Consider the following 60,948-nt stretch of genomic DNA (forward strand, 5'->3'; position numbering starts at 1 on the left):
AATTTTAATATGAGAAAAGTCAAACAATAGTTCTATAAAAAATATAATATTGAATATTGATTAGAAAAGTCTAAAAGAAAACATATTATAAGGAGTGTGAATTTGACCAGGAGAGAAATTTCAAGGCTCAGAAATTTGAACAGATATTCGTGAAGCATTTTTTAATAGGTGAACTGTTCAAGTATTAAAGTATAAGTATAAAAATTTTTCATTGCAATAAAAAAATTTGCAGTTCTTTTTTTGATTGAATAGAAAAAAAAAAGTGATTTTCGAAAATATTTTTAACCACCTCTCTAATATATGTCAGAAGGAAAAAACTTTTTTAAGCAGCCAGCTTTTTACTTACAAGCCTTTAAAAATAAATAAAATGATAAATCTGTGAATATTTTTTAATACACAATAATTTTTTTTATGTTAAGGCACGAAAGAATTTTATCCGGAGCATGGCAGCATACTCTGTGATCAGTTTCTTACTTCAGATAAAAGATCGACATAATGGTAACATCATGATCAACAATCAAGGATTCGTTATCCACATAGGTGCATAGACTTTCTATATTATTTCAGTATTTATGAGCCGCATCTGTATTGCTTATATATATATATATATATATATATATATATATATATATATATATATATATATATATATATATATATATATATATATATATATATATATATATATATATATATATTTGTAATTTAAGATTTTGGCTTTATGTTTGAATCCTCTCCTGGTGGTAACTTAGGATTTGAACCTGACATGAAGTTGACTCCTGACTGGGTACAGCTCATTGGAGGTGATATTGAAACCCCAAGTTTCCGGTAAAACTTTTTTTTAAGTTCACATTCTTTTTTTTTAAATTTTAGTTTTTATTTTTTCTTCTAGTTAGGAAAATAGTCAGGGGTTCAATCATAAGAATAAAACTAAAACGTTTTTCCAGCGTAGAAATAAACATTATTTCTAATCAAGCAACCATTTTTTATTTTAGGTGGTTTATGGAGCTGTGTGTCCGTGCTTATTTATCTGTCAGGTTGGAGGTTTTTTAAAGTTTAAAAGTTTCTTTTTAAATAACTTTTTAATTACTAATTTTACTAAGAACTTCTCGGTGAAAAAAAAAAGGTTTCATAAAAAAACTTATAAAAAAAATTCTATTTGCTTTGGTTTCTTTTTTTTTTTTTAATCAAGTTCTCAAAATTATGTTTCTTTTCCTGTCTTCTATCGGATTCTGAAAAAAAAGATTATTTGGTTTTATTTAGGCCACACACAGAAGCGTTTGTCTCTTTGGTTGCCTTGATGTTGGATACTGGTCTACCGTGTTTTCGTGGAGAGACTCTTAAAAGATTAAAGTAAAATTTTAGTTAAAATCAAAAAGGCTCAAAAATAGGTTTCTCATCCAAGACTAGCAAAAAAGATCCCCTTTCTCAGATTCATATAAAATTTAAATTTGACTTCAATGAACAGAATGATAAATTTTTACTTTAGGCAACGGTTTGCACCCACATTAACTGAGCGGCAAGCATCTGAATACATGATCCAAATTATAAAAGATTCGTATCTTAACAAAAGGTTTTCTTTTTTTGCTATATTTGTTTATCTTCTATTTGTTTAATCACTACGGTCTTAACTAGTTTTAAAGAAGATAATTAACTGAAATTTTATGTAGTAGCTCCTAAATTATTGCGGCGATGATTATATATATATATATATATATATATATATATATATATATATATATATATATATATATATATATATATATATATATATATATATATATATACTTTTTGTTATATATATAGTATCGAGATTTTAAGAACGCAAAAGGAAAAATTTAGGAAATATTTTTTATATTTTTTTTTCAGCCTTTAAGTTTTAGCATCATTTCAACTTATTGCTGTAATCAAATTTAAGCATAATAATTTTTTGAAAATTTTTTATGACCATTTCAATAATTATAAACCAAAAGAAGTGTATCAAAAATTAAAATAAAACAATAAAATATAAAAGCTGAGTGGAATTTTTCTAGAGGTCCCTGGCGGCTGATCTCTATAGTTTTTAACATGATAATTATTATCTGATTATTTTATTGATCTACTTAAATCTCGGTTCTTTCTGTCTGTTTATTAAATATTTTTGTTTATTAATTGCCTTTTTTTGTTGATTTTTTTTTAAACAGAGCTCGTGCTTACGATCTCATTCAACTTGTACAAAATCAAATACCATGTTAACGCATCGTGTGCTATGACGTGTGCTGTGACGTGTGCATCGTGACGCTGTGATCTATGGTTTATGGTGGGAAAACAAAATTGTTAAATTTGTAATTATTTAAGTTATCTTTTTCATTTTTATACTCAATTTAAGTTAATTTCGTTCTCGTTGAGCGTTATTATTGTGTAAATTATGGATTTTAACGTCAAAATCAAATAAAATACTATTTTTACTTTTATTTAATTTCTTATTCACTTTTTTTCTATAAAAAAGGTTTTTCCTGCAAAGTTGTGAATTACCGAAAAATTGTGAGCAGGCTTTGTTTAATGAAAACCTATCAAAACTTCAATAAAAAGAAGAGTGAGCCCTAATTTTACACCCCCACTGTATGCAAGTTCTGGAAAATCACTTAAACGCGCATGCACCCACACATTTCCTAATCAATTATTACCATCTTCATTTTACGATGAGGATTGGTGACAAGATTAGTGATGTGTATTAATACTCCTGTTTTACTTCATGTTTTCTCAAAATATCCCAGCAGCCACTTTGTGGTTTACGTTGTTTTTTTTTATTGTTTTTACCTCCAAACCTGAAGATTGCAACTTAAATCCTAAAGTCTTACTTTTATCTTTGTGAAGATATCTTTGTTTCAACTATTAAAATTAATGTTAAACAGAAATACGAAAATTAGTTCAATGTGCCTCCCGGTCAACTAGAAATGGATCCCAATAGGTTACCTGTGGGCAAGTAACGATTCCTTTTGGAGCACCAAAACTGACGTCATGTTGCTTAAAAGAGAGCATCATTTGCAAAATAATATTGGTTTAATAAATCTTCTAATTGAATTTTATTAGAAAAAACTATAAAAATGTAAAAGTTGCTTTGATTAATGGTCTTCAGAAAAACAGGTAACAATGCACATAGTTCAAAAAGATATTAAATCTCCACTTGCTTTGCAAAAGAACCGTAAATGACATTGAAGGCCGTGACCCTCCAGTTGCAGAGTGCCTACAGTGAAAGAATTTGAAAAAAGTCTACCCAATAATGGCATTGGAGTCAAATACTTAAATTTGGGTTCACTACTGCACCCTTATTATACAAGGATATACACTCAAAAAAGTAGTAAACAGTGAGGTAGGCAAGGAAGCTGCTATCAAAGAATTGTTTGGGAATCACCCAATCACAACCCAGTTCTACAAGTAATTTGATGAGACTCAAGCACAAAGTCAAATTAAAACTAAACAAAGAGGTGCACTTGAAAAGGCTTCTCTAAGTCAAATATCAGAAACTCAACTGTTGCTGAACCTAAAGAGCAACAATAGCTACAGCTAGACACTCAAGCTCAACAAGAATGGAATGAAAGGATTCATAGTTTCTCTTTGTTGATTCCAATGACACTCCAACAAAGATAAAGAAGTAGTAGTGCTAGCTAAAAATGAATGGGAAAGGGAATGAGCAGGAGAAGGAGAAATACAGAGCATCTAAGGTTGCAAAGTATCTGGTGATTATTTTTTTGTCAATACCTTATTTGTTTAAAACTTTAAATATAAAATTTAGTAATTTTTTCCTTTTTCTTAATGTTCTACAGAACTTGCTTTCAAGTCTTTAATAATCTACAAGTAGTAGTGAGATTGTCTGTAAAACTCCACGTTTTAAGACCGAATTGTGGAGATTACAATAAAGAATAAAGGGAAAGATTTAATCTGGACATTAAGTGCTCGAAGATACCACAGGGGTTAAGAAATGTTAGTATGTTAGTAAAAAATTGTACGAAAAAAATAAACTCAGAAAAGAAAATCAATAAAATTACCTTTTTTAATTTTCCTGATTTTTCATTGTAAATCTATCACAAATTACTCCGATAATGTCATGAAAGGTGTTTTCCTGATTTTTTTATTGTAAATTTATCACAAATTACTCCGATAATGTCATTGTTGGTTGTATAACTGCTAATGACTTTTGTTCAGACATAACACAATATTGGTTCAGTATCAACTCAAAGTTTGGAAAAGAAGGGCACTTCTCCTTAAAAAGTGCCCTTCTTTTCCAAATCAATCTGAGTTGATTTCGGAGCAAAGCTAACTTCTCTTCAAACATTTTAATATATCAAGGGGAATAGTTCTAACACTTTAGATGCTCTTAACCTCAGTTATAAAAAAAACTCAGCTATAGGAGTTTATTGCATGGATCAAAAGCATGTCTATTGTTATTATAAAAAGCGTGAAAGATCGAATATTAATTCATAGTTGTTGTTGAAACCATTAAAGTTCCAAATCGAAGAATTTAACGCGTAACCAACGTAAGGGTACATTTGAAAAATTTACAGAAAACTTAACAAAATTGAAAAATGTCCCTTTTAATCGCCGTGGATCAATTCGTACTTTGGCTGCTGCTATTGACGTCTCAAAGTCTACACTTTTTTATGTTTTTAAACGTGGTACCAGTTTTAAAAGCATATCGTCTTCTTTTAGGCCATATTTAAAGGGAAAAAATAAGTTGATTAATAATGGTAGCGTTTTGCTTATTTATTGTAAAGCTAAGCGGTTATGTTCAGAGCATGTAAAAGATTGTTCATATGGATGAAAAGTGGAACTACTTAACACAATCGAAATATTCATACTAACTTATACTTGAGGAAGAAGAACAATACAGATCTGTAAAGTAAGCGCTTTATTAACAAATAAATGTTAATGGCAGCTGTTGCCAGGCCACGGTAAAAAAAGTAATACTCATAGCAGATGTTGCCAAACTACATAAAAAACAATGCTTTAATGGAAACATTGGTATATGGCCGTTTGTTTACTAAGAACTAGCTCAAAGAAGTTTTAAAAACTCTTGGTCTAACATTTGGGACACCTTAATGCTCACCCCATATATACTCACCATATATGCTTATCACATGGTGTTCATTATACATATACTACATCATATTGTGGAGGATAAAAGAGCTCAACAAAAAATCACGCTAAAAAAAGTTGAAGAAAAAAAGTTGTTTTAATTATTCTCCTTCTCTCCCGAAATCTCAAGTGTCAGCCTCTTGATTGAATTTGCGGTCGGACCACGTCCACACTTTTTAAAAATTACTGAGTTCAGTTACTTTTTTTAGCTGGACTTATCTTAAATTCTTAATTTTTTTTTTTTTTTTTTTTTTCACGTAGAGAATTTATAAAAGTTCTCAAAAAATGAACAAGTATTTCTTCAAGCATCTGCAAATTTAAATGTAAATATTTCCAGATGTTTTTTTTCTTCTTTAACTTCAAAATGATCAAACGAATGTTTGGAATAAACAACTATCATTTGCTTAATTGTGGTTTAGGTTCGAAGTACGTGTAAAAGTTACAAGATGAAAAAAATTTATAAACTCCTGTTGTTCTTGATAAATCACAGCCACATAATTTTTTTTTAAAACCTGTTTATAGTACGTAGAATAAAAAAAAAAAAAAAAAAAAAAATCTATTTGAAAGGTATACACTTAAAAAAAAAAAAAAAAAAAAAAAAATCTTTTTAAGGGGTCTGGTAATGAAGATTACGGTGTGTTCATTATTAATTTGTTCGGAAAGAAACGTTTTTTTTTAAGCAAATTGTAAAAAATATTTTTTAGAGGAAGAAGAAGAAAGTTTTAAGTGAAATTTTTTGAAGATTAGAAGAAAGAATTTGCTATTCGCATCAGATCGAGGTAAAAAGACATTAAGTTATGGGTAAGTACACAATGAAGCTTTTTGATGTGAAATAATAAGTTGCAATGAACAATTTTTCTTAATTTTACCAAATGTTATTGTTGTAATACTTTATATACACTATTGTCACATAAAACAAGAATATTTGTAGATGAAATCCGTTTTTTAATCTGTAGGCTCTACTTTCAATGCTCTTTAGATTTTTATGCCAAAAGCTGTTTTTCGCAATAAGTCAGAGTAAAATTTCCAAAAAAACTGGCAAAAAACCCCCCCAAAAAAAACAATTGCGAGGAACTAATAAATTGAGTTATATTGTAACTATTACCAGTAGAAAACTGGAACTTATTGCTTTTTGGTTAATATTTAAGGATTCACCAATTTTTACCTTTTCCTGAGATATTATTTTATTTATTTTTTATTGCGAAACTCGCGCACAAAATGTTCCCTTCCATGCCACTCTTTTAAGGCTGATACGGGTAAAAACAGTTCAAATTTTAATTTGAAGGCATATGTTTAAGATAGTTGGTAACTATAAACTATATTGATTTTAGATTGTCATTCCTAAGTTGTTTAAAAAAGTGCCTCATATTGATTTTTTTTTTTTAATTTAATCATGAGTTCGGTTGAAAAACAAAGAGATTCCACGAGATTCCATGGTAGTTTTAATATTTTCCCATTAACAAGTATGGTTGAAAGCAGAAAAAAAAATCAGTTGCCCGAACTTTGCCTCAATTCAATATACAACCTTTTTTAAAAAGTCAAATGTAAAATTTCGTATTAATCATTTTTCACACTACATGAGTACTATAGAGGTAATTTGTCATAACTCAAAAGCCAAAAAATTCAAAATCTCATGTCCAAACAAGTTATGCTAATTTTCAAAACTCAGTAATCAAAACCTGCATGATTTGACGGCCTACTACCTGAATTAAACGTTTAAAAATAAATTTTGCGTACAAAGTAATGAATAATAGTTAACCGCTTACATTCATCATGAAAAGAATACATTTAGTTCTTATCATTCAAGAGTTAGGAATTAATCATGATAATTTACTCGAGGCTCTTCTACTTGAGTTTCGTAGGTTGGAGGGTCTAAACCATGGAAATATTGATGAACTTGAAATGATAAATCTCACGAAAACTCTATCAATATTTAATTGTAAATTCAAATCTAAATCTCTAAACCATTCAAGAACCTTCTCAAGACTTCTGGAACATGAGCAAACCTGCTTGGATAAAGAAAAAACAGTTAACAAAAAAGACGTTGCTGCAGATCCAGGTAGAAAGAACAAGGACTGGGAAGATCTGAGAAAGAGAAGCAAAAGATCTAAGTTAGTAATAAATCAATTGATTTCAAATCAATTCAAAAAGCAGTTTACTCACTTAAACATTAAATATTATCTTGTTTAAAATTACCTAGTTGGCTGAACATCCTGCTGATGTATTGGCATCAGCTTCAATAAAAAAAGCCTCTGGAGATCCTACCAAGAAAGATTTTGCATTTGTCATAAAAAAAAAATGCTATAAATCCGGGCAAAGTTAAAAGCATGGAGAGTTGTTTTTCAATAAAAATGAAGATTGAAGATAACTTATGCTTTAAATTCAGTGTGATCTTTCCGATGAACAGTATTAAATTATCAGAAATTCATCCTTGATACAGAATGCAGACATTTATTCTTTACTTCATGAAATTAAGAATGAAAGGCAGAAATGTTATATTGAGGATGTGGTTCTGGCAGAAACATCTACTTCAACTCCTCTACAGAGTATGTTTAACCATACTCTGTAGAGGAGTTGAAGTAGATGTTTCTGCCAGAACCACAAGGATACTTAGTTTAAAGGTGTACTTTACTTTAAAGGGGTTTTGATGGTGTCTCCAAAATGTGTATAGACAAAAATTTACTGACACAAATATTGGCGAGGCCTATGTTAACGAGCAAAGTCTTTTTTAGACAGCTATTGTTTCACTTAAATTAGCCATCATGAAGGAAATAGTATGGTTGAATAAGCCCTCTAGTACACATTATTGTAGACCCCTAAATTTTAAGTATACATCTCCAATATCAAAAAGAAACGAAAGAGTTTATCAGAAATGAAGATGAACATCTTAAAGCTGAAATGAAATGATTGGTCGAGTTTGAGGTAAAGTTAGAAGTAACAGAAGACAACCCCTGAAAATATTAGCTTTATGAACCGCATTAGTTTCAAAAACCACAAATCTGAAAATAAAAAAGCACTTTTTCCTGATGTTTTGTCTTTTTTAATGACAAAATAAAAAAATAAAGCTGTTTTTGCAAACTATACTTTTTTCTTTTTTTTGTTTTGGTCATGGAATAGTAAGATAAGATAATACGGCATTTTGGCTTTTTATATCCAAATCTTTTATTTTAATTAGTATATGAGTGCGTTTTTGTTTGAGGAACCTAAATTTTTTTGTTTATATCTATCTTTGTGCGCGTAAAAGACACTAACAAGCATACGCGTGTGTATTACGCGCCATAGATACACGTAAAATTTGTTTTAAAAATATGTGGTGTATGAAAAAGCACTAGTATTGATGTATCAGATGTTTACATTTGAAGGTTAATTTTTGTCGTTTTTTTACCTTTCTAATTCACTGTGACGTAGTGACGTTTTTTTAGAAGGGAAAACTAAAAAGAGTACTAAAGGGAAGGTAAAACTAAAAAGAGTACTTAAGGGAAGGGTACTAAAAAAGCGATTACTAAAATCTACTAAAGCGTATACATAATACAGGTGGCGCAAAATATTCTACAGTCACGTGTCTTGAAATAAAAACTCTTTTTTTGGAAGAAATGAAATTTAATCTACTTTCATGATCGTAATAAAAACAAAGTCTTGAGATAAATTAATAACCTGTATGATCACCATTATATAAATTAACATCAAGATATATTAATAACCTGTATGATCACCATTATTCGCGAAGAAGTCCAAAATTTTACAACGAAAACTTTCACACAAGTTTTGGATATATTGACCAATCTGTCCAAACATTTGAGAGGTTCTCATCAATTTATGCCATTCCCGTCTTTGATGTGTGGCACTTTGCACCATCTTGCATCAAAATCGCATTTTTAGGCACAAGAAATAACTTTTTATCATTCTTAGCTTCTTTATAAACTTATAAAATACTGTTATAATATCACTGAAATATTGGTATAATAATCACTGTTTACAGAGACGTTTTCATTAATGAAATAAAGCTAAGTTTTTTATTGTGTAGATACTTTTTGCGCCACCCTTTAAATAAACAGATTCAGCTTGTAATATACAATCAACTAAATCAGTATTATAATACAACTGGCTCGTTTATTTTTAAATTTCAGCTGAATTAACTGATATTATTGAAAAATTAATTTGTTCAAAAATATGGAATATTTATATTCTTCACAATTTTAGTAAATAACAAACTATTGTCCTAAATAGGAAAAAAAAATGTTTAAAAGAAAACGTCGATAAAGTTTCCAATGTACGGTAAAACGGGTATCTTTTGTTATCACATAAAGACAAGCTTTCTCTACCTTTTACACAAGGTACTGACGTGGTAAAGTTAATAATTATAAGCGATTAGTTAGACAAACTTTTGAAAAAGTGTGTTATTTGCTTAATCTTCAGTTAATGGAGGTGGGTTTCAATTCAACTCATCTTGTAAAACCTTTCTACTTTCTCAACCGAACCCATTTTTGAGATCAACAAAAAAATATGCAAATAGTTCAAGAAACGTGGTGGCATCCCATAATTTAGTTTACTCTCAGACAAAGATTGCTTTTCAGAAAGAAGCCTCTTCTTCCAGCTCTTCTGAGATTCTCTCCTTTCTACAGTTGTCTAACCTCATGTTCAGTTGTACTTTTTTGGTCCATAAATTTTTTGGTCCATAAACTTAAATCAAAAACTAATTCTTTAAATAAGTAACTTTTATTTTTATTTATCAACAATAAATTAATTTTGTAATTTATTTGGGTCGGCTGAAATTGAAATACTAAAAACCTCCAACAATCGGCTTGTTGGATTTAATTAAATTAAGTATTAAAAAAATATCTGGAATGAGTTGATTGAGAATGAGTCGGTTGTAAATTAGTACACCAAAATGATGTGTTCTAATCATAATTATGGTGAGTTGGTCAAATCTTCAAATCTTTAAAAATTGGTTCTATCAGTGGCCACTGTTAAAACCAGCAAAGTTTTTGGTGTGACAAATTTTTAATCGTGCATATATTTTTTATTCTTTTAAAACAAGAATCTTATATTTTGAAGGGTTGAAAAAAGTATTAGAAAGAATGTTAGGTATTTTAAAAAATTAATTATTAAAACTATTCAAATTATTAAATTCCATAGAAAATTTACATTAAAAGAAATATATAAAAAAAAAATTATTTCGATTATTTTTAAATGTGTATAGAAGTTTTTAATTAATCATTATTATCCGTTAGTAACAGAAAAACAAAACTTTTTTATAAAATGAATTTTTTTTCCTTCAAACCTTTTTTCTTTCCAAAAGTCGTAACAATTTTTGTTTGTTTGGAATAAAAGCGAAGAAATAAAAGGGAAAAAATTAAAGCGAAGTTTTTACATTTTTATTCCATTATTTCTATAAAAGAAATTGGTTTTTCTTTTTTTTTATATATATATTCTTTTGACAAATAAAATAACATGGTTCTAATAAGCCCCATCTCCCATAGAGGTGTTTGAAAGATTTTTTCGATTGATTTGTTGGGTTATCTTGTTTGTTTTTTTCACTAATCAAAATTTTATTTCTTTGATTAAGCCTATTAGCTGTTGTGTCAGATTGTCATAGCTGTCATATTAGCTGTCAGGGTGTTATAGATAATTTTGTTTTTGTTTGGTGATCAAAATCGTTTTAACAGTTAAAAACTTAAAAATACAGAGGATATTTCTAGTGAAAGAGTTGTGTTTATGAAATTAACATTTTTATTTGGTTGTAGAAAGCATTTTGTTGGCACATAACAAACAACGTAGATTGCATAGAGATACACCTGACCTTGTATGGGATTTAAAATTAGCCGAGGAAGCCCAGTATTGGGCTCTTGAACTTGCTAAATCTGGTGCATTTAAACATAGCTCTACTACATCAGGAGAGAATCTTTATTACCAATGGTCTTCTAACATAATTGATGAGAGAAGTGCTTGTGAAAAAGCAGTCGAGAGTTGGTAAGAAGTTTTTCATTTTCACTAACAATTTTCAGGACTCAAAATCTCAATACTTGTTTTTGACGAAATTTTTCTCCTCCCTTTTTCATATTCAAAGTCAGGTGGTCTTTTTTCTCTTTCTTCCGAAATTAAATTGCTCTCTCTCAAACATACTGACATTTGACTGGATTAAAAGTGAACAATTTAATTCAGAACAGCAGCGTCTAGAAAAATAGAAGTTAAAATAAAAGTAAAACTGATTATTTGCATCAACACGAGTGATGCAACGAGTAATGCATTTTTAAGTCACGGCATCACCACGAGTAATGAACCATTTACCATTACTTTTCCAGTTTAGCATTTATAACTTTCTAACCTTTAAAAACACTATTATCGACAAGTTTTGATTTTGGCAAAAACTAAAAAACGTGTTTGTTCTAAAGTAATAGTTACCAGGCTCCTTATTTTTATGTAAGTTTTTAGATCAAATGTGGAGAGAGGGCCATCGCAAATATTGTTACATTATTTTACTGTTTTAGGTATTCTGAAATACAGAACTACAACTTAAGCACACACAAGTCAACTGGAGTTACTGGACATTTTACTCAGCTTGTTTGGAAATCTTCACAAAGAGTTGGGGTAGGTGTAGCTTCAGCTTCTGTAAACGGAGGACACGCGGTTTTTGTGGTTGGAAGGTATTTTCCAGCAGGAAACGTTGTTAGTAAACATGAAGAAAACGTGAAACCTTTAAAATAAAAGCCAGAAAGAAAAATAGACCATATTATAAGAAAATTTTTATTATATTAAATCCTCTTACGAAAAGGGGTTCAAAACTAGAATATTTCCCGACCATTAAAATTTTTTCTGTGCTTGCTGAAATACTGCATTAAATTCTTAATCAATTTTGTATATGAACTTTTTTCTATGTTAAAATATAGAATGTAACAGAGGTTGTTAACTGCTTGAGTAACGGGAATGTTTCCTTAAGGTTTTAGAGCATTGTCGTTAGGTCGGAATACATAAGCTTGTCCCAGCTTTTATGAACAACTTGTCCTTCTGCTGTAACAAGAACCTTGTTGTTTAAGTTAAAGTTGACACATTTTTGATCTTGTCTGATGTTAAATTTAAAATAGTGCAATGCCAATATATATATATATATATATATATATATATATATATATATATATATATATATATATATATATATATATATATATATATATATAAACAGTTATATATATATATATATAAACAGTTATATATATATAATAATAGTAGTGGCTATTAAAACAATGATTTGTGAAAATAGTTTTATGTAAACTTAAATATAAATTAATAAATTTAGGCATAACAGTAATACAAACACTGAATAATGAAATGGGAGTAAAAAATGTTGGTAACACTGTTCAAATTACTTTAGGGAAGTCCCGAATTTTATATACGAACATATCTAGATTTGTAGATTAAAATAACATATCTGTTGTTTCCTATCAATTTATTTATATTAGTTTTTGTTTATTTGGTTTTAGAAAGACTAATTAAAGGTTAGATTAATTTTAGTGTTAATTTAATGAAATATATAAAATAATGGTATAAATTTATTTTATAAATAGAAATTATGGGTCGTGCAAAGCATTGTAGTGCAGAAAAGAGACAACTAATTATTAAGTTAAAACAAGAAGGGAAAACATAAAAATTTATTCAAGAGACATTAAGTTGTTCTCCTATGATGATTAGAAACGCTCTAAAATGGAAAAATGTAGGCGAAACAAGGGGCCGAAAATAAAAAACGACTGAACATGAAGGCAGATTGATAAAACGTGCTGCTGTTGCCTATCCTTTTGTAACTTCCCGCCATATTAAAGAAGATTTAAATTTAAGCGTTTCTTCCAGAACAGTACGTAGGCGGTTAGTATAAAGTAAGTTAGTCGCCAGAAGCCCAAGAAAAGTTCCCCTTTTGAAAAAAAGGCATGTGGTAGCAAGATTACATTTTGCAAAAACGCATGCAGAATGGCCTGTTTCAAAATGGCGTAATATTTTGTGGTCTGATGAAAGCAAAATTGTTTTATTTAGGTCAAATGGACGCATGATGTATGTAAGGAGGCCACCTAACTCTGCAAAACGCAATACACTATAAAAACTGTAAAACATGGCGGAGCAAAAATAAATATTTGGGATTGTTTTTCTTATCATGGCGTAGCGCCAATCTATAAGGTTGATGGTATTATGGACCAAGACATATACCTTCAAATATTACAAAATACCATGTTGCCCTATGCAGAAGAAGATATGCCCCTTAGATGGGTTTATGTACAAGACATCGACCCAAAGTGTACCAGTCGCAGGGTTAAAAGTTGGTTCATCGAGAATAGGGTTGCAGTTATGGATTGGCCTGCACAGTCACCGGATCTCAATCCGATCGAAAACCTTTGGACGGATGTAAAAGAGGCAATTTATAGTCAAAAACCAAAAAATCACCAGGAATTATGGCAAGTTGTCCAGAATGCTTGGAACAACATTCCTTTAGAACGTTGTCAAAATTTGATTAACTCAATGCCGAATAGATGCAAAGCTGTGCTGAAAAACTGGGGGCATGCGATTAAATATTAATTTTTTACTATTGTTTAATTAAATTTATATCATTTTTTTGTTAATAAAATAAATTATTTGCAATATAACATTAAATAAATTAATACTACTATTATTATCTCCAATCTGTTTTTTATACTTACTGTATATTATTATTATAAATAAAAGCAAAAAATTTTAAATTTTCTACTAATTAGTTTATCATCTCACACCTATTTTATTAATAATCCAGTATTGCAATTTCATTTTTAGTAACTGTTTAAAGATGTTAATATTAATTCGTTAATTTTAATCACACTACTATTATTTTTTCCACAACTGTATATATATATATATATATATATATATATATATATATATATATATATATATATATATATATATATATATATATATCGGGAGTCCTTTAAGTTCTCATAGTTTACCCACTAATTTGATTCAGTAGAATAAAAAAGATGATTCCGTACCAGGTGAATAAAAATTTTTTTATCTGGTACAGAACCATCTTTTTTATTTTATTGAATCAAATGAGTGGGTAAAGAGTTTCATCATTTATAATGAGGGTATTATAAAGATCAATGATGGTAGATTCCTTCTAACAGCGTTAGAAAACTAATAATATTATCTCCTACATACTTCAGTGCATTAACAATTGCTTCATGTGACCAGTATCGAAATTAGCCATATTGAGCTGTATTTAGAAATTATTAAATTAAAATTGAAACTAAAAAATAATTTTTTGATTCAAAAAGAATTTATTTTCCATTTTTCATAGGGAAAAATCACCGCAAAACTTTATGTAATTATCATTTTTGAATGAGTTAAGATTTCCAAGTAGTTGTCTTTAAATATTTGTAGTCAGTACTTGGCTGGAAACGTTTGAAGATTGAGACGTTTGCCACAGACAACAAAGATATGTATTAATCGAAAACTACACAAGAGTAATTTTTAGAATATGATGACAGCATCCCAAGTTTAAAAATGTTTAATTTAACTTCTTTTTCAATAATTCATACGCTCCACTTAGCCTGTGTTGCTCAGCCTTGTATAAAATCAAATCTCATTTTCTAGATTTACAAGGTCCAAATCTTATAGTATATTTGTATGAAACTATCTTTGGGATACCTAAAAGTTGATTTACTTCTAACTCAGACATAATTGGAGGCAATCAATCAACTTGTTAAGTCCCATTTATATCTGAAAGAAGTCCCAATGCACAAAAAGAGATACGTTATCAGGAAAATTTTCCATTAATGTGTTAGCAATTTCCGCACGAAAGCATTTTCACCTTCTCTGAATTGTGGAACTAGTGATGCTGATATCTTGTAAGTGTTCTCGGTGGCTTTGAACTGTAGTTGATAATACTTAAGTGGCTTTTCTATCACTCAATTTTGTTCTGTCTAATGCAGCAATAACGTCATGTGTTTCGATTTTCCTTTTTTGGGTTTTTTGACGTTTTTAAGATTGCGAATATTCTTTACCTACTTTAATGGAAAGGGAAAGCGGGGCTATTAACACACTACGTTTAATTTTTGAATTTTTGACCAGATATTTCCGAAATTCTCATGGAATCTTCTTATTTAACTATCTAATCTTCCAAGGTAGTATCAGGGTTGTAAGCGCATGCGCATAGAAGTTATAGCGATTTTTGTGCTTTTTACTAACTTTGTAACTTTTGTAATTTAATTGCTACTTCGATTTTAAAAAGCTATAGCATTAACTACAGGTAGACTAGATATAAGTTTTTTATGATTCACACTAACCTGTCACATTTTGTGTTTTTCAATATTTTGCGTTTTTTGACATCTTTAGGCCATTTTGTGAGCAAAAAGGTTTTAAGGTTAGTCGGCACAAAGATCGCGGAGCTAGTTGGCAACTTGTATCAACTTACCCAGTTTCAGATTAGCCGTAAACTCACTAAAATTTTATAATACTGCAGATCTAGACATACAAAGTTTTAAAAGAAAAGCAGACAGGGCTGTAACTCCTCAAAATGTTATAAAAAATGCTGCAGATACTATTTTAATAGAAGGAAAGGTTTATTAGATGGACTTAAGGCCAAAAGAAGTTAAGATCAAAAATATTGTTTGATGGAAATTATAAGCAGTTTTGATAAAAAAGATAAACTTGAAGCAGATGCTTAATGTTTCTTAACTTGTCTCTTTCTACATGGTGTGCCAAGTTACCCCGCGGGTACCGGGAACTTTCACCGGGCCGGGGTAAGCTGGCATACATTTTTTTTTTTTTGAGGTCCTTTTTGGGCCACCATAATTTTTTTAAATGATTTGTTTCAAATTTCAAATTTTTATTCTTTTGAATTTGATATTTTCAAAAAAGTTCACCTAAAAATGCATAGAGCCCAAAAACTAAAACTGTAGCCAACTTGCCCTGGTCTCTCCTACTTAACAAATAAACTTAACAAAAACATTATGAGATTAAATAGATAGAAATCCGAGATTTTTATTCTTCCATATGGCATGTAGTTAGACTTGTAATTGAGCTTACACCATAAGATTTTCAAAATGGAAATTAAAAATTATTCATGACAAAACTTTAAGTTTTCTAAATTGACACTTTTTCGCAAACATTTCAAAAAACTGTGTTTTTTTTTGCTACCTCCAAATATTTTCGTGACTTCCAAATACTATCCAATTGTCTTTACATTCGAAATATTTTTTGGTCGTTTATACAAAGTAAGACAATAACCTTTTAATACTTATGCATTTTGGGCCAGTCGAATATATATATATGCATACATATGCATACATATATAGCCATATAAATATTGAGTTTATTCCTACATATCATCAGTTTTGTAAAAATACTTTTAAAAAAGTATTTAAAATAATAATAATTGTTGGAAAAGGTGAAAAATTGTCAATTGAACATGCTTTGCAGAAATTCGGCGACTAGAATTTTGGAACTGATTGCGAAGCAGTCAAGTCGATTATGACCTATTTTCTAGACCATGGTGGTCGACAAAATTTCTTTTATAGACGTTTTTAAATGCTTTTAAAGTTTCTAAATTTACGTTGTTTTGGCAAGTTTAAACATCAAAATCTGTTTAGATATCTTAAATACATAAAGAATACCCCTTTAAAACTCAATAAATTAGCCGTCAAGTTAGCGATACACCCAAAGTAAACGTAAGAAAGAGGTAAGAGATTTATTGCTAACTGCAACAGATAAGTTGTAAAAAAATATTAAGCTATTCACGACCGTGTTTCATTATTTCTTTAGTTTGAAACAAAATTCAACTTCGTTTCAAATAAATGATAAATTTTTAAAATAAGTATTTGCTTGGTTTTTTTTTAAAAAATTATTCGAAACAGAGTTTTATTAGAAATTTTACTTGCAAAATGGATACAAAAAAGAGAATTAAGTTGTTTGTCATTGTTACGGGACTGTACTACATTTCAGGAGAAGGTATAAGTTGTTTTTCTTGTAGTTTCTTGAAAGAAAAAAAAATCATGATTGAAAGAATTCTTAATATGAAAATATCTTAATGAAAGTACAACCCACAATATATCAAAAATTATTCTTTATAGAACCAATAAACGAACCAGAAATATCAACAATTAATAATCAACAATAATTTTATTTTAACCAAATTTAAAAAATAACTGTTATAACGGGAATTTAAGATAAGCTTGGTGGACATCTGAAAAGCTTAGTAGACATCTGAAAAATCTGTTTATATAAGACCTTGAATATTAAATCTAAGTTTAGAATGACGAACCTGTTTTGATAAAAGTATGTACGGTGGATAATACTTTTATTTCAACAAAATAATTCTATTAACCAGGATTATTGTGCATAAATTATAAGGTTGGAGTAGATTAAATCTGTTAAATTTATATCCATATAAATTTGTTACATCCAAAAACTTCTTTTTTAAACTCACAAAGTTTTTTAAACTCACAAAGTTTTTTAAACTCACAAAGTTTTTTAAACTCACAAAGTTTTTTAAACTCACAAAGTTTTTTAAACTCACAAAGTTTTTTAAACTCACAAAGTTTTTTAAACTCACAAAGTTTTTTAAACTCACAAAGTCTTTTAAACTCACAAAGTTTTTTAAACTCACAAAGTTTTTTAAACTCACAAAGTTTTTTAAACTCACAAAGTTTTTTAAACTCACAAAGTTTTTAATCTTAATTTTTAGTTGTTGAGATGAAACATCAGAAAAAAAAACAAACGTTGAAACATGAAGCAGGAGATTTTTTTGATGTTTTTCTGTTTTAATGTTTTTTTTTGATTGATGTTTCATTTTAACTTAATGTTTTATTTTTGTTTTAATAAATTGTTATAAAGACTTTAATTAGAAAAAAAAAACTTTTTAAATATTCATCATGGCGGAAAAAATAAACGTAATTCAAAACACAAAATCTTTATCTAGTTTTTTAGATTTGAAGATTCATACAGTGAAGTGAGTGAAGTGAGTGAAGTGAGTGACTTATTATGCACTAAATAGTAAACAAACAAAACTTTAAAAATTTAAGCATAGAAACTTTTTCTCAGGTTTTAAATTTTATAAGATGTCGAAAAATAACATGTAAAAAAATACTAAACAATTATCTTTAAAAAAAAAGCAACAAGAAATAAAAAAGAAAAATTTCAAAATGTTCAAATCACCAGAACATAATAATAATTAATTTGTTGTTAATTTGTCGTAACTATTTTCAATATTTTTATTGACAATAACAAGAAGAAAGAGTAAGACGATTTTTCTTTGGAATCCAAATTTTTTTTTTTTTTAAGAAAACTTCGTTTGTTTGGCATCTTTAGCACAATAAAGAAAAGCACATAACTAAAATTTTTGCCTGCTCGATGTTTGGAAGGGTCAACTATGTAGAAGAAGCAACAGCTTTAGTGATCAGTTGGTTCCCTCCAAATTTGGGGGATTGCAAACCTCATAGCTCTATTTTCCCCTTTGTACCCATCTGTAAAAAAAGTAGAATGAAAACATAATTTAAAAAGATAAAAAAGATAAACTAAAAAATAGAGATTCATTTCACTCAGTGGTATTGGAAATATGCATTTATAGTCCTACGCATTTTAATTAAAAATATGTTCATTGTGCAATCTTCTACTTCTAAGTTATATAAGATTTGTAACTTCTACCAACGTAGTTTAGACCAGGAAAAAGAGCCATCCTTTCTTAATGGCTTTATAAATGGCTTTATGCTGTTATCTCACATTCACAATAGAAAATAAGTTCAAAAGAATTCTTTTATGAATCAGATGCAAAACATGTTGCTAGGAAGTTGCTGGGTGTTTTTATTTGATGGTAGTACTTGATTAAAGCTTAATCAAATTATTTGTTAAAATAAAAGAGTTAAAAAGCCAGAGGAAAAGAAAAAAAAAAAAAGAAAGAAATAAAAAACTTCTAATTCTCCAATGCCACGTGGAGTTAAGAAAAAACTTAATAGAATATAATATAATAATATTATTATATAATATTTATAATATAATATTATTATTATTAAGGTGAAGATCATTGATTCATTTATTGTCAAAATTGATTAATTTCACAGATAATTTTTAAAATATATCGACTAATTTAAAGTGTTTCGTGGATAATTCTACAAAAATACAGTTAGAAGCATAGGCGCCGAGTTCACGGGGGCAACAGTGGCAGTGCTCCCCCAAGAAATTTATACTAATAATATGTTATCACGGATTATCATGAGGGCGAGAGTATCTATTCGCCCCCGAGATAATCCGTGATAATATATTATTAGTATAAACTTCCTGGGAGGGGGGGGGGGGCACTGCTCCTGTTACCCCCGTGAACTCGGCGCCTATGGTTAGAATCATACGTTTTATTTCATTATTATTAAATTTTATTATTACATTAATTTGTATCATTATGATTAAAGTGCTTTTCAAAAATAGTATTTTAATGTCAAAAAATGTAATTGGCTCAAGAAAAATGTTTTTTGTTCGTTTGCATCAAGTAAAACGTATCGTATATACTTTTTTGCGTTTATTTTTTCCAAATAACAGACTGGTCAACTTTTTATCCCAGGATGCATCTAATTTTTTTAAAGATAAATTTAAATTTATTTCACATCTTTCATGTCTTCTTGATAATTTATTTGCCGATTCAAAAGCCTTGGCTTTCAAAATTGAAATAAAACATGTCCGGGTTCATGCAGCGCCCCTTAATAATTCTCTTTTAAAACGGCCATTAGAACCTCCTTCAGAGACAACGAAGTCTATTGTTAAATGCTCTGGTCGAAAAGTAGTTATATGAATGTGTCCCTGTGGTATGAATAAAAGTGGTTTTTATTAAGTTTCCGAAACCTACTCTAGTTAACCATAATTCTGCCGATGTCTTCGGCCAATACATATATGAATTGTTGGTCAACATATTGACAAATATTTAAGTGAAATATTTTTTCCTAATTCTGATCTAAACTTTAAATGCCCTGAGAAAAAAAAGGCGTATAAAATTTACCAAGAGCACGTTAGGAGATATTAAACAGCATGTGTTTTCTTAATTAAAATTTAAAAGTTGTTAATATGAAATTATTTTTATGTGAAAAATTACTAAATTTATTTTTCATGTGATAAAATTACTAAAATCTGAAAAGGACCCAACGTTTCCTAATATCAAGCAAAATCCTACGGCTCTAAATAAACTATATACAAAACTTAAAAAAGACTTATGTGAAAAAGGTCCACTTTGTTTTTTAGAGTCTTCATCAAACTTATTGTATATGAAATCGAAACCACAACAAAAAACACGTGCATGTAAGAGAAACATTCTGACCTTCTAAAATCTAGACATAACTGAATATAGTTTTCAATCGTAATTTTTTTTTTCTATTGGCTACAATTTTAAACTTTAAAAGTAAATATTGATTTCCATTGATCAAAAAAAAAAAGGTACATTTATTTTATAATTTAATAATTTTTATTTGTTAAAGAAGGTCAATTTTTATGTTACTATAAATGTTGCATAGCCTCAAAGAGAGAGAAAAAGTGCAATAGTTTTGTGTTTCAATATCATTTTTTATAAAAATTGCATCGAAACAAATGAATTGTGTGGTTTGTGTTTTGTAGAAATACAAAACAAATGTTCAATGACGCATCGTCGTTCGTAGTATTCACTGCATCCTTCCAGGTACAAATAAACCAATATTTATATTTGTACTTAGAAGGCATCATATAATAGTCCTTTTTTTTAACCAACAGTATTTTGTTGGGCTGTTAAATTTGGCCAAACAAAACTTGCTCAAACACCCCAACAAACAAAAAATATTTTCTCTACTTCATTTAAGTAAAGCAAATGATACAAATTTGATGTGCTGAATACAAAAATGCTATCATAATATTTCTCTGAAGTCTAATTAAGCACAGTTTATCAATTAAAATGCGCAATTTTATGCATTTTTTAAGGAGAAAAAAAAAGCAACTCTTAAAATTGCTCTCAAAAGAGAATTTTTTTTATTAAATAAGTTTTTTGGTGCAAAGTTAAAGAATCAACATAAAAGTGGATTAACAGTTTCCAAAGAAAATTCAAACGGAAGAATTTTTTTTTTTACCTTATACTGTTACAATCCCTGTTTTTCTCAAAAATATCTCATAGCAAAAAAACTAAGCTTGTAGGAGAAAAAAAAGATGTCGTTCTCAAGATCAATGCCTCATAATTACTTGATAACACTTGACAAAGTTATCTCATGTTACTTTAAAGATTATGTATAAAGTGTCTTTTTTTAAGTAATTAAAATACAGCAAAATTTTTTTAAGTATTGCAATATTTAGTTGCTACCCAGCAAGCACACAACGTTGAAACAACGTTGAAATAACGTTGATCGACGTTGATCAACGTTGTTTCAACGTTGTGTGCTTGCTGGGTAGTTAGATATTCTAAAAATAGCTAATTTCAGTTTTGTTGCATCTTTTAGATTACTGGTTCAGATTTTCCAATGTCTCATCAAAAGAGGATTGTAAAATCAAGTGTTATGACAATAATTGGGAAACTCCATCAATTCTGGGAGGGATGAGTTACAATGTAGTTAAAAATATCTGCACTTGTTACTCATGGTTAGCTACAGATAGAACAAATTTTTTCGAGAATCTGACAAGTTTAGATTTGAAAGACATATGTAAGATTGCTTCTATATATGTGTATGTATAGCAGTATAGTTAACAAAACTTATTTTTTTGCTTTCCAGAGAAGATTCAGTTTTTGTTTTTAAGTTTACAAAAAAAAAAAAAAAGAAAAACAATAATTGTTGATAACATATTAAGCTACTGTTGTTAAATTCAAAAATCTGAGAAAAATGAAAAAATGAATGTTCTTTCAATTTTTATTTTTGTGACCGTTGAAACAATTATTGAAGTTAAAAAAAAATTTTACATACAAAAATTTTATATGTAGTATAAATTATAATAAAGAACAAAAATAATACACTTTTGATTCAACCTTGTGATAAGTTTTTTATAAAAAAACATTTTTTTTTTAGATGGTTTTTGGCGAAACAACTCATCAGAATTTGATTATTACATTCCCAACAGATATTCAGTTCCTTTTAGTAAAATTGTGCCTTTTATAATACGATATCCTGCTAATGTGCTTGAAAGCCAGAATATATCTGTATATGCTATAGACAATTTAAATAATTCTGACTATACATCAAGTAGGTTTTCATTGGCTATTCAAAAGATAACAAATGAAGGAGTTGGGCTTTCTGACCTTAATCCTACATATTCTCATGCAACTTATTCCAGCAACTCATTTTATTTGCCCAAGAATTACTGGAACTTTTCAAATACTTTACATTTAGAACTTCCTAATAGATTTAACGCATACCCTGGATCATTTAAAATTCTTTTTGAGGTTAGTTATTACTCAAATTTAGCAGTTATACATACAGAAGGAGTAATAAGCAAAATTTATGTTTTCATTAGACTCTAGCCCAGCAAGCACACAGCATTGAAACAACGTTGAAATAACGTTGATCGACGTTGATTAACGTTATTTCAACGTTGTTTCAATGTTGTGTGCTTGCTGGGAACCTTATTGCAAATGAAAAAACTAAGGTATTGGTCTAATTTTGAGATTCCATTAAAAACTATAGCACCATTAAGCATTTACTATTTTCCAATACTTTTGTAATTTTAGGTTCTACTTAAAGCTGTTTTACAGTTTTTATTTGTATTTAAAGTTAAAGACAAAAAATGGTGTATATTTATAAAAAAAAAAAAAGTATTTTACAGTCAATCAAAGTCAAACAATGAAACAACTACTTAACTTCCATCCTGAGGTTTATTCATTCAGCAATATTTCTTAGTTTAAAATGCAACAAGGAGAGAGTTCTTGCTGTAGTTAATTATACCATCACAGCTTTAGACATTTATACTATGAAAATGACAATGTTGAAATTTCTAAAGCAGAAATTAATCAAAATTTGAATCATTTTAAGTTAATAAAACTACCAAAAAGTTTCATTATTGTGGTTTGATTTTTTCTCAATATTTCCTCACTGTCATATTACTGTTGTCATTTTTAGGTTAGTTGAAATGTACTATACATTTCTGAACATTTTTCTATATCATGGTACAAATACCTAAATTATTAAACAAGTAAAAAAAAAGTATTTCTATTTTTTTTTACCCAAGTCATCCCAGCAAGCACACAACGTTATTTCAACGTTGAAACAACGTTGAAATAACGTTGTGTGCTTGCTGGGATGAACGTTATTTCAACGTTGAACGTTATTTCAACGTTGAAACAACGTTGAAATAACGTTCATAAACGTCGATCAACGTTATTTCAACGTTGTTTCAACGTTGTGTGCTAGCTGTGATTTGCCTTCATAAATTATTTAGGTTCAAAAAATATCTTGAAAGGTACAAAAGTGGCATCACAGAAATAATACTGACTTTTTTCAGGGTAGTGGCAATTATCAAAAAAGTGCCAGAAGTTCTCAGCCTAAATGTGTAAATCAGTTAAAAGTTTACAAATATTTATTTTTCAATAGAAAAGAATCACATGTATGAACTACAAGTCATGTAATCTTCTTAAATTTTTGAACCATGAGATTTGAAGATATCATCTTTGCTTTTTTAAATTTTAAAGCAATAAACAATTTTTTTTTTTAACCACTTAATGCTTATTTATTTCCATGAATGCTTTAGGTAATTGATTTATTGAAATATGAGCCATTATGGTTGGTAATCTTAAAAGAATCTGAAAATGAAATAGAAGTATTTTTAATAGTGATTGAAATTGCTTATCCAGAAGTTACAAGAGACCTTAGAGTTCAAGCCAATGTGAATGATTCTCAGACAGTCGAGTCTAGAAGGTTGGACTTTTTTTATTTTTTTTTTTCAACTTTTTATTAAACTTTCCAACTTTAAATTAAGAGAGATTAAAATATTTGAAAGGTAAAATGTTTGTTATTAGTTTCAGTTTTCTCAAAATGAGTTTCCTTTAACCTTTGATTAATTTCTATAGAGAATGATAATAATAGCTCCCTTGAGCCTAATTGACTTATGATGTTTCATTCTTTTTTTGGTAATGTTGCTTAAAATTGTGTGTTTACATTTCTTGGGTAATATTGTTTAAGTAGTGAAATTATTTTGTTTTTAGCTTTTTTAATGTAGATTTGATAATATCATCAAAGATCATGTACAGTGTGGACAATATAACTTGTGTTATTAAATCCTCTGATGCACTCATGATAAATAAAGTCAATCTAAGTTTTGAGAAAATATGCTTTGATCAAAATATCCGAATTGAATTAAAGGAAGTTATTTTTGAGGTATTTGGTAATATAAGAACAAAATACATTAAAGCATTATACATTTAAATTACATTTTAAATTACTTACATTGTTGGTGATTTTTTAATAAAGGATAATGTTTTTTCTTTAACAATAACTCTATAATGATTTTGATTTTAGTAATAATTCTTTAATGTAGTTTTTATAAAAATGGGTATTTTTGTAAAGATGGCTAATAGAATAGTCGATGAAATTTGATAAAACAAAGAAATATTTTTCGATTTTTTTAAAATGACGGGCAAGATTGGATAATTCTTTATTATTTCTTTTAGTTCAGTAGATGCACTGTGTTTACTTTCTCTACTTACTATACTTTCATATCATATACAACTGCTGTGATTGATCTAAATTTAAGATGGAGTGCATATATTCATGGAAAGTCTTTTCAGAAAAGCTATATTCGGCAAATAAAAAAAGGTACACAATTTTGCTGTGATCTTAAATAATCATTTTATTTATTTACGTAAATTTACATTCTGTTTGATATTTTTTCTTTAAAGTAAGTTTTTTTTTGCTTCTACTTGTATTGCAGTATTTTAGCATATTTACTAAATATGCTAAATTTTAGCATATTTACTAAATATGCTAAATACTGCAATACAAGTAGAAATAAATGTTTCTTAAAAAAGCATTTTTCCTATAAATTTTCAAAATAAAAGTATAAGTATTCAGAAATGTATAAATATTTTTATTACAGTATAAATATTCAAAAAATATTGTTTCATGAATTTTTATCCTAATGATTTGGATTTAATATTTTTTAGAAAAAGCACACAAATAATCACTTTTGTTGCCAGAGGGCAACAAAAAACTAGTACTTAAAACTTTTTTTTTCCTAAATGTACGTCACTAGGAAAGTATAATGAAGATTTTTTTTAATAATTGTGCTATAACGAATTTAAACATAATCACAAATTAACAATAACAGTAATTGGCTTTGTTTTTACAGAACCAACACCTTTCGCGAGCGTTGCAATAGCTTCTTATAACTCAAGCATTTTCTACTGTTGTCGAAGAAAGTATGTTTGACTTTTTTTTTTATTGTATATTCAATTTAGTTAACTCATAAGTATCTGTTTGTTTTTTAATGTGCTGAGGTTGCATCTCTTGTTTTCTTATTTTGTTAATAATTATCATCATTGTATTTTAACTGATGATTGAGACAAGATTATGTTGATCAAACATTAAAAGCAAATATTTGGTCAATGTTACCCTAGCACGTGCTTGCGAAATACATGTAGTTAAATCAACATTCAATGTTGCAAGACACTTAGCATTTACAAATTGTAAAATTTTTCAGGATAAAATTCAAAGTTTTAAAGCACGTCTACAAATATAGCTTCAAGGATGACTTGATTCATATCAAGTCAACTTCTCTCTCTTTAAGATAATATAAACTTAGTAAGCTGAACTTGAAATTTACGAAATGATGATTTTCAATAAGATACTTTCAATAAGTGTGGCCCATAATGAGCAGTATGACTCCAAAACAAAAGTTATGAAAGGCTGTTTGATAAGAACAGTGGTATCGTAAAAGGATTGGCGTGTTTTTATCTTTTACGTATCACACTCAATATTAGTATTATCGGTCTATTTTTTTAAAAAAATTCCCCTTTTCTACAAGAATTGACTTTTAATGCATATTGTTTCCGTTATTCTTATAAAACAAATTTGTTCTAAACAAAGTAATTTAATGGATTAAGGTCCGGAGAGTTTAGCAGCCAACGGTTTTTGTTGATTACAGCTGGAAAATTGTCTGTACACCATTTTTAGGAAAAGTGGTGGGTGTGTCTTACCGTAATGTCGAATTGTCACAGAACACTTGATTACCGAACTTTTAAACTATTGGCAAGGCTTTTTTTTGTGTAAACTTTGAGGTTAAACACTCCTTTGTCTAAGATGACTGTGTTATTCCTTCCGAACACACTCAAAACTACATCATAACTTTTTGTATAACTTTTTGTTTTAGCTTTACACCATCTTTTCCATCGGCTTTTTGCATTGAAACACCTTCTCATCAGAAAACAAAATCCTTAACTTTTCTTCTCTTCGGATATTTTGTTTCGCACCCAACTTGTAAACTTAATTTTTTTGATTTTTTGACCAGTAATAAATAGCGGCTCCGTCCTTTTCTTTTATGCCAGAAAATTTTCTAAGGAACCCTATTTTCTTCCAATTTAAACGGGTTTTCACTTTGCAAATTTTCTTTTCTGTACATGCTATTCCTGGTCGACTCAACTGAGCGACATAACTCGATAGCACATTTCTCCTTGATCATTCTGCACTTTTGTTGGAAGTTTCGTTGGACGTTTTTGTTGGAGACGAGCTTAAACCATTTAAATCATGGAAAATCTTTATTCGCGTGTAACTTTTTTTGTACTTAGAAAGTACTACACTTTTTTTTGGTACTTAGAAATTACTACACTTTGTAAATTGACACTTTTCCTTATCTAAAATCTAACAAAACAAATATTTGTTAAAATCGAAGATAAGTCTTTGAAGTGAAAAAAAAGTGAACTTTTTTTCAAAAAAACTCGAACTGTAGCGTAAAATTTGAGTCATTTCGCTCAATTTTAACGCTACCGGTCGAGTTGCGCATGCACGTCGAGTACAAAGAGATAAGTCACATAAATTTAGTTAAATATAGTCAATAATCGAATTGTAAACATTTTCACACGATATGGTTTCAAAATAAGTAAAGCCCCAAAATTTAAAATGAACTTAGATAATCTCATTAAGTGGTTGGTTAAGAAAACAATTTTTCGCAAATCGCGAAAACATTGAAGCCGCAGAACTTTCGCATCAATCGCACGAATATTTTCATCAAAAAGAAGAACAGACATGATATACAAATCTTTATGGAATCATGATGAGTTTATGCATAACATCAAAAAATCGTTGGATTCCAAAGGATTTTTTTCAGACATAACAGATAGAAGATGCCAGCGAAGAAATGCCTTCTCTGAATCATGCAACGTTGAGCGAAAACTTTTAAAGCAAATTATTTTCGAACTGTTACGGGAGCAGTCTCATACTCAACAATGTTTTAATACTTAAAAACTTGTTATAAAACAATAAATTCGACTTCAAAACTTGATACCTTGGTTATAATTTTGATAAATTTATTACAATTTATTATAAATTATAATTTAAAAATGTATTTATAACCTTTGGTTATAGTTTTAAAGAAAGTTGTTGATGCAATTAGTGAACTATAAATGAGTGTATGTGTGGGTATATTTATATATATGCCGAATGATATACCACGTGTCTAATGCGAAAAGATTTGTAATGGAAAAAGTAGTTTTACCTTTCAAGAGAACCTTTTTGGCAAGTTTCAAGAACAAACTCGCACGAATGAATTACATTTAGCCATAAGATTAACGCACTACTTACCCATTTCGATTTATTTTAATTGTCGTCAACGTTATCATATATTTTGATGAACATATCAAGAATAGAACACATGAACATAATTATTTCAATGATAATAATAAAATTGACTTTGAGGATGGTGAAAAAAAACTTCATGTAAAATGATTATTATTATTATGCACTCTAATAGTTTAAATGGAAACATTTTTCGCTTATCAAGAACTAATGTTACCACCTCTTGATGTTATTACAGCCTCACAGCGGCTTGGCATACTTTCAATTAGAGATCTAATTGTTTATTGAGGGATGTCTTCCCACACGCGAATAAGACTTTGTCGCAGCTCGCCTAGGCTGTTAGGTGGTGGATGTTGGCTTCTAACACGGCTTCTTGTTATGTCCCAAAGACCCTCTATTGGGTTCATATCTGCACTGCAAGCTGGCCACTCCAAAACTTGAATATTAACATTGTTTAAGTATTCAGTAATAACATGCGTTGTATGTAGTCTAGAATCCATCTCCAATGTACGATGCAAAAGGTACCACAAAAGGTTCTAAAATGTCTACTATGCATTGTTGAGAAGCCAGCAGTTAAACATATTCCGCCCCATATCATCACTGAGCTGCCTCCCTATGAAGTGGATTCTCGAATGTTTCAAGCAAAATAACTTTCATTTGGTCTTCTGTACACTCTTGGGCGGCGATCAAAACTTGCAAGGCAAAGTCTTGTCTCATCTGTAAATAAGACCTGTCCTCAATCATGTATTTTCCAATTCATTTGCCTCCTTGAAAAAGCCAGTCTGTTTCTTCGGTGGTCTACAAACAATCTGGGACCAGTAGCTGCTGCCCGAGGTCGTAAATTTAAAGCACGAATTCCTCTTCTTATGGTATCTTGACTAACAACAGTTCCATGAACCTCAGCAAGTTGTATTTGGAGACTTTGTGCAGTAGTGAACAGTTCTCTCATTGTTCAAAGCACTAAAAATCGGTCCTCTACGGATAACCAAAGTAACAATTGCAACATATTCACGGCTTAAATTTTATCTAGAACGCTGCATTGTGAACAGATTTGTTGCTCAAATGACAGTTATTTTTTCTACTGTTAAAACAATTTAAAACCAATACATACTTTTGTTTTAGAAGTGAGATTTAATTACAGCAAAACATGCTACTTATGAATAGCTGCTATAACTTCCAAATTAAATAAGGGAAACGGAAACCTACAAAAGACGTAAGAATAAGCATTGTTATCATCTTTGTAATTGATAAATCCGGGAAATAGATAATGTTTTTCAGAATAAATTGGAATTTATGTGGTGCGTTAATTTTGCGGTTTAGTGTATTTTTTGCAGTATGGTGTATATTTTACAGAATGGTGATTTTACGAATGAAAAGATTTACTTGACAACATTTTGTAACAACATCTTTTGTAACTTAATACACCTACTATGTTAGGAATTTATCACGTATTTTATTATGCCACTTAATTTCCCTGAAAATTGTAGCCTGGTAAAATTGTGCAGTTGCTTTTTATGATAACATGCTCGAGCAGTAGAATAGGTAGAGGAGTGTTTCGTAACGTGGGGTCTCCCCCCCCCCCCCCCATAATGGATCTCCATCAGCACTAAAACTATTACAAACAAGCCATGTTTTTGTCAGGAATTTTTTTTCCATCCCTACTTAAAGAATAAAAAGTGAGAAAAAACTGAAATAACTGTTTCGAAGTATAATAGATTGTTTGTTTCCTAACTTTTCATGCATCAACCATTCGTCACAAGTCTCCATTCATCAACCATTCGTCACAAGTCTCCTTCACTTTGGGGCTCAGCAGCAAAAATTTCATTATGAGTCAAACCACTTGATGACGTAATAAAACTGTTACATAATACGGCAACAAGTGGTATTCCGAAACGATTGCATGACTTTTAGCGCAATCACTTTACTTTATTGATCTTACTGATGATTTTTTTTTTTTGAGATTCGACCTTGATAAGTACATGTTTTCAATCTTATTTTCAGAACATTTCGAGCAATTTATTTATAATTGAATATCAAGATTTTTTTTTTACGTTCGCTGCATCTAACGTTGCACAAATGTTATTTTCTTAATTGGTCGTTGACTTTAAATGGCCCGTCTGTACTGAGCCAAGTTTCTCAATAAGTGTGGCCAGTCGTATCAATGATGAGTTAGTTATTGCCCGCAGATTGAATTCTAACAATACTAGCAATATCGTGTTCACTTTTATTAGTTTGAAACAATTTTACAACAATGTTGCGCTTTTTGAGCTTAGTTCTTTCGTTGCAAATAAAGCTTACGTAAATAAATTACATTTGCACTCAAAAAAAAAAATTCATGCAACATTTCAAATATTTGTAATTTTGAATCTCAACAATATTCATTTGATTTCAATATGTCATCCATTTGGTGAAAAACGAGCAGCGAGATGTCATAAAACTAAGAGCTTTTTTAATGATCGAGCTTCGGGAGGGGAAGGGGAGGAGGAAGCACATGCGAATCACATGCCAATACATATAAGCACTACTAGTTGTGTTAAAAATTCTGTTCTTTGAAGTCACTAATTCTCATTATGGCTTCAATAATCTTCTTTCGAAAAAAATTAAGAAACGCATCTTTTTTCTATGTAAAATGTTTTTAAGTTGAAATATTTTTCTCACGGCCATCATTAAAATTTCTTGTAACTTGGTGTGAGAATTTTATATGCGAAAATTTGTTAAAATCGAAGAGCAATTCTGCGCAACGTTGAAGGGTTGAAATAAATATTATAAGGTATGTGAGGTGTGACAAAACCCCGATGCCTAATGACAGTAATTACGATTTCTTAGAGTAATTGGAATTTCGTTTTTACGAAGGCGGTGCGAATATTCGCAAATTTGGAACTTCATAATTACGAAGCTTTGAAAAAATTCGGAAATTCAGAACTCAAATTTTTGTAAAGTTTGATTACGAAGTTTTACGAAGTTTTTCAATGTTTACGAAGTACTTCGATGTACTACGAAGTACGACGATGCGAAAGTGCGATGCTTACTCCAAGAACACAACCTTGACCTTCAAACAACATTGTTAATTTTTTAGTTTGAGTGATTATTTAGATATTTACAGCGTTTTTTTTTCTTCTTATTATACTTTCTTAATATTTCTTTCTTACATTTTCTTCTTCTGTCCCAAGTGTTGAAATATAAATAGAGCGAGGGACAGTTTGTAAATTTAAAAACGAGATACTAAAGTTTTTTTTGAGTATTTAAAGCTAAAATCTCAATTTTTACATAATGCGAGATGTACAATAAAGCAGATGTAAAATAAAATAAAGCGTGTAAATAAAATAAAGTGTGTAAATAAAATAAAGTGTGTAAATAAAATTTTCTAATAAATCTCATTAACACAAAAAATGATTTTTCGTTTCAACCATTTCATTGAATTCTTTTTAAAATCGATTTTTTTTTATTTTTGTTGTTGTTTTTTGTTAAATCTTTACTTGGTTCATTAATTGCAGTTTGCTTTATCAACTGCATAATTATTAATAATGCAAATGCAGTTGCACATGTGATTGGGTTTAAACTAATGACCCCAGTGACTCTAATTAAGATACTCAAATATATCTTTTGTTTGCTAAGTATCAGGTAGTAATCGGTTTAAACTACTCACTAGGGTGGTAACTTTTTTTAAACTTATACGGCCATGGTACTACAGTTTGAGGAATGGTCTAAAAACATCATTAATATTGCTTTTATTTATTGTTTGATCGAAAACCTCACCCTCCAAATAAAACCTAATTTTAATATTTTACCAATTGCTCACCATCTAAAGCGAACGTCTTTGTTGTTGGATATTTCATATTTAGAAATAATTTATAGTTAAGTAGTTATATTTCTTACCAACTGACTGCGAATCCAAAGCTAATTACAATCACACTGAAAACGTGTGATATATATATATATATATATATATATATCACAAGTTTTCAGCCCTTAGGGGTGAGAACGTGTGATTCGTGCGGTGTCTCATACTTTAGTGAAAGTAAAATATGATTGCATGCTTAGTCGAGCTAATAAACATATTTTTGTAATTATTCAATGGCTTTCACGTACCAATATTAATAAAAATTCTCTTTCGACTGGTTTTTTCAAATCTGGTAAGATTTAAAAAAGCCATTCAACTACGGAAAAGCATCCCATGTATAGAAGCATCGTTGAAGAATTACTGCAAAATACCTATGAAAAGTGCTATCATTGGCTCATACCATTATCTTGCAAAAAACGAGAAGTGTCACAAAAGCAGATTTAAAATGATCGCGGAAGAATTTGAGGATGGAGCTTTTTGAGGATCAGAATATTAAATTTCCCTTTCATAAAATTGAAGTCTTTGGTAAGAAGAGTTTAATATCTGAACACGACACCTTTATAAAGCGCCCTGGTCAGAAAGATGAACTTTTGTTTATCTTTCTGACCAGGGCGAATTTAAAAAAGTAACTTTTACTGGTATATTTGCTGATATACAAATGGAGAGTGGCTTAGGGAGGAAGATAAGCAGCTGTATGAAAAGCATGCCTTAAGTGGCGGAAAGGTGGGATACACCACATCGAAATGCGTACCATATTTTGGACCGCATTTTAAAACATGTCATGGATGAAAGTTTGGAGGTGCTACTCGTTCTCTAGACATTGCATACAATTTCTTCAATGGTATTGTAAGGGAATATGATTCTCTAAAAACAAAGTTTGTGCAGAAACCGACAGATTGAATCTCCTTATCATTACATGGAGAAATGGCATGTTGTTTCTTTCGGAACTAGGATATGCCTTTCGCTATTTCCTCAGCAATTGAGAATTTCTGTACATTTAATTTCGTTGACTGCCAAATTTGAGCAATGCGCAGTTGAATTTACGTAGAATCTATTCTATCCTGGCTTTTATTGCCTCAAATGAGATACCGATTGCAGCATATTTGTTTATTTATTTATGGAATTCGGCTGGGCATTTGGTTTTCAGATCACCATTTTCAAGAAAATTCCTATATTAAGTTAGCAGAAAGTGTTCAAAATTATGAAGATGCTAAAAAGTGTTTTGATACCTACTTGAGTATAGAACCGTCGATAATTGACAGCCAGAGCACCAATATTTGTGCTGAGAGGGCCATACATTTTATCCAATCTTTCAATGGCAAAACTCCTGAGAGCCTCAATTTACGCTTTATATTCAGTAACATTTATGGTATAACATGTTGGTTCACTTTCAATAACATTATTACGCAAAGAACAAATCTTATATTTTTGGTGGGTGATATTTTTGCTAATGAAACGCAAAAATAAATATATATTTCCTCGTTTCAACTTTTTTCTCATTGTATAGGACTATGGCCGTGACATTTTCTGAAAAAAAGTCAAAAAGTTACCATCCTACTGCTCACTCATAAATTGATCACTTAAAACGGCCTATAAATTGATCACTTAAAACGGCCTATAAATTGATCACTTAAAACGGCCTATAAATTGATCACTTAAAACGGCCTATAAATTGATCACTTAAAACGGCCTACAAAGACAATTTTAAAAGAGTTCTTAAAGCTCCTCTTAACACTCCCCTTTCCCTATTAAAAAGATACCAAAATCATAGATTCATACATAAATTTAAAATTATTTTAACTAAAATAATATATTTGATAAATTATCTTTTTTTAGTGAGAAGTTATGGTGCGGTGGTTATGATGATTCTATAACTCAACACTATGGTATGCATATACGGAATGCGAGAAATTCATTTTTTTATTTAATATCTATGCATTTTAACATACTAAAACATACAGTAAATCTAAACGAAATAGGTTTGTAGATGATGATAATTGGCACTTTCAGTACTGCTCTTTGTTTTTCCATTTTGTTCTTCATCGTTTTAAGCTGTTTATTTTCTTTCAGTCAACATATGTTAGTTTTTCAGTTTTTTGCCCAGGTGTTCTAAGTATGGTTAACCGTGGTTGTGAAAGTATGGTTAACCGTGGTTGTGAAAGTATGGTTAACCGTGGTTGTGAAAGTATGGTTAACCGTGGTTGTGAAAGTATGGTTAACCGTGGTTGTGAAAGTATGGTTAACCGTGGTTGTGAAAGTATGGTTAACCGAGGTTGTGAAAGTATGGTTAACTGAGGTTGTGAAAGTATGGTTAACTGAGGTTGTGAAAGTATGGTTAACCGAGGTTGTGAAAGTATGGTTAACCGAGGTTGTGAAAGTATGGTTAACCGAGGTTGTGAAAACTTTCTAGACAGTTTTTGTTATATATGTAGTGAGTTTGTAATTAAAAGACGTAGTGTTAAAATCTGAAATTAAATAAAAGTACAATATCATCTAAAACTGTTTGGTCCATTTTTATATACAATCGAAAGTCATGTGAAAAAAACTGGTGTCAGATACGGTTTCAGTACCCAAGAGTACATAAGATTGAGCTGCTTAAAAAGTTTTCACAATTTTTCTGTTAGCCTATGTACTCATTGTTCTGTTGAGAAATTCGTCTTTAAGCACTTTACTACCAGTTATTCTTTCAAAAATCATCATATAATGTTCATCAATATTCTTCGAAAGTTTGTTACTTGCTTTTCCTTGATGAATGTAATGCTTTTGAAACTTGTTTTCTTTTGCGTATAGTGTATCCTGCGAAGAACTTTGAAAAATTCGGATTCTTTTCTGATGGCTATGTTTATGGGAAGACAAACGAGGGAAGTTATCTCAAGCTTCGACAAAAGAAGTACTACAACGTTCCGATTGAAACATGGCTGTCTGTTGAAATTTCATTGGCTGTAGCTAAGTTTTATGATCGCTATACCATTGTTGACTATGTAAACGCTTTTACTTTGGAATCGGGGAAAGCATATTCAGGTCTAAATTTACTTTTTTAATACTTGGTAAAATATGTGTTGTAAAATTAAATTCAGTATTTTATGTAGGTTTTTAAGGTTGTTGTTATTATTACTATGAATAATATTAGATTATTTTAAAATGTCATTATCTAAAACGTAACAGATTTTTTTACTTTTAGTTTCAAAATCAGGTCTGTTTGAAAGTTTAACGAAAAAGTACATAATTTATTGGGTAAATGCTTTTTGTTTTTTTATATATTGATCTTTTTTATTAGATTTGATCTTTACTACTGTTGGTGATGTTATTCTTTTATTTTATTTCAATGTTGGATTAAATTTCTGCCAAAAAGTTTAATCCAAGAAAATACTTTTATACTTCCAGCCAAAGATTTAACCTTTTGTGCTATGTAAGTACAAGTTTGGTATTCGACCTAAAACGATTGCATTGTAAAAGCAGCGTATGAAACGCGTGTGGCAATATAAAACGTTTTATTTTTTAATCTTCTATACAGCGATTGTATTGATAGTTTTAGTAAATATTTTTGAAGCACACAGTTTTATATAATTTTTATTTTCCGATCACATGTATTCGTGTAAACTAGTTTTAGTAAGAAAATTAAATATTTTAATGTTTAACAAATACTAAATTCTCAAAAATTTCGATATAAAATAACTTTGTAAATGGTTGCCATTTTGATACCACATTGTTTTATAACTTGAATATTCGTCCGAGTTTATTTTTTTTTAATGATACTAAATAATTGTCAGAGTCAATATTTACCTCGATATCTGTAGAATGGAAGTGGGCATGTGGGTATTTACTTCGATATCTGTAGAATGGAACTGGGCATTGTGGGTATTAATAAATTGGTTTAGGTTTAGGTCATTTTTTTCACACGATTGCTTATTTGCAGAGGAAAATGGGAGGGGAAAACAATGACTACTTTTTGAGTCATACCCTCCTACTTCTTAATTCCGGAAAGCAATTAAGACTTAGACCATCTAAAACGAAGTTCTAGTTTATTCTAAAAATTCTCCTTTTAGCGCCAGTCGTTTTTCCCCACTTAACTTATACTTTCATTCTCTCTAATAGTTATAAAAACAAAAACTGTGAAAGAATCTGATAGATGGTCGAATCAATACAAGAAAAGATACAGCATTTTACTTAAACAGAACTTATTTTGTAAGAAATTATTAATTACATTTGTTGAGTGAGAGACAGACTGCTATTTTTAAAATTACACAGGCCTGCAAAATGAGAGTCATAACTTCCTCTCTGGAATTTGATAGCTGATTCTAGGGTATTTTGGTGCGCTGATTACGAATATGTACTTAGTTTTTCTCTATCACCTCCAGATTTTTCAAAAAAGGGACAGATAGAAAATAGCAAAAAAACAGAAGATTTCACATAAAAAAATATATATTTAAAACAGAACATTATTTTTAACTTAAAAAACTACTAAAATGTAATAACAACTTAACACTAGTCTAAATAACATTTAAATTTCATTTGTGGAACCTGGTCCTTTTCTCCTGGAAGCTTCGGTTGTGCGATTTTCGCTTAAATTTCCGGTTTGGATCGTCGCGCTTCAATAACCAACAATAGTCCGCCATCATGTTGGTATTCCATCTTCCTTGATACCGGACTTCAAGCTCTTTCAAATCTTGGTGAAATCTTTCGCCTTGTTCTTCGCTAACGGCTCCTAGATTTTCTGGGAAGTAATCAATATGAGAATTTAAGAAATGAAGTTTAATGCTCATATTACAACCCATTACACCCAATTTGGAAATCATTTTGGCCACTATTTCTTTATAGTCGGAGCTTTTATTGTTCCCCAAAAGTTTTGTCACCACTTCCTTAAATGACTGATATGCTTGCAACTCGATATCATTAAGTTTTTCATCAAACTTTTCATCCGACATTAATTTCCTAATATCAGGGCCGACGAAAATTCCTTCTTTTATCTTAGCTTCTGATAAAGATGGAAAAACTGAATGCAGATATTTGAAGCCTTCCCCCTCTTTATTTAAAGCCTTCACAAATTGCTTCATTATACCCAATTTGATGTGCAATGGTGGCAGTAAAACTTTTTCTCTGGGAACCAAACTCTGTTTAAGTACGTTTTTGAATCCTGGGGTTAGTTCAGTTCTTGGAGTCCATTCCTTTTTGGTTCAATGATGTTGTTTATCCCGGCTATCCCACTCGCAAAGAAAGCACGGGTATTTTGTATAACCACCTTGTTGGCCTAGTAGCATGCTTATGATTTTCAAATCTCCACACAACATCCAACCGTGTTGCTCATAAGCTATATTAGTCAAAAGCTTTTCCAAATTTTCATAACATTCCTTTAAATGGACAGAATGTGCAACAGGTAACGAGGCATATGTATTCCCATTATGCAGAAGAACTGCTTTCAAACTTCTTTTTGAGGAGTCAATAAACAATCTCCACTCGTTAGGATCGTATTCAATGTCGTACATTTTCGTCAAGCCTGGAATATCTTTACAGAACACTAAATCTTCATCTTAAGCGAAGAATGGAAGAAAATCTTTTTCTCTGTGACGGTACCATGAAAATGAAGTACCAGGTGCCAGCATATTTCTTTCTTTTAATCGTGATCCGAGGAGTTCCGCTGCATCTTTGGGAAGATTCAAATCTCTTGTCAAGTCGTTTAAATGTGACGGTGAAAAGAGCTGACAAGCGTCAGAATCTCCATGAAATTCAGGATCAGATTGGTGTACATCCTCTTCCTCTATATCACAGTCAGAATTTTCAATTTGTAGAGCTGGAACCGGGGGCTGCACCATTTTTGAATCGCCAAATATTGCAGGCGTAACTGATGACACGTTTGGATAGTTTATGTCCCTTTTATTTTTTGAATTGTATCCAGTTATGTCACAACAACAAAAGTAGCAATTTTTAACATGGTCGTTAGGCTCTCTCCATAGCACAGGCGAAACGATTTTGAAGCTATTTTTCTGTCCTTTTGACCACTTGCGAAGTTCTAATAAACAAGTCGTACAAATTTTATGAGGTGCCCAAGTTTTGTCTTGGTTACTTAAATCGAGTCCAAAATAACTTTTATAAATATTTTTTACAAAGTAAATTAATAACGTTTTAGACATTTCAAAAGGTAGGCGCTCAAACATTTTAAAGCAAAATCTTAAATATTCCATATCAAAAAATCCTGACGTGATGGATTTTTTTTATTATTTTTCTCGTAATCAGCACATCAGAAACTATAAAAAACGTTACTCAGATTTTAAAGAGGAAAACCATTGCAGGCCTGTGTTATTTTATAACTAATATATTATAGTACGAGTAAGGACATATACATATAATTAACAAAAACATATGCCCCATGTTTTTGGCAGTTAAGAAATTATTTTACTATTTAATAGTTGGTTGAACGATGTATGAATCAAAAAAAGTAATTCACAAAGACTATATAGAGAGCATATAATAAATGATTTATACAAATTATATAAAAATAATAATTCACTCAAAGTATTTACAATATTCGGGGAAAAATTCTACTCTACTATATAGTTTATATAGGCAATAAATGCATTTTTTTAAGCCAAAACAATGATAGCAAAAAATATGCCAATACTCGGTCCACTGGCATGAGTTAATGTCGTCTATCTTATCTGTGTCATTAAAAGAATGCTCTCAGTTGGAGTTGATTTTGATTTTTTATTTACTCCCGTAGTCATTGTTTGAAAACAGTTCCAAAGCCTTAACGTTTCATCTCCTGCTGCAGACATGACTCTAGTTTGGTCAGGTGACATAGTTAGTTGTAAAACACGACTGGTATGGCCTAGGAGGTTCACCTGTTTTTTCATGCTGGGGTATTCCCATATAGTAAGCTGGTTGTTTGGGTGACCATGTCCACTGATCAACTCACGGTATTCTTCATTCCATAAGATAGAGGAAACCTGTTAGAAAAATTAGATAAAAAAAAAAATTATTTAAAAAAAGATTACAATTAAACATAAATTAATTAACTTGATTCCCCTACTGTTAACAACTTTTTGAAGTAAGTTGAAATATGACAGCATAAGATAACATTTTTGAAAAAGATTCAAACAAATAAACCACCTGAGATTCTGTCTCAACTGTATTTAAACAACTACCAGAATTAATATTCCAAAACCGGATACATTTATCTGCAGCACCGCCTCCAGATGCCAAGATCTGTTGTTGCCAAGGACACCATGATACAGCCTAATAAAGTAAATCAGAAACAATCATACAACAAAAATGTTGGCTGAACCTCTTTTCAAGACATCAATTAATTGATGTTTTTCACTTCCCCAATTAATTGGTTTTTCACTTCTTTTTCACTTCCCCAATTAATTGGTTTTTACAAACGCATTTTCAAATACGACTGCTTGAGCAAGTTGAATAAATGTTACATCTTTATAAGCATTAAATCATCACAAGGCTTCTACTCTGTTACAAAAACAAGTAGTTAGCAACGCAATTCTAGGAAATATAAAAAAAGAGAACTTTATTATTTTCTTACAGCAATCTAATGGTAAATTAACTGTATGAACATGGGCATGCTATAAATTTTTAACAATTCAAGTTGTTTACATATCATTTACAATCTTTTATGTAGTTTTTTAAAATGCTTTAATAAAATGTTTTACTTAATATATTTATTTTTGTTTAAGAATTGTTTGCACCACAATGCTGCAGATGTAAAAAAAATGAAAGTGGATTTTTTTGATTATGGTTCAAGTTTGTGACATACTACTGCTGTATTGATATGAAGTTGTGAAAAAACTTCAAATCATTATTATCAGTATTTTAGGGATATCTGCACATATAAACTGACAAATATATTTTACATATTTTTTTTTTACTCAATGCATGTGTGAAAAAACATGTTTTTCCTGAATTTTAGCTGTGGTTCAGGCCTGCTAAACAGTGCTTATCTCCTTTATCTTAACAATTTCTAAGTCATCTTAAGTTTCAGCCTGAGGTGGTGCAGCATTTGTAAGTATAAAAAGGAAAAATGTTAATTCTACTTATTATTCACAAATACTAGTGTACTGCTTGTTTTTTTTTCATGCATTATTTTTTTGCAGTAATTAAATGTTATTAGATAATACTTGTCAAATTGACTTGTACACATATCAATAAGAATTTTTATTTAATTACCTCGTATAAAAAAAAAAATCTATATATATAAATTAAAGCCAATTTAAATACCTTTACTGCTGCTTGATGCTGATTAAATCGATGCAGGGGTTCAGGCCTGCCTGTAACATTAACATCCCATATTAAAAGCATATTACCATTGCATCCACTTGCTAGATATCTCCCATTGTGTGACCACTGCAAACCACACACTTCTTGTTGATGTGAAAAGTATGAGCTGATATGATGTTCAGCTATACGAACATCATGATGATATATTGAACCACTTCTACAACCACTAAATACAAATGAATAGGATCTTAGCTCATATAACAAAAAACACTTATGCATTTACTTAATAAAATTGTCTTTTACAATTTTAAAACTAACTCATAAATAAATTAATGTAATTTAAAAAAGATCTTTAAAAAGATTTGAAAAACAAAGCTTATATCTAATTCTATGTATTTTTTCTTAACTATTTTTAATACATATAGCATCCTATTAGAAGCACCTTGAATATCTTTCCAAGTATTATAAAACAAACCTAGAAAAGAAAATTTCACCTTGTTAATATGTGACTTTTCCAAGATAGTGCACCAACACGAGAAGAATGAGCAACCATTTGCCGAAGCCGTTTTTTGTGGTTAATATCCCACAGCTGAAACAAAATAAATCTTTTTTTTCAAACTCTAAAAACTGGAGTTACACAATATTTATAAGGAATAAGATTTCACATAACTGATCTTGCATAACTCTCACCTGTATACAACCTGATGCTGTTCCTATGGCAATATTTGGGCCTTCTTCTACCCATTGCACAGATGAAACATAATCACCAGATTCATTTAATTGACATAGATGAGTAATATCACCATTAGAAGGTGTCCATATATAAACAGATTGTTCAAGTGCCACAGCTACTAGGTCAGTACTTGCACTCCAATGCAACAAATTTAAATCTAAACCGAGATGATCAAGTAAAAAAATTCAGCAAACTATCACTTTAATTACTACCTGATTCAAATCTTATTGATAATATACACCCTTATATCTTATCAATATTATACACCTTCATAACATTCTTATCATTACTATACACTTTTATGTCTCAATGATATTATAGACCTTCATATCTACTTATTAATATACTTTCACTTTCACAACTTTACACTTTCATATCTTATCAATATTATACACTATGGTATCTTATAGATAATATACACCATCATATTTTTATTTTGGAAGCCTTTACATAATAAATTTTTTTAAAGAGTAGAAATTTAAAGCTTTTTTTCTACTAGCAGATAATGTGAACTACATACTTACAAAGTTCAATTGGGTAAAATGCAATTTTTTTTTCATGTAAAATGATTTAATTGTAATTTAGTAATCAATAAACTTAATTAACAAATAACTCACTCACAGTAGTCATTTATATAATTAGGAGCATCAAGAACACGTTCTGCAGTCTGTGGAACATGTCTAAGCTTTTTCTTTTTAGAAGAGGAGCACACAGAAGAACAGGTATTGACTAAAAAAAAAACAAACAAACAAGAATGCACGCAAATTAAAAACAATATCTAAAGAAAACACTACTAATAGTAGGACCAACTAAAACTTAGATATTTAGATGATATTAAACCATAGTGTACTTTTTGCAGCAGGCACCCAATTTTAATCTAGGTTGTTCTGAGAACACTCTGTTGCTAGACCAGTTGTGTTGCAGCACCATGAACCATTGTGATTGCTTATTTACACAATAAACTATGTAGAAAGCCATTATTTTTTCAAATTTAAGTTTTTTGACTTTTTGACTTTGAGTTCTGTAATGGTTTAAGAAAATCCATTTTATTATGTTCCAGGTTTTCAACTACAGCAAAAACTTAAAAGCTACTAACTAAAAACATTCAACTTTGATTCAGTTACTCTCTGCTAGGTTATTACTCTCAGTTATTTTAGATTATAATAGCTTTCTTTATTTACAAATTGAAAGTGATTTTGAAAGGGTTTCCTCAAGAATTGTTTGTTCAAGACATTTTTTGTCAAAAATTTTAATAGTGATGCACTTAGTGTAGAAATCATTATTATATACAACCAGTTTGCTTTATTTCATCCATTTTATGCCCAACTAATAGCAACATTCCCTTAAGTGTAAAGCCTTTATAAAAAACATTTCACTAATTTTTTTAATTAAAAAATATTAGTCTATATTTTGTTGAGGGATTACTCGTTGACAAGAACTTTCCATCCATATACACTGAAAACTGATTGTCTGTTTTATCCTTTTTCATACCTTAATTCCATTTATTACATTCCACATTAGGGTGCTTTGATTCTAGAAACTTGTGTTTATTTTCTCATTAACTGATTTTGGTAAATACATGTTAGTGGTTTTTCAAAACCTAATTTTAGTATAAAAACAAGACTTTTGAAATGAAGCTATAATGTGTGTGTGTATGTGTGTGTGTGTGTATATATACATATACATAGACACACACACACATCAATATGTTATATATGGTTATTATTATTGTTAAAGGAAATTTTATCTTTTAATTGCTGATTACACATTGCTGAAATCACTATTACAGGATTGCAGAACAAAAATATATTATATTATATTCAAATGACTGAATGAATACAAGTACATACAAAAAAATATATCTATGTAGTATAAATATACCTTTACTAGGAGTTTTCTTAACCGGTGAGCAGAATTGTAAAATCCTCTTTTCGTTAACTGTACCTAATATCTGATTAAAATTGTCTGACAAACTCTGTTTAAACTTTCTATTTTCCTGATTCTTAATGCTTCCATGATCACTTCCAGTGTTTGTTTTGTTTTCTAAATCACTATTACCTTGAAACCTTATTATTCTATGATGGCTTTCTAATAAATGAGTCTGATTACGCTGCGGAATGAATCTATCACTATCACAATTTGAAGTTTTACATGGTGTTTTTATTTGTGAACAAGGAGTTTTTTTTCGAGTTGAATGTGATAATACTTTTTTACTAGGAGTTTTAAGTAACAAATCATTTTTGTATGGAGTCTTCGATACAGCAACCAATATATCGCATGCTGAAGAAGGTCGTTTAATTTTCGTTCGGATTTGAAGCGTTCTATCATTTTCAGTTTTTTCTGCTTTCAATCTTCCCGGAGTTACCGAACAATCTCGAGTAAAATTATTTCTGCAAGAAAACATTGAGAAACCAAGGTATTTTTCAACTTCTCTATCAGATACTGAACTATTCATTTTAAAAATCATCAATAATTTTACGTATATACCATAGTAAGTAACAATGTTGATAATAATAAACTGCGTTAATGGGACTTTGAATGTGAACGTTAAAACGGCGGTTTTTTAAGTTGGCTTTTTATTGGCTGTAGACCTCTTTTCTTTGTTTCAAGTTTTAAAAACAAAAAGCCGTTTATTCTGCTGCTCTTCTTTTATACAAAAAAAACTTAAAAAAAACAACATTTAAGTATTATTTAAAGGATAACAATGCTGTGTGGTAAAACAAGAAAATTAAGATAATATTTATCAAACATTTTTTTAGTACATATACATAAACACACGGTTGATTTTAAAATTAGCTACTTTCTTCAAAATTTCTTCAAACGAAGTGTCATAATTTTAAATTACATAAATAACCTTAAGTGAAACTTTCTGTCAAATCACCAGGGAAATCATCTTTATGAAACACAAATTTTTCTAATTTTTACACCATCGTAAGTGAATATGTAAATATGATATCATTTAAAATTTGAGCTTTTAATACAAAACCTGTGTCAGAAACTGGTATTTGGGATAAAACCAAAACTTGAAAAAAACCATCATGAGGTATGATAATATACACCTCCAGGATTCCAAAAATGCAATAGCTGAAATTTATTAATTTTAAGCTAGAAAATTTAAACAGGCTAAACAAGTATTTACAAGTATTATTTTTTTCATAAATTGGAGACAATGCACAGTGGGCCAGATATATAGGATATGGTGGACAAAACCTAATTATTACCCAATTGCTCCCCAAATCCATTTAGATATATAAATAATCATTACACATGAAATAATATTTATTTTTATCAAGAATATTTTAATTTTTAATAACAAAATTACAATTAATAGGCTTAGTAAAAATTTTTTTTTAAAATCAAACTTCTTTTCAAAAATCAAACAACAAATTGTGTTTAGCTACAAAGAATAAGAAGAAGGTGGAGCTGATTCCCTCAGCAAAGCCAGAACTTCACTGGGGATTTTTTTAAAACTCTTACTATTTTTGTTATGACCTTTTCTTAATGATGTTATGACAGGATCACTAGATACAAGTAGTCTGTTAACCAGGTCGCGATTTGTATCTATTCTAGAAGTCTTTCTACTGAAATCTTCCCTAAACTTTTTAAAATCCTTGTTGCGGGCCTCTTGTGCCTCCTCTGACATCAGTCCAATTGGCAAGTACTGTCTAGCAATAATGGCATGGCCATGAACTAAAATTTTGTGTACTGATTATGACATGTAATACCAGGAATACTTAGATATGTAAAGTTTAAGAGCAGTAATACAAAACTCTTTAAACTTGACAGTACCAATTTCAAATCCAGATGATAAAGTGACTAGAATGATGTAAAAATAAAAGAGTTTCATCTACTATCAAAATTTTGGCAGTTGATTGATAGTCTGCAAAGGCTCGTCGGGCGGTGTTTCCATCATTACTGGTACCTACAAATTGCATATATGTGATAGTTAACCTGATGATTCATATACAAGTATTTATGTAATTTCACTTACCAGATCCTCCACTTTTTGGGAAATCCACAACCAGTCCTATTTGGTTCATAAATTCTATCTGGATACGTTTATTCACTAGCTTAACATTTTCCTTATCTTCAATAGCTCTAGACTGCCACTTTTGAGTTTCCAGCTTGTATCCAATATGTAATACCATTTCAAAAAACCTAATCCAGGAATGCAGGTTTTATATTTCCTTATATTTCCAACTTTATATTTCCCCGGTTTGCATCCTTCCATTTCTTTTGATATACTTTTAAAAACGCAGCACATCCAGTAGAACCCAAATTCATAGAGACTAGAATAGCTTCTACAGACAAAGAAAATGATTTATCACTAGGTTTTAGTTGGTCATGCCGTATACGTTTATGGACATCACTTATCTTCATATCAACTACAAAAAATGATTTTAACATAATTAGTGCAACCACTATAAACTAATATAACATGAATATGGCCATTATTTTCATTTCAGCTACATTTAATTAGGCCAGTATAATAAGCACAGCACCTATTATTACCTAAAACCAAAAAAATAGGTTTGTCGCTAACAGCATTTTACGAAAATATCTTTTTTTAAATGTTTACCAAACTTAAAGGGGCAGCTAAGAGCAGAATTAAACACCACCAACAGGCTGTACATATATTGTATTAACTTGTTTTAACAATAATAAGCGGTTCCAGCAGGTTCTAAATTATATGCGCCACTTTTAATATAATATTTTAATATTATAAATAAGAATCTTGCCTTTATATTTCAAAATGAAACTGTGAGTTTAATACAAGACCTTGGAATTTATGGTGGTATTTTTCGTAAAGCTATAAAATTAAATTTTAATAATGTGTCAATTAATTTCGCATAAGTTAAATAATTTAAAGGTTATTCATTGTCATAGTTGTAGGTGATATATCTATTATAAAAATTAATAAATGAATTTCTAAATATATTCAATTGTAAATGATATTTGTACATTTATGATGTACTATCAAACTACCAATAATGTATTAAACCATACATTATGCTCTTATATACATAATATACTAAGTAGTTGGAAGTATTTCGAATATTTTTTTTTGAGGTTTTGTCTACCACCTGGCCCACTGTGCAATGGCTTAATATTTCTTTAATTATATAATGCATAAAATAGAAAAAATTAAACGCCAGTGAAAAAAAAAACATTGTTGATACTATAAATTTAAAAAGTTTCAAAAAGTGTTATTTTAAGTTTCTTAACCCTCGTCATTCTCCCATTGCATATTAATTCTAAGTTACATTGATAGCAATGAGTCTAAAACATGGTGGTTAAAAACAAAAGAAAGAAACTGTTTTGTTAATTCATCTAACTAAAGTTTTTCAATCTCAGGGATTTTCCAAGTCTCTAAGAATTTTACTTTCTAGTCCCATACTAAACGTTTATTTTTGATAATATGTTTGAACAGTTTTTCTAGTTTCTAATTTTAGAATTTTCAATGTCTCTAAAATTTTCAAGCCCAAGTTCTTGTCTCAGTGCTTCAAACATGGCTCGAATGCATATCAATACTGACCCACCAAACAAAGGCATAAAGAGCCTTGGATCTATTTTAAACCATGATTATATTAGCTTATTGCGGAGCAAAACTTTCAAGCAAAATTTGTTGCAGTTGGTCAACAGCTTTCAAAAAAACTTTGTGATCACTGTTTCTATTCCCACAGATCAAGATTGTCTTGAGCCGAAACAGTTTTTCTTTGTCAAAGTTTAAAAGATTTTCTTCTAAAAGTCATTTTACATAGAGGTACAAGCAAAGACTACGTTGTGAAGGTATTGATAGTGAGGGTGGCTTTTTGAAACTCTGTCATACCATTATTGATCTTCAGCCAACAGTGTTCGTAAATTCTCCAACATCAAAACGGCTGTAAATCCTTAAAATATCTAAGGCCACTGGAATCAAAGACCAAGTTCTTGTTTGTTCAACTCCAGTGGCCTCAGATGTTTTTAAGGATCTTCCAGAATACTATGAGCATGTTGAAAAGACTTTTAACTTAATTTAAAGGAAATCAAATGTATCCTTTCTTACGACCTAAAACTTGCCAAAGTTATCTGTGGGCTGCAATCACATGCCAGCTCTCACCTCTGCACTTGGTGTAATGTTGATGAAAAACAACTTCATCTGTATGGCTCGCTTTTTCAGATCAATCCCTTCTTTTAGATTTGTTAACACCAAGGGAAGTATCTTCCTGGAGATGTGGAGCACCTCCAATTCTGCTGGTCTGAGCTTACTCAATGCTTCTTAGACTTAAGTATTTACATACAGCTAAGCAATGGTGGTTACTTTGCTGGGTCAGACTGTCACAAAATTTTAATTAATATTGGCTTACTAAGGAAAATGTTTCTTTCAAAGCAAGATATTTAGTTGTTTTTTTTTTTTCATACTCGTCACTTTATGGAACGCAAGAAGCAGTCATTAGGGTTATACAGTGAACAAGCAACTGAAGCCAACTACTGTTTCTTTATTCAGCAATGGCAAAGATACAAACGTGCGCCAAATCATTCTCAGTATGGGATCAGCCTTAAAAAATGTTTTGTTGACTTGAATAGCAAACATATTTAAAGATTTATCTTCAAAGAATTTACCCCAAACTTAATTAACTACACTTTTTTGTTTGTATGTACCTCATTCTGCATTTCTTTAAGTGTAGTTATGATATTTATGAGAATTATAGAGCTAATTGGTGAAAAAAATCAATTCAAGACTGCCGAATTAAAAAAATTAAGAAAATAAAAACTGGAAACTAAAAATCAACTTTTTTTCTTGGATGTTTCTTTGAGATAAATTTAAAAATTAGAATGTGCGCAAACAGAACCTGTAACTTTCAAAATTTGATAAAATGTGTGTTAATTATCTTTGTGGAATCTATCATTTAACTTTTTTATGCATATTTTTTTTATAATCAAAGTACCATTTTTTTACAAATAAATTACACGTGTAAGTTTAACTCATCACTGCATAGCAATAAAAAGAAAACGTTTTATCAAATATTGAACAGTGATGTCTAGAACAAATATTGAAAAAAAACAAAATGTTACCTCAGAAAGTAATAAAATGTAATAATTTTGTGGTTGAGAGTTTTTCAGTGCTAAATAAAAACACTAGTGCTTTCATTTTTATTTGTAAATTTTTTGTTCAGTTAACTGCTTTAAACTGACAACAAGAAATGATAATAACAAACAACTTTAGATTGTTAATTTTGCTTGAGAATAAAAAAAGTAACAATTGCGTCACACTTTCAAAACTGTCTTTTTCAAATTGTTTACTATTAAGGGAGTTGGTACTTTTAAATTTTAAGGGAGTTGGTACTTTTAAATTTTAAGGGAGTTGGTACTTTTAAATTTTAAACTTTAAATTTTTAACCTTTAGAGAATAATGTAACAATTATCTCGTATTAGCAAATGTATAAATAATAACTGTTAGTTATTTGTTTTATAGAATTCATTAAGAAAGAAGTTTTAAAATGGAAAATTTCAATTTTGCAGAATTTTTAAGTAACAATTGTCGAAAAAAACACGTCCATCAAACTTAGGCACTTTATAAGTTAAACAAATTAAATGAAAATGAAGAAAAAGTAATTTCGTGGTAAACTGCCTTGTAGGAAAATAGAGCAGACATAGTACTTGTAACCATCACACTTTTGGAGATGCGAATGAAAAAACATAGTGCTGTTTTGTGTTTAACAACTATAAAATAAAAAAATGATAATAAAAGGAATCTGCAAACAAAGTTAAAATGAGCTTTATTTAGTTCCTGATTGGAAGTTTTCTGTAACCGTTGTTAAAGAACAGGAAAAATAGACAATGTCTTAAATGATCAAATTCTTCTCTAGTTGAATTTAATTTTGATACCTTTGTTCAAGGAGCGTTAAATGCAAGTTTTTATTCATCATTAAAAACTTTAAGTATTTCACCCGTTCAACTCCACAGTATTCTTGCCACCCAATGAGTTCCCTCAGGCAAACGAAAGTACAGGAAAAGTGTAAATAGTTAAGAATAAACCAGATAAGTATATTATCTAGGGCAAACGATTTAGATAAAATGTATAATCCTCTTGAATGGAGTTAACACGGTTAGGACAAAAACGCTTCATATATATATATACATCTTGTACAGAAAGTTTAAACGCACTAGTTTTTTTAACGTGTATAATTTTTTTAAGAAATGATAACCCGATAAATCGATGAGATGTGGTCCGCATTTTTTATGTTTATTTATACTAATGATTTAATTTAATGATTTAGAGAAGAAAAAAATGTAAGGATACCATAAAGGAGGTGGAGAGTGGTGAGAAAAATAACGGAGCAATTAAGTCCTTTCAATTTTTTAAGATAAAATTTAAACGCACTTTGATTGGAAAACTTGTAACTCTTGTTAATTGATTGATTTTTTCTTGCAGTCGCATTTTCATCACTCAACAGCCTGCTTTTGAGTGATGAAAATGTGAAAGACTGCAAGACAGGGGAACTACTCCATCTACTATATTGGTGCCGACTTCCAGTTTATAAATTTTATGTATATATGTTTAACAACAGAAATATATACAGTTAAGGATAAATAACTTACACATAAAATGAATATAAATACAATAAAGAAAAAATGTCACAGTTTTAAAGAATTCAGCAAAGTCAATTTATGGTACACCGAAAGAATAAGTATTATTAGTCAATATTAACATAATATGATTTTAAACTAATTTTTATTTGATAAAAACAAGTGGGTTATTATGTGCTTTTTATGACAACTGAAATAATATATGAAGTATGAAAAACGAAAACATGAATTATCTGGCCGCATTTTACAAGATAATTATAAATTTGAATACTTTTTTAGCCATTTTAAAATTCACCTTACAGGTCTATTTTATGATTGACAGACTTTGTTTACACGAAAAAAGTTCCTAAATTTACAAATGTTGATCTTGAAAAAACGATAAAATCAGTTCGTGCGGACAACTTATTTCCTCTACCTTTGGTGTAATTTGTCAACATATAAAGTAGTTACTTTCAGGGCTGTGGAGTCGGTAAGCTGCTGTTCCGACTCCGACTCCGACTCCGACTCCTTGATTTTATCATGGACCGACTCCGACTCCGACTCCGACTCCCGACTCCGACTCCGACTCCGACTCCTTCATAAGTAACCAATTTCTAACAACAAATAGTTGTTTGTTTTACTACAGTTATTTGTTCGTAACAACAAATAACTGTAGTAAAATGTTAACATCGGCTATTTCGTCACTATGATACAAATAATCCAACCACTTAGTGCTTTAAACAATATTTATAAGAAAACAATTTCTGAATAAACAACTGTTCTGAACTCTGGTTATGCAATAAACTCTTATGCAGTCGCTAATAACATTATGAATTTGTCAAAATCATGTTTGAAATATTGTCAGTTGGACAATATTTCAAACATGAAAGAACTTGTTCTTCTTTAAGTTCATATTCTTTAAGAATCTTTTCTACTGAGACCTGGAGAAATTCGCTGGTGTGATTAGTTTTGGCGTCTTTTACTGCCAATCTCTTGGTAACTGCTTCATTTTTTTCAAAAAAAAATTAAATATTGATTGCAAAATAGTTCACTCTGTTAAGAAACACAAAGCGTCCCTTGAGACATTCATTAAGTTCTTCTTTTTGTTTAACAGCTTTTTCAATCACTAATTTTCTAATATTCTCTCTCTCCAGAGAAACAAAGCTAATTGAATACTTACAGTCTTTCTGTTTGTGGAGCAACTCTTTGGTGCTTGGTGGTGGCACGCCTAGCTTTCTACTAAGAATATGTAGCACAGTGCCAGACAATTTAAGTCGGGAGTTAGGGGATCACGAAGTTATATAGTTTAACGGAAGCTAGAGGAGAGCGCAAGGGAGGTGATATATGATTCTCAGTGATAAGTAGCAAAATACCCTATTGCTTATCACTGTTTTAAAGGCCTAAAAATAACATGTCAAACTCCTTGTCCTCCAGTTGTTGCAAACTACAATTTCCATTGTGTCTGGATATCCTTCCATTGTGTCTGGATATCCTACGGAGTCGGAGTCGGTACAATTTTTCCGACTCCGACTCCGACTCCGACTCCAGCCAAAATGAGCTCCGACTCCGACTCCGACTCCACGACTCCGACTCCGACTCCACAGCCCTGGTTACTTTATCCTGAACAGTATTATTAAACAAATACTACAAAGGTTTAACTTTCTACCACGTGATAAGAGTTTTTAATCTGTCTGCAGCCATTTTAATAGATTTTTTGTTGACAGGTGAAAATTTAGAATTAGTCGGAAACAATCATGGCTCGCTGTATTCTGCGGACTCTTTGATGAAAAACAATAGGTTGCACGTCTATCTCTTATACGTCGATGACTTTAGTAATATTTAGGTTTGAAAGAAAATACAGACGAATATTAGAACTGCTTCTTGAATAGTGTCCTGATTTGCATCAGTATTTTAAAATGTGTTCCTTAAATGCTTCTTTATACTCATTATGTTTTGCACTCAAGAATATTTGGACGTTTTCCACCTCTTCTATCAGGTCTGGAATTGTTATGTGATTTAACATATTTTGCTATATTTGTCACTTTAGCACTTCCAATTTGAAATATTTAACGGAATGTTTTCGCACAAAATTTTATTAAGTCATTGTCATTTGATATTTTATATTCAATCGAAAGTTCTTGTTGTTTTAGTTTGTTATTACTTCGTCTTCTTTTCAATTCGTAAAATCTCATTAAAGAAGAAATCATTGAATCTTGATTTGATTTTTTTTGATTTTAGTAAAAGTAATCAAATACTGCTTTAATTCTATCGTTTGATAGATTCATAGCTTTACAAAATTTGGTTTAGATGTTTACAAGAGATTACCGGTTGTTTACCACAAGATGAGTTTTTTCTTTTCCTCCAATTTTCGGAATTTCCAGGCTCTGAAACTGTCGCGTACTAGAGTTCTGATTCAAATGAATCACTCATTTTAGTAAAAGTAATTTACTCACGGGTTAATAATAGAAAATATAAAAAATTATTAAAATACCTTTTCGTTTTTAAAAACCGGGTGTATTCATGTTTTCGTTTTACAGGAATTTCGTCAGAGAATTTAATAGAGTTTGGCACGAAAGTTAATATTATATGTATATATAGATCGAATTTGAGAGATTTTCGAATTATAGAAAGTTGAGACTTGTCCTAAGCGTATTTCATGGTGACAAAATTAACAATTTTTTTTTTAAATATTTCTCATGTTATTCAAATCTTGTTTTGACCGACTTGTGGACATTACTCGTCTTGATGAGTCTTGTTTTCCTGTATAACCGTTCTTTATTCGTCGGAAAAAAATTTGCTTGCTGCTTCTAAAATCTGCTTAACTCGTTGTTCCATTGACTTCTCACGAGAAGAGCAATTAAATTTGTAAAACTCATAAGCTAAATTATAATCTGTTTTACTTCTTCGCTTGTCATATCACTGGTAAAAACAAGCTTATGGGAGTTGTTCCAGCCAATACGGTGGAAGCTTTGTTGCATTATGGTTGATTTCTGGAGTTTTTCTAGCTCTCGCATTTTTATCACTAGTTTAATGCTATTTTTCCCCAGGGTCTCTGATTTTCACAATCAAATTAACATCGTCTATTCTTTCTGCCACATTCTCTAGCAGAGCATTGTCTTAGATATTCAGAAAAATTGTGTGCCACCTTAATTTTAAACGGCTTAGACAAGTGTTGACTCCAACAGTAAACTCATTAGTTAATTCAAGATTTTTTTTAATCCTTACCTTCCTATATATTTAATTTCTGAGACCTAAACTCTGAAAAATTCTCCCTAACGGTTTTGTAGCCATAAACCTGATCGGTGGATAAACTTTTATTACTTTGTCCTTTAGTGTAACTAGAAGACTTATCACATTAAAAGACAAAGTAATAAAAGGACGGATTACTTTCCAGAGCAGTTTTGTCATTTAATAGTTATTCAATTTTTAAAATCCTTGTTCCATATTTTGAGACCCAATTTCTTCAAATTCTATTGTTGTGTTATTTAATATTTTTCCGATACTGCCGCCCCTTTTGTTGTTGCTCAGAGTAACCCCATCAAAAATTGCTATCAGATGTTGCAAGGGAATTTCATTTGTATGGAGTGCACAAACCAGTCAGCTCAACTTTCTTTCTAACTTTCTTTCCAACCAATGCATAGCTCCGCCTAATCTTGTCTTTTTACATAAGTAGAACTGCCACCTGTCGCTTTTAGGGTTTTATCACTAACTTTCTTTTTCATGAATTCAAATATATTCTGAGCAATTATTTCAGCGTGCTTCATATGTTTTTGAATTGTTTATATTGTTTAGTGTTTCTCTTTTATTGTAGCAGGCCATTTTTTTGAGGAACCTTCAGCTATTAACAAAACTTTCGTACTATCAACTCTACCTAACAAAATTAGTCCTATATTCCTCGTTGAAATATTTAGAAAGAGAGAGCATGATTTTTTCTGGGCTTTCTTAACTTTATTGTGGTCAATAACTAACATGGTAGCATCTCTTTAATTATCCCTGCATCAATCCATGCTGCAGTCGCAATAGCACGTGTTTTCCGTAATCCTGAACCATACAGGATGCACGTGGCATTTAACATTTAAATTATGAAAAGATTTTCTCGGGTCAGCTAGATTTGCAAGATTTTACTATTTTTTGATAAATTGAGCGTGTAGAATTGATGAGAATTGACGCGAATGATGCAGAGAGAGAGAGAGAGAGAGAGAGAGAGAGATTAGTAAATTTTGCTGAGCGAGAGTTGTTTTTTAAGAGACAAATAACCTATATATTAATTAAATTTTATGAAATACTTTTAAATATTTACATAAAGAAATAAATAACTTGTTAGCTCAAAAAAAATCTCTTAAATTTGTATGAAAAGGCAAAGAAATTAACTTTTTTTGCTTATGAGATTTCTTGATGTACTTTGTCTCCGTCGTTCAAATGAAACAAAAAATATAATAAATAGATTAATCATGGCTTCTTGTAATACTAAACATTTAAATTGACTAAAATCCTGCAAGATATCATAAAGGAGAATAAATTATTCCATATTTAAAAAACGTTTAAAACTGTGTTTTTCCGCTTCTGAATTTAGATTTATGATTTTAAAGAAGAGGTATTTACAAACGATAGTATAAAAATTGTCGGATTCTTTAAATCATTTTCAACTTCTGATAAGCGAACAAGTCTTGAATCTTAAACAAAAACATAAAGCAACGGCATTTTCGAAGAATTGTGATCTTAAAAAGTTTAAAAAAAAATTTCCAATTATCGTTTAAAGAAACTGCTCACCTTATTAATCATAAAAATTTGATAGATTTTTTTAAAAAAATTCAACAATGATAAAAAAGAAGAAAAATTCAACTTAGGATCATGTTGTCGGAGAGACTTCTTCAAATTTTTAAACAACCACCTGTCGCATTGATTTAGATCAGGGCCATAGCCCGATAGACTTATCAGCGTGACATGTCGTTGATAAATCGTAAAGTTTTTTTTATGATTTTACACGTAGGCACCGCCGATTCGATTCGTAAAATCCGCAAAAAGCCAATCCGACTTATTTTGCGGATTAAAACAGTCAGTTCGTAAAAATTTTTCGGATTAATAATCCGAAAACTAATTTACGGACCACAAGCGAATTTTTTTTTTGCGGATTCACTTTGCTGTTCGGATTATTAATCCGAAAAATTTTTACGAACCACTAGCGGATTTTTTTTTTTTCGGATTCTCTTTGCTGTTCGGATTATTAATCCGAAAAATTTTTACGAATCAATTTAACTTTAGTTCGCTTAGCGAATTATACGAATTACAATCCGATCGCGTCACCATTAAATGGTGTGGTCCAATAAATTACATTTTTATTATGTGCGCGTCCTATAAATAGTGGATTTCTTTTTTATTTTCAATCAGTCCTATTTGGAAATCTTAACCTAAAACAATTCGTTCAACAGATCAAGTCTACTATTCTTCACTTACATTTATTACGGTAAGCCATTATTATATTATTTTGATTTAAAAGTTAAGAATATTTCAAACTGAATTTTTGCGGTTTTTTTTTTTTGTGGATCGAATTCCTTTGCAAATTATTTCGCTTTGCGGATTGCTTCAATTAGTGGATTGGTCCGATAAAATTTATATTGTTATATTTCTTCTACTTAAATATTAACAGAAATAAAAATAGAAATAGAGATAAAAACTAGTGTGAAAAATTGTTACGTTCATTTCAACAATTAAGGCAAATAACCTTTAAATAATTATTTCTTTTATTGAAAGCTTTATGCATGCCTCAAAAATATCATTTTTTGTTAAGACAAATATAAAGAAAAAACTAAAATAATCGAAATTATTTCCAAATGCCACCAAGAAAGCCATTTCTGCTGAAATTGAGGGGTATTTGAATTCAAAACCAGTTCTAGCAAATACAACTGTACTGGAATTCTGGAAACAAAACCAGTATATTTACCCAATAATGTCAAGGCTGGCCAGAAAAAACCTCTGTATACCTGCTGCATCATCAACATCTGAAAGAGTTTTCTCAACAGCAGGGAATATATACAGCTCTAGAAGAACCATTTTGAGATCTTTCAATCTCAAAGGTTGAGATGTTGGTATATATGAAAAAAAACACTAAGCAACTCAGTAAAATTCAAGACATTGTGTGGCCAGGAAATGAATTTGGAAAATGATTAACTTTCAGTGTGATTTTGACTTTTTTTTATTTCTTAACAAGGAAATCATTTCGTTTAATTGTATATTTGAATATTATAAATGAATAAAAATGAATCTTATTTCAAAAGCATTTTTATTCTGAATCCGTATAAATCCGTAAAAATAATATCGGTTCGGATTCCAATTCGAAAAAAGTTTTTCGAATTGCAATCCGATCCGAAAGTATCGAATCGGATTGCAATCCGAAAAAATAATCCGAAAAAATTTTAACGAATTGTTTTCCGATACATTATTTTCGGATCAAATCAATCCGTAAGTAATTTGAACCGTTTAGCATAGATAATTCGGTGCACAATCCGCAAACCGATAAACAGTAACGAATCGGCGGTCTCTATTTACACGTACATAAAAAAATTAACGAGGCCGCACTGCAGTGGTTCAGGTTATTACCAGCCGATTGTTTTAAAATGGAAATAAAACACATGGCAATTAAAGAGACATGACGTCATTCTGCGCATCAAAAATTTCTAAACTTCTTTCAAAAAATATAATTATGCTAACGTAAATGTTTTAGCAAGGGTCTTAAAACTTGTTTTAGTTTCAGAAAGATATTATTGTACATGGCGGCTGTAATATTTGTTTAAAATGAGTAAAAATGTTTAATTAGGCTTAAATTTCAGACACAAAAAGTACCATGACACCATGTCTTTTTTAGGTATAGAAAGTGATCATTTTTAATTGATAGACTTACTAGATGATTAACTTAGGTAAGACATGGAAACAATCATGACTTCTTCCGAGTTCAAAGCAGATAAGTTCTTTGTTGGCATGCAACTTCTTGCTTTACATTATTTACAGCAATGATAAAATCTCAGCTTTATCTATTGGAAATTTTAGACAATCTCATGACAATGTTTAAAATTCTAAGAAATATGTTAGCAAAAAAAAATATATAACTTTAACAGCCACTCAACTCACCCTAACAGATTTTCTTGAAATTTGCATTATTGACTATTCAAGTTTAAGACTGACAATTCAAAGTTTCAACTTATCTTAATCATCCACTTGTTTCAAAGTGAAGGATTTTCAAACATCAGTCTTTTAAATGGCCTCATGAATGCGTTGCTATGACATTGAGTTTCTTACATTAATTTAAGTTTATTTTTAAACATTATTTGGTATTCTTATTAATCAAGTCAAAGCTTACTAATCAAGTCATAAGTAATGAAGTATTGGGTCTCAATGAAACCAGCTTAAAGAAAGTAACTTTTTGAGGAATCTATGGTTCTTTAATTACAAAAGCAGCCTGACGTACTAAATGTTACAATTGCTGGCGTAATCTTTTTTTCCTGAAATTTGTTGATAACTTTTGTCATTTCGTGAGTTCAGAACTAATGTTAAAATTTGCAATCTTTATCTTTCTTTGTTACTTTCAGTATTATGGTTTTCGAGCCCCAGAACACATTTTGGGTTTCACATTCCTTCCTTCAATTATCCAATTTACATTTAAAAAATATTATTTTTTTTAAACTCATTTTTTTAAATAATAATGATTTTATCATAAAAATTATTTACCAAGTTAGATTGTTTTGTCACTTTAATTTATTAGCCTTGTTTTAAATTTTCAATTTTAAAATAATTTCTATTTTTTGAGTTTTTCTTTTCATTATCATTTTTATCATTTTATTATAATGTTAGAAAATAGTTATTAGTTACAAGTCTATATTAGACAAGTTAAAAAATGAAATTTCTGAAAATATTTCATTTTCAATATGAATCTAAAATTATCTTTAATTGAAGAATTCGTTGTGTGGTTTGATATCTTTAATTGAAGTTTGATATCTTTAATTGAAGAATTCGTTGTGTGGTTTGATAAAGCGTTGTAAATCTGATGTCATTTATCTGTTGGATTTCATCATTAAAAAAAAGTTTCTTCATGTGACAAAACCCCATTAGAAATTGCTTTCATTGATTCGAAAGCGTTTTGAGTTTGAATGGAAAAAATACGTAAAATATTTAATAAAAAAAAAAAAAGTATTAGAAACAAGAAGAAAAAATTGTTTACTTTTTGTCGTGTTTTTTTCTCCAAACTTAAGATTCTGATTTTTACCAATCGTACCATGCAAAAAAAGTTAAAAAGCTCAGTGCTGAGTTGCATTTTTACTTGACTCATAAATTAACTCTCCATCGATTGGTTTTCTTCTGCAACATTTGCCCATTCTTCTTGCACTTTTTTTTTAACTTTGCAAAAGATCAAAAGTTTTTTCATTTTTTGAACCAAAAGTAAATAAAAATTAAAGTTTTTTTTTTTTACGTTTAAGTTTTTCTCAATTTCATCATTTCTATAACTTATTGATGTCTCGGTACCAAACCCTGTGAATCTCTGTCTCGGTACCAAACCCTGTGAATTGCGAGGGGGCGATCGCTAAAGGAGATTTTAGTTACTGTTGTACAAATTTTAATTTTTTTTCTTAAGTTTTAGAAATGAATTAGCCTGATGAACTAGTTTGCTCTAGTGTTCATACAAACAAAAATTAAATAACGCGCAAAACTTAGTAAGTTAACGCGCAATTGTAAATATTGATATGAGCGTTAATCTATGAATTTATATAATTTATAGATTTCAATCAAAGTTAAAGCATATTGGGAACAGTTAATGCATGAAGTAATTTATTGTTAATACATATAATATAATAGCTTATAATACATTGCAGGCGCGGATCCAGGAATTTGTAATTGTGTGGCCAAATTTTATTTTCACGGTTGAAATTTCGATAAAAGATCAATATTTTAATATTTTTTCGCAGCATTTATTGATTGAATAAAACATCGTTAACGTATAATAAGAATTGTTGTGGCCATGGCAGGAATCTCTATAGCCAAAATCCGTAAATTACGGCAGACAAATTTAAATTTTTAGGGATATTCCATAAGCGAAAAAACCCAAAACTAACGTGGCTGCCGTTAAATTTAAACTATGTGGCCTTGCCACATAGTTGTATTGTATATGTCTACGGTGCATAGAACATGCACCTTACACCACATCCCTTAGAACTTCTTTTTTTTTTTTTTCCTTGATCAGAAAACATTTTCTTATTACTATGGGAGCCTGAGGAGAAATCACGTATTTTAAGGGAATGCCTAGGAACGTTGTTGTTCAAGATTGGTAACTAAGAGGCATGAAGTATGCTCCTAGTTAACTATTTTACTTTTATTTGGAGAAAAAAAAAAAGATAAAGTATTATTTTTTGTAAATTATTTGATGATTTATTTTTAAAAAAAGCCATCAAAAAAAATAGCACAGAAAATAATTGTACAAAAAAAAGTTAGCATGATTAACATCAACTCTTTAGTTTTTGTTATTAACTTTTTTTCGAGTTTAAACCCAAGATGGGAAAAAACTGTGTGCACTCTTTTGAATACACTATGGATATCGACGTTTACATCGACGTTTACATCGACGTTTACATCGACGTTTACATCGACGTTTACATCGACGTTTACATCGACGTTTACATCGACGTTTACATCGACGTTTACATCGACATTTAGTTATCCCTTCAAAAACATTTAAGAGCAAATAGAGTAAAAAGTTCTATACTTTGCTTCAACACTTTAAGCTTTTAAAACAGCAAAAGCATGTGATAAGTCTAAATTCATATAAAGTTTATAACTTTTGAAAAATAAGTTTAACGGATTTAAACAAAGAGCGGTTCTGCGCATTATTTTTCCTGGAATGTCAAATTTGTACATTCAAATATAAAAAACATTTTAATATCGGCATTAAACATTTAAATATTTTCAAATGGTTGATAAAGGATTTTGTACTTTTTTCGTTATTGTTTGTTATTTAACAGATATTCAATTTAAAAAAATGTCTTGGATTAAAAAAAAAAATTAAATACACACACACACACACACACACACACACACACACACACACACACACACACACACACACACACACACACACACACACACACACACACACACACACACGTACAATATTCTACTATATTCAATTAAATATTATAAAAAGAAAAAAAACTTTATAGTTTTGAAATTGTCCTAGAAAATGGGAATAAAAGTCTTGAAAATATGCTTGAACTTTATTTCTAGAACTCAGTGGACACCATGACCTGTTTTCTTCTATACAATAACTTTCGTTTCAGAAAAAATTAAAGACATACTTGCCCAAAAAATCACATACGACTATGGACAATTTGCTAGGCGTACTGGCCTTAAAGCTAAAAAACTAAAGGAGTTAAGCAGAATTAAGAGTGTGTACGATAGGACTTTCGCACTGTTGAACTGTTTCGAAAATAAACATCCCGAAAATACGTGGGAATGTATAAAAGTAATTCTTATCGGTCTGGACAGAAATGATATTGTTAAATTATGCGAAGAAAGTGAGTATACATTTTCGTAAATATATTTTTATCTAAAACTTCAAAAACTTTTTTTTTTATAAGTAATGTGGAGTACTTCACTATTTTCATTTCTTTTCTCTTACGTAGTTGACCTTTTTTTTTTTTTTTTTTTTTTTTTTTTATAGGTATTGAACAATTTAATGATCTGCCTCATTTTCTAATACGCGAATCCAACTCCAATTTTGAACACGATACCAACTTCAAATTTAGAATACTAAATATTGAAATTCAGCGGGACATTGCAAAATGTGACATGAAAATGGGTGAATTTCGTAATGCTGATGCCATTTTAGAAAAAAGCTTTAAAACTTGCAAGAGAATGTTATATACTCATCATTTAAGTTTGGAAATCCAGTTCTATATTCTATATGCGTTCTATATTGGTCAATGTTTAATTGGAATAGGATCGCATCGTGAAGCCTTAAAAATTTTAAAATCGACAGAAGAGTCACAGAGAAACACATTGGGCGATCGTCATTATGCCACCTTATCATCTCAGTACGAAATTGCAAAGTGCGAGTTCGAAATGGGACTTAATTTTTACTGTTCTCAGATGCAAAAGGAAAACTGATTTCAGTTCAAGAAACTGCTTCTGAGTTTTGAGTTCCAGCTGTTTTAGGTTGCCTACATGTGCTATACAAATATTGGCGCTTAGCTTATAACGCCGCTTATTAATCATTCTTTAAAGGCGTTCATTAAGTCATTGAATTCGTCGTAACTTTGTTCGTAAACCATTTTTTCAGCAACCGATTAGCGTGATGGTCCGTAGGAGTTTTTGAAGGAGAATATGACGGATGATGAATTATTTTATTTTACTTTAATTATATAAACATGTCAGATAATATTTATTTTGTTTTATTTAAATATATAAACATGTCAGATAATACATTAAAAAAGTTTTTAAACTATTACAACTTGAATAGTTAATTGTTGTTTTATATACCATTCGCATGTTTCAATGCTAGAGCCCTTTTAGACATGCTAAAAATAAACTCACAAATTTCTTGAGAAATTTCTTGCCAATGCAATAAACTTATATATTTAGTCTTTGACGATAGCTTCTTATTCTTTTTTCGAAGTTTCTGCATTAAATCACGGTGCAGAAAAACTCCGGCCACATTTGATAATAAAAATAAATATCAAAAAATTAACAACTTAACTGCTTTCTGATATTTAAATAACGGC

At 29.9% G+C, this 60,948-nt stretch overlaps 5 protein-coding genes and 2 long non-coding RNA genes across 12 annotated transcripts in view; 4 read left to right on the forward strand and 3 right to left on the reverse strand.

Moving 5' to 3' along the window:
• LOC145191931 (phosphatidylinositol 4-kinase alpha-like) overlaps nt 1-2,774 on the forward strand; it is a 32,506-nt gene extending 29,732 nt beyond the window's left edge. For 2 of the 4 annotated variants that reach the window (XM_090081931.1, XM_090081938.1), the window contains exons 32-37: nt 420-540; nt 711-828; nt 996-1,037; nt 1,264-1,353; nt 1,490-1,573; nt 2,184-2,453. In XM_090081931.1, coding sequence (XP_089938057.1) covers nt 420-540; nt 711-828; nt 996-1,037; nt 1,264-1,353; nt 1,490-1,573; nt 2,184-2,235 — 507 coding nt within the window. In that variant the 3' untranslated portion in view covers nt 2,236-2,453. Of the gene's footprint in view, nt 1-419; nt 541-710; nt 829-995; nt 1,038-1,263; nt 1,354-1,489; nt 1,574-2,183; nt 2,454-2,488 lie in introns of those variants that run through there. The other 2 variants (XR_016450764.1, XM_090081936.1) reach the window with 2 other exon arrangements.
• A 3,000-nt stretch (nt 2,775-5,774) lies between these two features.
• Nucleotides 5,775-12,011, forward strand: LOC149894660 (uncharacterized). Its single transcript, XM_090081944.1, has 3 exons — nt 5,775-5,916; nt 10,860-11,085; nt 11,604-12,011. The coding sequence occupies exons 1-3, from the start codon at nt 5,913-5,915 to the stop codon at nt 11,818-11,820; spliced, it is 447 nt and encodes a 148-aa protein (XP_089938070.1). The 5' UTR covers nt 5,775-5,912; the 3' UTR covers nt 11,821-12,011.
• Nucleotides 12,012-16,905: 4,894 nt separating this feature from the next.
• On the forward strand, nt 16,906-35,322 carry LOC149894661 (uncharacterized). Its single transcript, XM_090071442.1, has 11 exons — nt 16,906-17,079; nt 21,567-21,767; nt 22,128-22,501; nt 23,803-23,969; nt 24,257-24,428; nt 24,722-24,866; nt 25,399-25,468; nt 33,517-33,566; nt 34,471-34,701; nt 34,862-34,914; nt 35,065-35,322. Exons 1-11 carry the CDS (start codon nt 17,013-17,015, stop codon nt 35,074-35,076), a joined length of 1,542 nt encoding a protein of 513 aa, XP_089927568.1. The 5' UTR covers nt 16,906-17,012; the 3' UTR covers nt 35,077-35,322.
• A 2,795-nt stretch (nt 35,323-38,117) lies between these two features.
• Nucleotides 38,118-43,207, reverse strand: LOC145192120 (cell division cycle protein 20 homolog). 3 transcript variants are annotated; one of them, XR_016454063.1, is made up of 7 exons: nt 42,518-43,206; nt 41,258-41,365; nt 40,594-40,793; nt 40,398-40,492; nt 39,904-40,129; nt 38,785-39,171; nt 38,118-38,621 (listed from the first exon to the last, which is right to left on the reverse strand). XR_016454063.1 is itself a non-coding variant. In XM_080069293.2 (7 exons), the coding sequence occupies exons 1-7, from the start codon at nt 43,101-43,103 to the stop codon at nt 38,325-38,327; spliced, it is 1,638 nt and encodes a 545-aa protein (XP_079925419.2). In that variant the 5' UTR covers nt 43,104-43,207; the 3' UTR covers nt 38,118-38,324. The 3 variants fall into 3 exon arrangements, 2 of the variants coding, with proteins under 2 accessions (XP_079925419.2, XP_089948950.1); XM_080069293.2 differs by having other exon boundaries at nt 38,785-38,910; nt 42,518-43,207; XM_090092824.1 differs by having other exon boundaries at nt 38,785-38,910; nt 41,254-41,365.
• Nucleotides 43,208-44,423: 1,216 nt separating this feature from the next.
• Nucleotides 44,424-44,784, reverse strand: LOC149894662 (uncharacterized). Its single transcript, XR_016454066.1, has 2 exons — nt 44,628-44,784; nt 44,424-44,558 (listed from the first exon to the last, which is right to left on the reverse strand). It is a non-coding gene; the product is annotated as an uncharacterized LOC149894662 (long non-coding RNA).
• Nucleotides 44,785-44,824: 40 nt separating this feature from the next.
• On the reverse strand, nt 44,825-45,324 carry LOC149894663 (uncharacterized). Its single transcript, XR_016454070.1, has 2 exons — nt 45,216-45,324; nt 44,825-45,021 (listed from the first exon to the last, which is right to left on the reverse strand). It is a non-coding gene; the product is annotated as an uncharacterized LOC149894663 (long non-coding RNA).
• Nucleotides 45,325-46,097: 773 nt separating this feature from the next.
• LOC149894664 (uncharacterized) lies at nt 46,098-60,637 on the forward strand. The gene is made up of 3 exons (XM_090078836.1): nt 46,098-46,185; nt 59,506-59,742; nt 59,889-60,637. Exons 1-3 carry the CDS (start codon nt 46,098-46,100, stop codon nt 60,332-60,334), a joined length of 771 nt encoding a protein of 256 aa, XP_089934962.1. The 3' UTR covers nt 60,335-60,637.
• Nucleotides 60,638-60,948: the final 311 nt, after the last annotated feature.

Source organism: Hydra viridissima, unplaced genomic scaffold, assembly GCF_058129835.1.
Source record: "Hydra viridissima isolate aposymbiotic clone 2 unplaced genomic scaffold, HvirCarnegie_v1 scaffold_1, whole genome shotgun sequence".
Classification (NCBI taxonomy): domain Eukaryota; kingdom Metazoa; phylum Cnidaria; class Hydrozoa; order Anthoathecata; family Hydridae; genus Hydra; species Hydra viridissima.

What these genes read in the sequence shown, in the direction of transcription:
- LOC149894660 (XM_090081944.1), top strand. An exon ending in GAAAAAGCAGTCGAGAGTTG is followed by an intron (nt 11,086 to 11,603) that starts GTAAGAAGTTTT and finishes TTACTGTTTTAG; the next exon opens with GTATTCTGAAATACAGAACT.
- LOC149894661 (XM_090071442.1), top strand. Translation starts at nt 17,013, where the DNA reads ATGGATACAAAAAAGAGAATTAAGTTGTTTGTCATTGTTACGGGACTG. An exon ending in GTACTACATTTCAGGAGAAG is followed by an intron (nt 17,080 to 21,566) that starts GTATAAGTTGTT and finishes TGCATCTTTTAG; the next exon opens with ATTACTGGTTCAGATTTTCC. An exon ending in CATTTAAAATTCTTTTTGAG is followed by an intron (nt 22,502 to 23,802) that starts GTTAGTTATTAC and finishes TGAATGCTTTAG; the next exon opens with GTAATTGATTTATTGAAATA.
- LOC145192120 (XM_080069293.2), bottom strand. Translation starts at nt 43,103, where the DNA reads ATGATTTTTAAAATGAATAGTTCAGTATCTGATAGAGAAGTTGAAAAA. An exon ending in AGCATCAAGCAGCAGTAAAG is followed by an intron (nt 38,911 to 39,903) that starts GTATTTAAATTG and finishes TTACTTTATTAG; the next exon opens with GCTGTATCATGGTGTCCTTG. An exon ending in CAGTTGAGACAGAATCTCAG is followed by an intron (nt 38,622 to 38,784) that starts GTGGTTTATTTG and finishes TTTTTCTAACAG; the next exon opens with GTTTCCTCTATCTTATGGAA.
- LOC149894664 (XM_090078836.1), top strand. Translation starts at nt 46,098, where the DNA reads ATGTCTCTAAAATTTTCAAGCCCAAGTTCTTGTCTCAGTGCTTCAAAC. An exon ending in TACTGACCCACCAAACAAAG is followed by an intron (nt 46,186 to 59,505) that starts GCATAAAGAGCC and finishes CTTTCGTTTCAG; the next exon opens with AAAAAATTAAAGACATACTT. An exon ending in TGTTAAATTATGCGAAGAAA is followed by an intron (nt 59,743 to 59,888) that starts GTGAGTATACAT and finishes TTTTTTTTATAG; the next exon opens with GTATTGAACAATTTAATGAT.